This window comes from Vanessa cardui, chromosome 19 (assembly GCF_905220365.1).
Source record: "Vanessa cardui chromosome 19, ilVanCard2.1, whole genome shotgun sequence".
Taxonomy (NCBI): domain Eukaryota; kingdom Metazoa; phylum Arthropoda; class Insecta; order Lepidoptera; family Nymphalidae; genus Vanessa; species Vanessa cardui.
Window position 1 is genome coordinate 2,013,881 of NC_061141.1, and position 62,724 is coordinate 2,076,604.

General features: G+C 36.2%; 3 protein-coding genes across 3 annotated transcripts; 2 read left to right on the top strand and 1 right to left on the bottom strand.

Moving 5' to 3' along the window:
• Positions 1–11,674: 11,674 nt before the first annotated feature.
• LOC124537911 (calpain-D) lies at positions 11,675–36,753 on the top strand. Its single transcript, XM_047114871.1, has 21 exons — positions 11,675–12,076; positions 16,020–16,151; positions 16,969–17,027; positions 17,102–18,374; positions 18,996–19,148; positions 19,646–19,776; positions 20,287–20,410; positions 21,496–21,623; positions 22,352–22,427; positions 22,839–22,981; positions 23,333–23,445; positions 24,176–24,389; positions 26,530–26,729; positions 27,289–27,385; positions 28,250–28,428; positions 28,851–29,098; positions 29,434–29,598; positions 30,391–30,502; positions 30,609–30,881; positions 31,161–31,303; positions 36,537–36,753. Exons 1-21 carry the CDS (start codon positions 11,835–11,837, stop codon positions 36,724–36,726), a joined length of 4,395 nt encoding a protein of 1,464 aa, XP_046970827.1. The 5' UTR covers positions 11,675–11,834; the 3' UTR covers positions 36,727–36,753.
• Positions 36,754–47,340: 10,587 nt separating this feature from the next.
• LOC124538059 lies at positions 47,341–48,126 on the top strand. Its single transcript, XM_047115069.1, has 4 exons — positions 47,341–47,443; positions 47,534–47,648; positions 47,751–47,826; positions 47,982–48,126. The coding sequence occupies exons 1-4, from the start codon at positions 47,375–47,377 to the stop codon at positions 48,109–48,111; spliced, it is 390 nt and encodes a 129-aa protein (XP_046971025.1). The 5' UTR covers positions 47,341–47,374; the 3' UTR covers positions 48,112–48,126.
• Positions 48,127–48,249: 123 nt separating this feature from the next.
• Positions 48,250–49,908, bottom strand: LOC124538058 (putative nuclease HARBI1). Its single transcript, XM_047115068.1, has 3 exons — positions 49,387–49,908; positions 49,021–49,302; positions 48,250–48,861 (listed from the first exon to the last, which is right to left on the bottom strand). Exons 1-3 carry the CDS (start codon positions 49,660–49,662, stop codon positions 48,355–48,357), a joined length of 1,065 nt encoding a protein of 354 aa, XP_046971024.1. The 5' UTR covers positions 49,663–49,908; the 3' UTR covers positions 48,250–48,354.
• Positions 49,909–62,724: the final 12,816 nt, after the last annotated feature.

The following is a 62,724-nucleotide window of genomic DNA, read 5'->3' on the forward strand; positions in this document are numbered from 1 at the left end:
TGCCACATGTGTATTCCACCAACCCGCATTGGAACAGCGTGGTGGATATGTGGGCACAGCAGTGGGAATTTACAGGCTGCTGTTATTGAAAGTAGTACTAGTTTCTAGAAGTTCAATATTGATTTAAGAAAGAACTCTTAAAATAGTTACGTTATCTTTTCGTGGCATTAACTTTCCCTTTACGTATCCATAATTTGTCAAACCCTTGTAAGTATTTCTTTTCAAGGTCCTTTACATTGACATAAAACTTTTGTCAGTTCTAGTACTATTCTGCAAGAAAAACTCAACTCAACGAAAAACAAGATCGCGTAATATTAAAGTGTTTTGCAATATTATAGATGAGATGGCCCAGTGGTTACAACGCCTGTATCTTAACCGGCGGGTTCAAAACCAGGCAAGTATAACTGCATTTTCATAATTCTTAATTTGTGTTTATAATTCATCTCGTGCTCTCAAGGCAAACATCGTGAGCAAACCTGCATGTGACAAATATCAACGAAATTCTGCCACATGTGTGTCCACCAACCCATATTGGAGGATCTTGATGGAATATGCTCCAAACTCACCTCCCACCCAAAAGATATAGATTTTACCTATTTTCCCAAATTATCTTGTTCCATCGTTCGAAATTCAATTTTTAAATTTGTTTAGTTTTTTTTTATATAATTTTCAACTGTACATGTAAATATCATATTTCCAGTATTATCATAATAATATTCCTTTGAAATGGTCTCGGCGACGCTTCAGTGGAGCCTTTGAAGAAAATCGCGTTTCAGAACGATTGTGTCTAAACTGTTTGCCTGGATCTAGCTTTGGGTCGAGATATTGGAACTGAAAAATTTAATGCAATATTAAATTGAAGATATTGCCATCTACTAGACTTTGTGCAAGCCCGTCTGTGTAAGTACAACGCGCTTATCATATATTCTACTGAAAAACAGCAATACTTTGTATTGTTGTGTTATGGTACAGGATAAGTGAGCCAGTGTAACATGTACAAGGCACATAATATCTAAGTGCCCAAGATTGCATTGGTGACTTGAGGTATGATTTATGTATCTTAAAGAACCAAAGTCCATGGGCAGTGTTTGTTGAGATCATGTACCATTAGTTGTCCCATTTGCCAATCCTGATGAACATGACGTATATGGCATAAAAAGGCACCAAGAACAATTTTGGATCCGAAGTTTGACGTTGCTTTGATATATTAAAAAGTAAATATTCTGGCACAGAATTCCATTCCTCAAGAGGACTGTTTGAATTTAAAAGAAACTTTGCATGTCTCGATTCCGAGGCTATTGGCTACTTTATATGGGTTAAATTAGATGTCAATTTTATGTTTTAAGGAATAGATATTGATAAGACGATGAAGTTGATTACTGTGTGACATTGCCATAAAATATTCTTAACGTCTTTCTTAAAATAAAATATATGAGACAACGTCACATACATTACTCTGATCCCAATGTAAGTAGCTGAAGCACTTGTTTTATGGAAAACAGAAGTAACGACGATACCACAAACACCCAGACCCAAGACAACATAGAAAACTAATGGTAATATACATCGACTCGGCCGGGAATCGAACCCGGGACCTCAGAGTGGCGTACCCATGAAAACCGGTGAACACACCACTCGACCATGGAGGTCGTCAAAGACTTTATTACGTCTTAGACTCTGTTACGAAACGAATTAGCTAATAAAATTTCAGCACTTTAAATATTATAGTTTAAGCTGTAAATTTACATGAAGTTAGGACACTTAAGGTTAAAGAAAAACAACAAATCCTTATTACAAAGTTTAGCGCGGTCTTTTACTTCGTCAAAGACGTTACGTAAAAACATAACCTGGGAGGAATCGGTGACTGATAGTTAGAACACAAACACAATAATGTATAGGGAATGTCCTGACTAGGGTAGGAAATGAACTGAAACACTTAAACATTGTCTCCTCTTGAGGAGGTAGTTTGAATAGCTCCGTATTATGCACGACAACAATAGGTGCAGTGGGTGCAAGCACAAAATTTTGTACCCCCGCAAAAATGTATTCAATGCTCCAATTACCGTCAAGGTTTAATTTATTATCTTAGTCTCATAATTCAAATGGATGTATTGTTATTAGTTTAATTAGTTTATTAGTTGAATAGTAATAAATATGCAATGTTATTTAGAAAATTAATTATTAATGTTACATAATTTCAATTTCAATTTATTTTAATTTATATGATTGCTATAATTTATTAATTTTTGATTATTATATAATTTAGTACCAGACTGCATTGATATAGGTATATCATATATAATTGATATGATCATGCCCTGTACACATGCTTAGGGTTGTAATCTAGCTCAAAATTGTGTAATTTCGTTATTTTAATGTATGTTCTGATTGTATTCTGTTTGTGTACCTATGAATAAATAAATAAAATACAGATACGATATACAAGTTTTTTGCATCCGATGTACTCTTTCTATCATGTCTTGTTTGGAGATTTTTTCCACCAATGCTCCAATGTGGATTCCATATCATTTTATCCAAAATCTTTCTTATCTCCAATCAGAGTATTGTGTGACTAATTTTCTATGTAACTTAAAAATATAACTAAGTTAATCTTAAAAGAAACGCGATAATACAATAAATTATCTAAGTCCAGTGAGAAAAACAGCGATTATTCGTGTGCAGTTGAGTTTTCGTTTTACGCAACATTTAACTTAAGCAAAATTTATTTCTACGTCGGCTATTTAGTGCATTACTGCGATTAAAATTTTAAGCTTTCAATTACAAAAACGTAAGTATCTTCTTTTTATTTTAGTAACAGTCTATTTATATTGCTGAAATATGTTCTACTAATCTTACAATTTCTTATTGGAACTTCTATTTATTTTAGTTTTAAAGTAGACTATAAACTCTCTATTTATATTGCTGAAGTATGTTCTACTAACCTTTTTGTTACATTGAGGATTGTTAGACCTATATGGTAGAAGTAGATACGTTATAATTCATGAAACATGCAGGTGTTCTCAAGTGTGTGTGTGTGTGTGTGTGTGTGTGTGTGTGTGTGTGTGTGTGTGTGTGTGTGTGTGTGTGTGTATGTTCGTTTTTAGTAACAGTAGCAGTGCCACAGCCCAAGACATATCTTATCCTATTTACCCCCAATTAACCTTCAAGCTGGTCCTATTAGTGGGAATGACAATAGACCAATGGGCTAGGATGGAACCTAAAATTGATGGATGGAACATAAAAGATCGTAGACGATCTTTTATCTGTCTCAGAGCTTAAACCTTTGGGCTATTGAATTATCCTTGCATTACAATATCGTCTAAGTAGTTACGGAATCATTTATAAGGAATTAAATATTATTTAAGGGATTTATTCACATTAAATCCCTTAAATAAATGTTAAGGTTTTGGTAAGGAATTCCTAACGAATGTCTGAACATATATAATTTTTGGGTCTCCTTTTTGTGTTATTGCTCTACAAAATTGAGAAACTATATTTATCAATGTCAATCTCAGTACATACTGACTACGTCACATGACGTACAACTTAGAACTCAGGTAGGAATACTACTTTGATATTACAATCGAACGAGGATTCAGTCTATAAATTGTATAAAACAAAGTCTCCAGGGAGTGTGGCTTACGAAGGTATGGCCGTACATTTAATCGTTATTACAGGAGAAAAAGTTTCCGCTTTTGGACCGTAAAAGCTAAAACTAAGACGATTATTTGGAAACTTACTTTAAGCTTATGCACAAACATTTGTAAATCGCTCCCAAATGGAACACTCCGAGCATTTAGTAACTTATGTAATGATGTCATAAGCTAAATAATATAGTCACAGTGTCAGCAAGCTTGCTCAAGAGCCAACCTGCTCTCCTGACCTGGAAATACAGTATGATAAATAAGACATATTTCTATACATAAGCATATTACTAACGTTAAAGACTACGTTTTATTTTCAGGTCAGACATATATTTAATTTCATTAAATATATGATAACGTACATATCATATATTATTTAATTAATTTGGTGGAAAAGCGTACCTACTGAGTTTTTTTGCTGATTCTTCATGGTACTATCCGAACCGTCGATAGCCGGAACTTGACGATTTATAAGTAATTTTACGAACCTAGATGAATAAAAATATTTTGATTTTGTATGATGCTTCATTCAATTATTAAATATATTAAAACACTAGTGTTCGTAACGAATTTCATATATGATGCTTGCATCCTTTAATTAGATTTTACGACCATGGTAAAAATAATTAAGATAAATAATGTATCTCTTAGGATCGACATACTAAGAGATAAGAGTTCGATGTGTGCAATTGTACAAAATCTAGATTACAATGTGCCTAGACCAGACTTTAACTTAAGATCTCCAGTTAATATTCACGTGTTTTGTCTATTATGCCATCTCGGCTAAAATATTTACTATAAAGTAAAACAAAAAAATAAATACCAAAAATCATTCTTCAAACAGAAAAATGTCCAAGCATTAAAAACGTAACAAAAAAAACATTTCCGTCACAAAACTAAACTGTTCACTATTATTTACTTTTCATTGTACAAACGTATATTTGTTTTTTACAAAGGATTCAAACAGGGGAAATAGTGGAAAATGCAAACAGTAGCATGGTCGCGGTGTAAAAATAGTCGTTGCAGGGGTGGCGCCCGACGCGGGCCAGCGATTAGAGGCATCTGTGACAAAGATTTATCCTAACGATTGATGGATAGCGCCTATGACGTGACAATTTTTTATTTTTATATATTTTTAGGGCAAGCAATTATATTTAAACGTTCCAATAAACATGTAAGTCACCTAAAATGTCCGATTTAACGTGTTAGTTGTGAGTGTTGTCACATTTTATTAAATATACAAATGTGTAGTGTATTTAGGTATATTTTAACAGGAAGAAATATAAATAAATATACTTTACCAGATGCTTCGAATCGGAATGTAGTAAGGCTAATCACAAATTAAATTACAATCAACAACCGGGTTGGAATTAATATTCCATTTTATTCTTACATACAGAGTTATATACCAATGAATTTATACATATATCATATATAGAAATCAACTAATAATACTCCACGGCTTTTTAACGTGTGCTTCAGTAGCAATATGGTTCCGGCTACCTACCAAAAGGATTTCCTTCGGGAACTACTCGGGATCACTATTGCGAGGCAATATTCAGAGTAGGCATATGCAGCCGCCTCGTGACTAAAACATTATTTTAACCAATGATTACGGGATCGAACCCGGAGGTATCATTTTCAAGTGCTTAATTTGTATATCTTTTAGAATTGGAGCAGTGTTGTCGTATAAGCTCAAAATATTGTCATCTACAGGAAAGTGTCCGGTACTATCCGTACTATTATTTGATTTTTTTTAAAACTACGTCAATAACTTGTATCCTTTTGTGCAAACGCAAATAAATCAAAAATGTGTAGTATGTAGTTCTTTTTTTATTTGTAATTGTTAAAATTAATTAATTACTTTGCTAGTGATTATAGTTTGGGTCATTGTTTTACTTTTGAGAAGCGTTCGGTATATAAGATTTGGGATTGACAAAGTCTGATTACATAACTACTTTTAAAATAACTTTTTTCAACAATATTATAATCGAATATTTTTTTGAATACAATGGTCACAAATCAGATGAGAATGCTGAGAGGAATGTGCGGTGTTACGCGAATAGATAGAGTAAGGAATGAGTACATAAGAGGAAGTTTGAAAGTGACACCGATGGCCGAGAAGTTATGTGGAAGGCGGCTATCATAGTATGGGCATGTTATGCGGAGGAATGAGAGACATTTTGTGAGGAAGGCCTTGAGCATGTATGTGGATGGATATAGAGGTAGAGGACGACCAAGGAAAGATTGGATGGATTGTCTGAAAGATGATATGGTTAGAAAGAATTTTACTTGTGAGACGACTTCTGACAGAGAAGTATGGAAGGAGAAGATATCCTGCACCGACCCTAAATAAAATTGGGTTAAGGGCAGGTGGATGACTATATGACAATGGTCACAAATGCAGACAGGACGGATTGACGATATTAGAACTCTTAAGGCCAAGGCACTTCAAATGAAACCACAATACACTTCATAATTACGGCATCAAAGTATAACACCACTTAATTAAATTGCAAGAATATTTGTATTATACAAATACGTTACTGATGACTTTTTAAATTCCCAGTTTTAACCTACAGTCGTTTACCTAAGGAACAATCCGGCCTTTTATATTTCAACGTCTATTTCGGCTTTTTGCCTATATCTCGCCCTTAATACTTATTTATTTCAGCTCACAATCAAATTTATTATAAGGAAAAAAAACCGGTTCATTTGTCCTAAGACATTAAGTGCTATTGTTGTCTTGTAATATATTTATCCTGATGTATTGGCACTGCTGGCGAGAGCAGAAATATACAAAAATTATACGATTTTCATTTACTTATTTTTTATCTGTGGTATAAATTGTTAGTCATAATAAGACATGATAATATTATGCCAATTGAAGTATACCACATCAAAGTTTTTATCTTAATTAAATAAAAAATTGCATAGGATAGTTATACAAGGTAATAGAACTGTTTTGATAAATACTCATTTTTTTTAAATGTTTTTTTAAATTAAATAATTTCCCTTATTTTTGAGTAATTATTTGGTTTCGTATTTTTGGATCAGATATTTTCATTATTACAGTTATTAAAAACGGGATATTTACATTGTTTTTTATTTTTATTTGATGAAGCTCAATATTTGACATTATCTACGAATATCTTGTTTACGAGACAAATATGCAGATATTTTCAGTTTTAAATATTTCCTTTTGATTATTTATTTGTCTGGGTAGACTTTTCAAGCTAAAACCGCGACAAAAATATAGGCCAATAACACACACATTAGTAAAGTAGTGTGACGTTTGGCGAATGTCAAGCAAAGATGTCACACACACCGAGATAATAAAGTTCGCTCGTATGTTTTAGTTCTGAGTCGATCTAGATAATTATATAAATTATCTGTGTGAAACTGTCAACTGTCATTGTAAACTTTAATATACTACTTAAAATTTATCTTGACTGCACCGATCAATCTCCATCGTGTCTTCTCCATCGCACATGACATTGGCGAAATAATCTATGCCCTCTTGGCACAAATAAAAGCCATGTAAAAAAAACCTACTTAAAATTTATTGTTTTATTTTTTGCAAGAGAGTAGTCTATCGGAGTGAACTTCAGTTTATTTATAAAGACTAACCTATTATTAACGGAAAGACTATAAATTTTAAATTGAATAATTTTGAATTCACAATCTTCATTACACAGTACGGCTTGGAACATAGTCCACCACGCTGTTCCAAAGCGGGTTGGTGGAATGCACATGTGGCAGAATTTCGATGAAATTAGACACATGCAGGTTTCTTCACAATGTTTTCCTTCACCGCCTAGCACGAGATGAATTATAAACACAAATTAAGCACACACACACATATAGTGGTGCTTGCCTGGGTTTGAACCCGCAATCATCGGTTAAGATGCACGCGTTCTAACCACTGGGCCATCTCAGCTCTTGTATGCTTAGATCTTTTAAACTACGCAACGGAATTTGATGCGGTTTTTTTTAGTTGATAAAGCGATACAAAAGAAAGTTTTTTTATGTATTCTACATGGACCATATAGTATAGAAACAAGAAAAAATCTGTAGTAAATTTAGTATAGTAGAAGTCAAGGCGGGTTGCTAGTTCAATAATAAAACATCATGAGATTATTGATATCGCATGATAGATTTTTTTAACTTTGCCGTTACGTTAATTCAAATCGTTTATAAAAAATACATATTATTTTTAATTGGTAAAAAATGCATATTATTCGATACTAGATTTAGTAGATGATAAAAAAGCGTGGATTTAATACTTGTTGACTTCCAGGCAGGATATATTAATTTAAATAATTGTATTAACTAACATGACTGTATTTTTTTAAATGATGAAAAAAGTAACTACTGAGTTTTTTGCCGGTTCTCGGTAGAATCTACTTTCCGAACCGGTGGTAGCTTCACTTGATTGTTAAATGACGATTCCAAAGTGCTTGTAAAAGCCTACTTGAACAAAATGTATTTTGATTTTATCAATAAGTATTTATTTACCAATAATCGCGATAAAAAATTTAAATATGTGTACATATAGTTGTATTCCTTATGTATTACTTCGATAGTATCAATAACACTTGTATTTCTTTTCCTATCTTGTTATACTCAAACTAGATTAAACACTTCATTTTGATTTCGTAAGCCGTTTTCTCTTTCTATTCTTTTCAACGTAACAGGATTTAAACGCTAAGCTAAATTGAATACCTGGAAAAGCTGGCCTCGTTCTACCTTCCAAGTGTTGGATATATTGTCGGACGAGATAAATGAAATTAATCATTGTAATCTTTGTAAGAGACGCGGTATGTACATATGGGGGGGGGTGCGTTCATTCAATTGATTAATTGAGATTTCATTTATTGTGTAAATTGTTTTTTATTTATTTTGTAATAAAACTAATCACATTACATTCATTTATGTCACTATTTCATTTACCAATCTATACATTTATTAATTATCCGCTAATTGTAAGTTCAAAATCAAAATAAACTTTATTCAAGTAGGCTTTTACATGCACTTTTCAATCGTCATTTTACAATTAAGTGAAGCTACAACCGGTTCGGAAAGTAGATTTTACCGAGGAGAAACGGTAAGAAACTCAGTAGTTACTCTTTTTTAACATTTAAAACATTAACATTAATTATATTAATCCTTTTTCCGCCCATCTCCTAATCCCGTTTTCTTCTCTCTCCATTCAAAATCCACCGTATTTTGTTTTTCTCGTGCCAGGCAGTACCAGCTCGCCACACCACGCCACGAGAGGAAGTGACGGGAGTCCCACAATACGGTGTCGATAACCGAATCAATAATTATACTAATAAATGTTATTTCAATTAAAAAAACGTACTTAAAAATCATGATAATATGTATGTATTAACTGATGAAGTGGTGATTATAGCCCTACATTGGAAACTGTTTCAATTCTTCATACCGGAACACAAATGTATCAAGTATTGTTGCTTGACAGTACAATATTATATGAATGAGTGGTACCTTCCTAGACGGGCTTGCTCGAAGTCCTACCACCAAGTATACTGATGATACCAGTGGTCTGACAAGATCATAATACAAAAGTATCTTTACTATGTTGTCTATGTATTATATATAAAAAAATCACTTCCTCCCTCCTACTTCTCTATCTCTCTCTCTCTCTCTCTCTCTCTCTCTCTTCCCTCCTCCTTCCTCTCGAATCACTCTGTTTATTTAAAAAATTACATCAAAATCCGTTGCGTAATTTTAAAGATCTAAGCATAAATAGGGACAGACAGCAGTAAGCGACTATGTTTTATACTATGTAATGATAAATATATATGAGTCCAGGACCATTTTATTAACGACCGGGGTAAAAGGTTCGTCACCTTAAGATCTATTTTCGTGTGCTCAGTATGAGCGATAATCTGCTTTACCGATCGAGAATGACATATTGCGTCGCAATGATTCGATGTTTATATTCAAAAGGTACTAAGAGTTTAAGACTTGATAAAGGAATGAATTTGAAAACTGATAAAGGTATTAGGTACAGTCATATGTACCTATTGGCAAAATTGCATGGAATTTTAAATCTACGTTTTCAATATCTCCGTCTACAGTTACTAGAGCAGGAAATATTATGTTTCCAAATTGGATATAATAATTTCAAACTAATTTATGTTTACTACAATTTCATCTCACTTCTGATACGAACTAATGGCCTGGAACTTTCATAATTATTAACGAAACATGAATGAACAATGTTTAGAGTGTACCTCGCGTGAACACAGATTTTCCATTCCAGTCAAAATCAAACTTTAAATTTACTAACAACTAAAACTGTTATCTACCAGTAAACAAAAATAATAATAATAACAATAAAAACAAATAGAGCCTATTCCAAACATCAGAGGACCATAGACAAATAAACAACATTTGACAGCGAATGGCGCGCTCCCATTGGTCGAGCTTGAATAAATAATTTATCTATGATTTTCATTATGGATTCACGAAAAAGTGCCGGTTTCAATATTTACGATGCTTTTATCGGAATTTTCGAATAAAAATTAAATTGGCTATACAATTTCTAGTGGAATAGTGTTGTATTATTAATAACGATATATTAAATAAGCACTATTTTAGTTCATAATATAGCAGAACTAATAGATATTCTACCGCTAAACAACAGTTCGCAGTATTGTTGTGTTCCGGCTTGAAGGGTGAGTGAGAAACTACAGGCACAAGGGACATAGCATCATAGTTCCCAAGATTGGTGGCGCATTGATGATGTAAGGAATAGTTAATATTTCTTACAGCGTCATTGTCTTTGGGTGATGGTGGCTACTTACCATCAGGTGGCCCATATGCTCGTTCGCCAAGCTATTCCATAAAAAAATACGTAAATATATGGTTTGTTTAACTGTATTCCTTCTACGTATTATTTCAAATTCAAATAAGCAGAATATCCAATAGGGACTACTTAAATATCCAATTGATTAATTCTACAATACAAGATGGATTCTCAATTGTTTTATTACATATCTTTATATGTAGACAAATAAAGTACCGAACAAAAACAAAACAATACGTATACAATCGGGTGCGGAACGATCAATCTTGATCGTGTATTCGCGTCCATGCGGGACGCAGTTGTTTCGCTATTTTCAACACTAAACTAATTCATCTTGATCCTTGTAACATGAATATCACCTGTGGACACATTGTTCTGAACAAATATGATGTTTATTTTGTACTTTATTGGGTATAGTTTGAAACTAAGTACATTATAATGATTTAGGTTAAACTAAACTCAAACTGAGTTAGGTAGAACTAAAATAAAGTTTGTGTTGAGGACTGTACGAAAAAACCTTTGCTTGCTTCTCTAGAATTATTATACATACTTATTTTCGCCTTTTTCCTTCTGAACATGTTTCGGAATAAAATAGGTTACTTGAGTATCATGTAGTATCTATTTTAAATTATATCAAATGTATTCAAGTAAACATTTTTGAATTAACAACAGCCCTTTTGGAAAGAAGCCTCTAGCAAAAAGAAACGGCAAGGAAGTTGCTTTGCTGCTCTTTTTAATGAAACTAATTTTTAATACTGCTATTTAAAAAATATTGTTTAATCAGTCCTGAGGTGGAACCCGTACCAAAATCCAGCCAGCTTTTTTAAAATTATTCTTTGATCAAATCAAAATCATAGTCAAATTTTAAATTATATTGTATAATCATTATAACAAAAAAAGGTAAAAATTTGGTATTTATTTTAGCCTATATTCAAAACGTACTTAATACTATGTAGTGTGTGCTGCTGAAATCATAACTGCTAATTTTTTTATACTACGGTGATCAGAGCCATCTGTGTTAAACAATTATGTAATATTTTGCTATAAGTCTCGTCTACAATTTTGTAGATGGCGCCTATAAACGTTTTATAGTTTAAATAAGCAATAAAATTATTTTTATAATCGGGATATTTTAAATTAAATTGACACTACACAAGCAATATCGGGCTGAATATGATTTCGTCATATATGATGGCTAATACTAAGCATTCCTGACAAAATGGCAACATTTCTCTAAAAAAAGTTATACACAAACAATATGGTGGATCAGCTGTTTTCATTTTTCGTGAGCTCGAAATTGTTTCCATAAAAACGACGCGTTGTTATGGTCACATAGCCATGTGTGAATTAAAATGGGTTCAATCGCATCGGTGCTGCAATGGCATTGTCAGACGTGTGGTCAAATCAACCCCACGGAGAGTGTGAAGTGTTTAAAATGTGGTATAAAAAGAGTATCTGATCATGACAGTGTTATCCAAAAACGTTATTACACCGGTGATTCGTCGTCGGAATACGCTTCTCGGACAGAAAAAAGCGGTGGAACAACTCCAGGCTCCGAAGCTATCGTCATACCGACAACAAACAGTTTCAATAGGTATGTTTTATTCCAATATATTGACGTTCTATTTCATTGTTTCTCATGTCAAAGATTATTGATTTTTCTCAGTCCATATTTAGGTTATTATTACCATTGTATTTAGTAGTTGCGTGTGTGTATTCATCGTTCATTATCGGAATTGTCGACTGGTTTCCATTTAGTGGCGGGGCTTAGTCATTATTTTAATAAAAAGTATGTTTTTAGTTCGATCACAATGATTGCGGGTATGTAACGTATACATTAAGCTATCGTATATTACTTAGCGAGACAAAAAGGTAACTAGTTATTTTGCTTAATTGGTTTTTTATAATACATGTATGAAGTTTAATGTGAAAGATTGTTTTAAAATGTAATCCTTGCTCACTTACTGAATTAACTAATGTAGGAGCTTGAAAATCGATTGCATACTGTTTTAAGGACAATAACTTGTTATTAAACAATGTTTTTTATATATCTCATTTGTTTTTCATACTTAGTAACTTGTTTTCGTCAATTTATTAATGTGTCACTATTTCATAAGGTAAGTGTAAAAATTTAATTAAAAAAAAACAAAACAAAAAAGATGGTTAATTAGAATGACTCCAATTAAAAAAAAAATAGAGATCAATAATCATCTATAAAAATATAGTATGAATATTTCCTTATTTTTAGTGTAATCTCTATCTGTGTTGCAATTGATTTGTTAAAAGTACAGCTCTATGATAATAATGTGATAAAAATAATAGGGTTTATTCCTTTGTATAATTTATAAACTTTTATATATTTCCACTTCCATACCTGTAAATAACAGTTAGATAGGCTGTTATTGGTCCAGGAATCATATAATGCGTGTAGAACGGTATGTCCAACTCCAATAATAATGTTGACTACAGTATCTACAATTAGACTAGACTGTTTCTTACTAGACTCTATAATTTATGTATAAACTAAACAATGACATATATTTTTTAAAGATATTTGAATCAAATGTATTTGCAACAAAACAAATTTTGATTAAGTTTGTATTTAAGATACCTGTTTCGTTGTCATTGTTGCATACCTAAAAAAAAAAGTTAATTATATCATTATTATATTAACCTTTACATATATTGTGTATCATATATGATTCACAATTATTGTTTCACTAGTGTGTCTAATATTTGGATATAGGACCATTTAAAATCTTTTGTAAAATATTTATATTGTTCAGTTTAAAAGATAGTTCTTTGGCTAACTGAATTTTGTAAATTAAAATTTCAGGCCATTTTTCTATGTGTATGTCTATTTACAAGAGAATCTAAAGCAAATAATCCTATGGTAAAGTATTGACTGAATTTCTATAAACTCATTATATTAAACAGCACAATTTAGTAAAAAGACTGTTAATTAAGGTAATTGCCTGCGACACATGCATATAAATCAATACTGGTACATATAAACATATGTATCAGATAAGATACCTTATTATTATTGTGGCAAATTATTAAAAACTTTGTATAACATCCTTTTTATGTATACTTCTGTAATAGTTTTGGAAAGAGGTAAAATTATTTTTGATTGTATGTAGGGGAAATTTCTGGAACTCACAATTAAATTCTAAACGAATTGCCGCTGGTAGAAATTAATGTATTTATTTATTAATTCTTTATTGCACCCAAACTTAAGCTGAAAACAAGAAATTACATTTTTGCTATACAAAAGTCGCATGAGGTGCAACAGGCGGCTTTATTGCTAAGTAGCAAACTCTTCCAGGCAACCTTTAGGCAGAGGATACTAACAAATCTGCCTTATTTGTGAATGTTGTAGGGTATAAATTGTATTTAGATCATATCATTATCTTTATAAATTGTGCGAAACCTGTGTGGTCGCTAAGTTTCTATAAAAATGCTATATTTCTATGCCATTTCTGTTAGTTTTGCCATATAAAATGGTAATCTTTTTAGTATATTTTATATGAACTTAACATACTTTCTCAACTATATGCATGAAAATTGATACACATATGCATTTTTCATTGAGAGTGGTTTTAATTATATTCTCTTCATTATTATCCACTACTAGATGATGCTGTAAAACATAATATTCATACAACATATGAAATATAATAATATACCATCAGGACTGGTTTATATATTCTTCTATTGGGCGAAGTCCTATTAAAAGTTATGGATTAAAAGTCTCTAATTAAAACCGCTATGACGTTTCATATATAATAATAGATACCATAGGAGTAGTCCATTAATGTTTTGGGGAGAGGACTGTTTATCCTTAACACAGGTTATTTAATTAGCCTAGCTAGGATAGCCAGTATTTGACCTGTGTTTATTTTCGACTTTTATTGTAGTTCAACGATGTAAATGTTTATCAAGATGATTTTTGTATGGAATAGATTAAATAAAAATAAATATTCTTCTATTGGGCAAAGACCTATTAGGGCGTCACGGTAGCATGCGTAAGCGATCCCGTGGCGCCAGCCGAAAGACGAGGTGGTCCGCTGGTTTTTTAGTGGGTAAACCCGGTGGACCTGGGTGCACTTTCTATCACGTGGGGGAAGCGCGTAAAGCGTTTTTCCAACGAAAAAAAAATTGACCTATTAAAAATCCTTGAATTAAAACCTGTGTTAAAATCTTACGGGATATCGAATCCTTTGCTTAGTTGGTTTGATTCTTATCTGAAAAATCGCAATGCTAGAGTAGTTGTAAATGGTTATACTTCCAATTCCTTTCAGGTTTTGTCTGGTATCCCACAGGGTTCTCATCTAGGACCACAATTGTTTACAATTTTTATCAACGATATTGGTGAATGTTTTAAACACTCACAAATATATCTTTTCGCAGATGATTTAAAAGCTACGGCTAGGATTAAGGATTCTTCCGACTCTATTATGTTTCAAAATGATTTAGATAGACTAGCAGAGTGGTGCATAGAAAACAAAATGGCTTTAAATATAGCAAAATGCAAACATATTAAATTCACAAAAAACAAATATAAAAAACCGACAGTATATTATATAAATGGGGAAGAACTTAAAGAGGTAGACATTATTCGAGACTTGGGTATAAATTTCGATCAAAAACTTAAATTTGATAAACATATCGAAATCTTAGTCCTGAAGGCATCGAAAATACTAGGTTTTTTAATAAGAGAATCTAAGAACTTCAAGCAGCCAGCTACAAAAATTGTTATCTACAATGCATTGGTTAGAAGTAATCTAGAATACTGCAGCGTAGTTTGGTCTCCTAGATACAAAAATCGTATCGATAGACTTGAGTCCATCCAGAAAAAATTCATTAGATATTTAACTTATAGTTGCAAGCTTAGCAAAGTACTCAAATCTTACGATGAACGTATTGAATATTTCAAACTCGCTCCATTGTCGAAACGTAGAAGTCTTTTTCAATTAATATTTTTAAGTAGAATCGTTAACGGGTCGATTATTAATTCAGACCTATTACAAAAACTTACTTTTAATGTTCCCACCAGATTACCTAGGTCAAATAATTTGCACTTGTTTAATAAACCAAAGCATCACACAAACCTTAAACTACATAGTCCAATTTCACAAATGTATGATGCTTATGATGAATATCAACACAGTGTCGATCTAAATGTTACGTCCATTGCGTCCATGAAAAATATCGTACTGGGCAACAAAAATGAAGTCTAAGTTGATATATCCTGTCCCATATATATATTTATTACATCGCTTTTTTTTTTTTTTTTGTTTTTTTACTTCCTTTTAATTAAGATTGAAATAATTTTCTAATTAGGTTAAGATGTTGATTGTTTTCTTTCAGTGCATGCTGTGTTCTTCTATAAGTAATTGTGACACTTAGAACAGAATGTTATTTTTGTTATATTTTATTATTATAAACAGTGTACAAATTGTTGAAGAACCAAATAAAATAAATAAATAAATAAATAAATATGTCTTGGTTGACCATTCGCACGTGTCTTACAGCGGATGGTCGTGCGTCGGGTCAGCGCCGCTGGCGAGCCGCGCGTGGCGCTGCGGCTGCGGTCTCCGGAACGTGTCGGCCTCTTGGCGCTGCGCCGCTTGCGACAAGATCGCGCCTCATGCACCTGTCTACAGGTATGCGACGGTGAAATTAACTTCGAACAAAACTTGCCAATATATCGTTATTAAAATACATTGGTAAAAAGACAAAACGTCATAATTGGGACGTTTGTCTTTAGTCGTTTTACGTAGTAAGAGTAATACGTCACAATACATCAATTACGTAGTAACACGTTTTGCGTAATTAAAACATCTAGTTATCCCTTTTACTTATTGTTTTTATTAAACTATCCTTTTTACTTTTAAAGAAATGTAAAAATAAACTAAAATAAACGATCCCCGGCGCGGCACACTTTTTTCTGTTGTTTAGTATGGATATAATATATCTGTTTATTAGAATATCATTGTAAAAAGGCATATTATTCGATACAAGATTTTATAGATGATAAAAAAGCGTGGAGTTATAATACCTGTTGATTTCCAGGCAGGATAAATTACATACATATATAATTGTATTTAACTAATATGACTGTATTTTTTAAATGTTGAAAAAGAGTAACTACTGAGTTTCTTGCCGGTTCGCGTCGGTAGAATCTACTTTCCGAACCGGTGGTAGATTCACTTAATTGTTAAATGACGATTCAAAAGTGCTTGTAAAAACCAACTTGAATAAAGTTTATTTTGATTTTTGAAAACATATTTGATTAAACATAATGTTGTCTTAAATTTTCGCGATTATTACACATTTAAATGAAACTTATTATAACGGATTTGTCTACCCGTGACCACGAACACTGCAAAGTGCTCGAAACGTCGGGATGTTTAAAAAATAGTTAATATACGCGATTTAAATCCGTTATAATTAGTTTCATTTAAATATTTGATTAAACAGATTGTCCGATGACGAGGAGCAACCTTCAGGGATGACTGACAAGGATAAGCCTGACCAAGGTGAGTTCGAATTCATTATATCAAACTTTCGTATCGAACTGCCGTGAGTAATTATATTTATTTCTTCTTTCTAGACCACAGTATGATAAGGTCCAACACTTTAGCTGTCCCTTCGTATAAACCTTCGTCAAGTTTTTCCGGCGGTCGACCTCTAAACCTCGATGTCCAGTCCCTGCGTTTGTCTCCGACGCAAATAACGGATCACGCTCATGGAGTTACGCGATCATTATCTCATGGCTCTGTGATCAATTCGCAACAGAAGTGGTGGAACGTCGAAGAGACTAGAGGTACCATAAACAGACCGACGAGTTTGTTAGTCTCCGAAAGATATGGTACATCGTCGTATAATCCAAGGGAATCATTCTTGAGAAGTCTCCACACGGTCACGAGACGACCCAAGAAGTTAAATGAGAGCAAGTCCAATTGGGAACTGAATTACGTGAAAGAATATCAAAAGGAGCATAGTAGAGGTCTGCATTTGAAAAAGTGGGCTTGCAGCAAATGTACATTAGAAAATTCAGGTATTAGAACGCATTGCGAAGCTTGTTTGTCTCCAAGAATATCTCCTCTCGCCCGGATCTCCAATACAAGGGGTCTTAGTGTAACGACTTTGGGCAGACACGAGACTTTCAGCGGTAGAGATGGAGCGACCTCCTTGCCATCATCTGGTGGTATTATGATAACCGTTCCAGATTGGCCGCAGACAGGAACGAATTCAGGAGAATCGTTTCAACGATCAATAAGCGCTCAGAATTCACCAGAAACTCGGCCGACGTATCGAAGATCGTTTTCGGAACAGACGAATGAGAATCGACCCGTCGGTAAAGTCATATCGAGTCGAAGAAGTTTGAACGACTATCAGAAATCACTTGCCGGTTATTGTGGAACGCTGACGAAGCCTGAAGATAGGCGGGATGCTGATAAGAAGGCGGAAGAAAATGCCGAGTTAATTGATAAGGAATGCAGCTGGGACACGAATGCCGAGGGCGTTATATACGCGCTGCCGAACAAGGGCAAGTATAAGGATCTGAATCTCCAATTGCAAGTCAATAATAATGGCACGAGATATTCTTACGTGTCTGTGCAAGATACGAAGACAGTCATGAGTAATTCTCAGAACGAAGTCGTGTACTCCAATGATATGGGAGACGGCGACTACGCTAGGATCGACGAGTTGCTCGGTGCGGAAAATTGTATTTCTCCGATCGGTGAAAGTAATTTAAGGACGTCGCATATCGGTGCGGCGAGTAAAGAGACTGGGAAAGTGTTTAACATGCTGCCCTCCGTCGGCAAAGTGTCGCACAACCCTCGGGATCCGTCTAAAGTGCCTTCTATTCAGCAAACTTCGTAAGTCGCTTAGAACTATATCTAATTTTTACACAATGAAAAAATTAATAATATTTTAAGGTTGTTTCATAAAAGTATTCTACATAAGGTCTAGTTGACACATGTCGGTGTAACTGCTGGAGTACATTTCTTAGGTTATGTAGGAAACTACGAGATATACATAACATGTGCTTTTCTCACGATGTCTTGATTCACCGATGAGTTCACTCATACACACAAATACACACACACACAAATACACACACACACACACACATACACTAACACACACACATACACTAACACACACACATATCACACACACACATATCACACACTCAGACACACACCCACCCACCCACACACACACACACACACACACACAAACTCACACACTTAGACACACACACACACACGCACACGCACACACACGCATACACACACACACACACACACACACACGCACGCACACAGACACATTAATATTATAAACAATTAAGCACGACACGACAACGTAATTAATTCGCGTGTCCATCTCTCAGCAAAATACTTGTTCTCTAACTTGGGATCTTAACCTAAAGTTGTTTCACTACTTACGGCTTGCCTGGCCTAAGTATGGTATAAGACTCGTCTGGTCGGCAGGCGCGAGGGGGCGGGCGGTGCGGGCGCGGCGCGCATGTGGCAGTGCAGCGAGTGCTGGTTCGCGTACAACGCGTGGGGCGCGCGCTGCGACGTGTGCCGCAGCGCTCGCCCGCCGCACGCCGTCACGCTGGCGCCGCACGACGCGCGACACAGGTAGCGACACGCTTGTCGCTTTTGTTTTTTATCAAGACCCCGGTAGCTTGACTAACTCCTTGGTTGAGTGTTGTACACCGGTTTTCATGGGTACGCCACTCCGAGGTCCTATGTTGTTTTGAGTCTGGGTCCATTGTGCCCTTGTGTGAAATTAAGACGTTTTCTTTTTAATTCCATGTGATATGTCGTCTTGGGTCTGGCTGTTGCCCATAGAAATAGCCGTTGTGTGAAATTAAGACGTTTTCTTTTTAATTCCATGAGACAGCTTAGGTACAGAGATGTTATGTCCCTTGTGTCTGTACTCACAATGGCTTACTCACCCTTTAAGCAAAAACTCTTCCCAGTATCACTGCTTGTGGGTAGGATATATGATGAGTGGGCGGTACCTACCCAAGGTTTACATAAAGCATTACCACCAAGTGGTCCCAATCAATCAGTAACAGAGTGCATTGAATGAAATAAGTTAGATTGATTATCTTGTTTGTATCTCATTCCAGGAACAATTCCTCGTCAGAAGCAAGCGGTACGAAAACAGAGGCGAATCGCAACGAGCCTGCTAAAAAGTTGACAGTGCCTATCGCTTCATTGGATCACGATCTTAATAGTGACGAACTCCTGTTTGCTGTTGGTAAGATACTTAAAATTTGTCTCAAACTGACCGACTGAAACAACGCACCTATAGCAATGAAATTGAATACAAGTATAGATCCAAAATTTCATATCACTAACTTATGGTGTAATCATATATACATAACATAACCGCTCTTCTTTTTTGTCTTTTTGTTCTCAAAATAAAAATAAGTTGGATCTTTATTATTTTGTAAACAAATATTGGTCGTTTTGGTTGTGATTAGATTATCAATCTGATAATGGTATTATTTTTACGTGATAGCTTCACTGAGATGGAAATGCGTCCTTTGTTGCCACATTAGTGAATCTCAATGAAGTAAATCTCCTACAAATAAATCTCCTCCTCAGAGATCAGAGGATCCCTGTCACGTTAAACTTAAACCTAGCAACCTATTTTCAAGAAACTTTTTCTTAGAATGTATATATTCCGTAAGTTTCTCGCTATCCCATACTCGTATATTAACTTTCCGGCACATGGTGTGCTTATGTATTTGCTCGCGCATCGCAGACACGTCGGCGCCGGCGACGGAGCTGGGCACGTGGTCGTGCGCGCGCTGCACGCTCGTCAACGAGGCGGGCGCCGCAGCATGCGCCGCCTGTGCCGGCTCGCGGCCCTCGCCGCACGCCTACTGGTACGCACGCACACACACACACACACGTACGCACACACACACACACACACACAAACACACACACCCACACACAAACACACACAAACACACACACCCACACACACACACAAACACACATCCACAAACACACACACCCACATACACACACAAAAACACACACACACACACACACATACACCCCAGCCCCCACACACGTTTACACACACACACACACACACAAACACACACACACACTCACACTCACACAAACACATCCACAAACACACACACCCACACACAAACACACACACCCACACACACACAAATACACATCCACAAACACACACACCCACATACACACACAAAAACACACACACATACACCCTAGCCCCCACACACGACTACACACACAAACACACACACACAAACACACACACACAAACACACACACACACAAACACACACACACACAAACACACACACACACACACACATACACATACGTCACTATACCACCGGATAGGCAGATGATTCCACTCCACTTGGTAAGAGGTAGTGGAGTCCAAACGCGAAGAGTCAGTCAGTCAGGAAGAATGTACTGCACCATTAGCTTATTCGATCCTGACCCATTGGCCTATTGCCATTCCCACTCCTGGCAAAAGTTCAATATAATCTAGGGGGATTATAAATTAATATAAATAAAAATATATATATAATAAAAATATAAATTATTATAAATTGGATAATTAGTAATTTCTGAAAAAGTGGCACGACCGATTTACTATTAAAAGATTAGACGATGTACGTTTGACATATTACGTAAAATGACCGAACAGGAAAAGCTTATTGCGCATATTGTTGGTCGTGAGTGAGCGAGATAGCGTATAATAAGCAAGTACAGTTACGAAGTGACAAGTATGCGAGCAAAAAGGCAATAGGTGTGACATAATTTATGATCCGATTTATTTCATACTCATATAAATTCTATATACTACATTAAATTCTTTCTTTAAATTCTTCATGTGTTTTTGCTGATATATAACATATAATGAAAATAAATGTAATGAGAAATATATTTAAATAATTGATAAATAATAAATATTCAGGTCGTGCAGTTCGTGTACGTTACGGAACCCGCTGTCGGCGAACCTCTGCCTTGCCTGTAAAACTCCGCCGGTACCCAAACATGGAGTCCCGGGGTCTTCTAACGAAGCTACGAACCAGGCAGCTGCTGGTTTGTTAAAAAACATATTATCTGTTGTTTTAAGGAATACTTATATGAATGAATACTTCAAATAAGAATAGGATCTTCAGAATTACACTCTGTATCGACCTGTATATAAACCGGTACGAATCGTGAGCACAGATGGTCAGTAGTGGGGGGAAATTAATTTGTCAAGAATGACGAATAAGATTCCAATAGATGACGAGCGTCTACTGACGAACCAATCGCGTGTAGGGCGATACGCCCCCCCCCCCCCCATTAATCTATTAAAAGTTACTTGATTTTTCAATCAATTTAATAGTAAACATCTGTATGGAAGATACCTTTAAGCCAAGATGTAAGAAATGATTTAAATTTCTATGGTCAGTGAGGCCCATTTTTTTTTATAGTTTGGTGGACGAGCATATAGGCCACCTGATGGTTAGTGGTCACCATCACCCATAGACAAAGACGCTGTAAGAAATATTAACTATTCCTTACATCATCAATGTGCCACCAACCTTGGGAACTAAGATGTTATGTCCCTTGTGCCTGTAGTTACACTGGCTCACTCACCCTTCAAACCGTAACACAACAATACTAAGTATTGTTATTTGGCGGTAGAATAACTGATGAGTGGGTGGTACCTACCCAGACGGGCTTGCACAAAGCCCTACCACCAAGTAAAATTTACCATCAATGCACCTTTAACAGTCAGCCTACCTACATAATAAAAAAAAAATTTTCAACATCTCCAGCGGGTCGAAGTCCATCAAGACACACCCCGGCGCCGAGGAGAGCGTCGCGACACAAGACTCCGCCCCCCGAACACAAGTAAGCTATATTTATTTTAAATTATATTTAATTATTATTCTATTGTTTTTATATTCTGAATAAAACTCGAGTACTAAAAAGAAAAATAATTAAAGAAAAATTTCAAATCAACTGAAGTTGTTGACTTTTATCCTATTAAGTGCAAATCTAAATCTAAATTAAATGGAATTGATTCCAGTTTAAAATTTAAGAAACTGATATAACATCTTTTCATCTCTTAGATATTCCTAATACGTTATAAATGATAAGTTATATATATTATAATATGTTATATATGTCATATATAATATAAAACAGCAGTCTGACAAAATATCAATATCACAACCGAATTGGTAAACTTCCATCAATAAGATAATTCCATCAGTGTGTTGAGTTTGAGTATCATATAATTGCTTGTTGCAAATTCTACAGAGGCGAAAGCACAGAGTGGCCGTGCTCGGAGTGTACGTTCGTGAACGCTGGCACGGCGCTGGCTTGCGACATGTGCCAGTCGCCCAAGACCAGGCTGTTGCCGGCCGCGCCAGACCAGCCCAGCTTGGATGACGATGATTCCCGTGAGATGTTACATTCTTTGTCGAATTTTTAACTGTCGTATCGTTATGTACCTTCCAGGCGACCGTTACCTTTCTTTCTGTTCTATTATATAATTTTAAACAACATTTTTTAAATGATCATACAATTTTTTCTACATTTGAAAAATATAAATAAGAAAATATTCTATTTAGAGAGAGATAGCATATAGATAGAGAGAGATGGAGATAGAGGAAGAGATTTTTTGAAATTTAATTAAAATGATTTTCAGTTGTCTTATAATAAAGACTTATGGTATAATAATTTAAAAGATAAATGAAGTGTAAATATACGACTGGGTAGAGTAATGAAAAATTTGATCATTAATATTACAGCGGAGGGTTCCGACGGGGAGCGTCAAGAGAGCACCCCAATGGAAATACTCCGCCTGAGAGAGGAGAGTCACGCCTGGACGCAGTGGCAGGAGGTTCTGGCTCAATGTGCCGCGGTAAGAATGAAACACAATTTTATCAGTGGGCTCTCAAGCACTTACAACTTAACTTTATAGACGTAAAGCCTTCTCGTTAGATCTAGAATCTAGATAGTATCTTTCACTGCAAATACAGTTTATCTTATAATTTACCATACTATGTTATTCCACATCTACACTAATATTATAAAGAGGAAAACTTTGTTTGTTTGGTTGTAATGAATAGGCTCAAAAACTACTGGACCGATTTTAAAAATTCTTTCACCATTCGAAAGCTAAATTAATCCCGCATAACATAGGCTAAATTTTATTTTGAAAAAAAAAAATAGGGTTCCGTAAGATATTTTGGGTTTTTTGGACAAAAAAGGAAAAAATCTAGCAAAAAAGTTGATTTTTTGCGTATGATGCCTAAACTATAAAAGATAGAACTATAAAATGTTCTAACTCCGGTCCTTAGAGGGCATAATCGCCTCCGACCCTAAGAACCACATCAGATTCGTGGCTGATGTTGGTCTGGCTGAGGTGTTGTGATCACGAATTTGAGGTTTATCACAATAGATCCAAGCGCCGGTTGCAGTAATTCTTCAAATGTGACCGTGCCTCAGCAGCAGGGATATTAGAAGACTACGACCGCTAGTAATATATAACCATTTGTGAAAATGTAGACAGCGCGATTCAGGAATGTGACGTTTCGAATCAGCGCCATCTATCGCTGGCGAGTAGTAACACGTGCGCTTGTGTAACGCAGACGGGCTCGATGTACGTGGACGCGTCGTTCCCGGCGGCGCCGCGCTCGCTGTACTACGCGGGAGCGAGCGCGGGGGCGGGAGCGGGAGCGGGCGCGGGCGAGGGCGCGGGCGCGGCGGCGCGCTGGCTGCGTCCGCACCACATACACGTGGACGCCGACCCGCGCCTGCCCTGGCTCGTGTTTCGCGACCCGCGCCCCTCGGACATCTCGCAAGGTAAAAACATTTAACATGCTATAGTTCACATGCTGACGGTACATATACGTAAATTTTCTTTTCTGTAACTAACATCTAATTTGTATGATTTTGTAAGCACTCTTAAATTACGATGAGTAAGATTCTCTGAGTGTATCTGTAAGTGTCCAAACATTATAGTAAATAAATAAAAATTACTGTAGTTGACATGCTGACGGTACATATACGTAAATTTTCTTTTCTGCGACTAACAGCTTATTTGTATGATTTTGTGAGCACTCTTAAATTACGATGACTTAGATTCTCTGAGTGTGTCTGTAAGTGTCCAAACATTATAGTAAATAAATAAAAATTACTGTAGTTGACATGCTGACGGTACATATACGTAAATTTTCTTTTCTGCGACTAACAGCTTATTTGTATGATTTTGTGAGCACTCTTAAATTACGATGACTTAGATTCTCTGAGTGTGTCTGTAAGTGTCCAAACATTATAGTAAATAAATAAAAATTACTGTAGTTGACATGCTGACGGTACATATACGTAAATTTTCTTTTCTGCGACTAACAGCTTATTTGTATGATTTTGTGAGCACTCTTAAATTACGATGACTTAGATTCTCTGAGTGTGTCTGTAAGTGTCCAAACATTATAGTAAATAAATAAAAATTACTGTAGTTGACATGCTGACGGTACATATACGTAAATTTTCTTTTCTGCGACTAACAGCTTATTTGTATGATTTTGTAAACACTCTTAAATTACGATGAGTTAGATTGAGTGTATCTGTAAGTGTCCAGATTCTTATCAAATTATCAAATGATTGTGTGCTTGTTGTGTGCAAATGCACACGTGATTAGATGTGTAGTTTAATTGTCAGAAGAATATTTTCTCCTTTTCAACCATGGATTATTAAATTCTAGACTAATTTATAAGATATGCAAATGACTTTCTTGATGGTGATTACAACAATCACTTTTGATTCGGTAGGCTTACTTTTATAATTAGTTTGTATAACAGACATGAGGTAGAGGACGACCAAGGAAACGATGGATGTATTGTGTGAAAGACGATATGGTTAGAAATAATGTTACTTTTGAGATGATGACTGACAGAGAAGTATGGAAGGGGAATACATGCTGCGCCGACCCCAAATAAAATTGGGATAAGAGAGCAGAGACGGCCCAGTGGTTAGAACGCGTGCATCTTAACCGATGATTGCGGGTTCAAATCCAGGCAAGCACCGCTGTTTCATGTGCTTAATTTGTCTTTATAATTCATCTCGTGCTCAGCGGTGACGGATGACATCGTGAGGAAACCTGCATGTGACAAATTTCATAGAAATTCTGCCACATGTGTATTCCACCAACACGCATTGGAACAGCGTGGTGGAATATGTTCCAATCCCTCTCCTTAATGGAAGAGGAGGCCTTAGCCCAGCAGTGGGTAATTTATAGGCTGTTACTTTATTTTTTTTACTTTAAGGATGAACAGACTTGAGTAATACCAACTTAGAAGGGCCTACAAGTTGTAGTATAGACCGCGTCGTGTAAAAAGAACGCTGGAAGAAAGCGGAGGGGGTGTGCTTGCGCATGTGTACTATCGAGCAAGAAAGTACTAGGCATATTGTTTATTTTTAAAGTAGCCTCGCTCGCGGGTTTACAAATTAAATTTTGATAGGCACACCATAGGCAGGCTTTGTTCAGCTCTTTTATTTTTTCGCTAGTTAGAAAGACAGTAAGAAATTCCGAATCTTTTGAACTATTTAATATTTAGATTCGAACCCTTTTGTGCCAATCTATAAAACGGACCACCATTTTATAGATTGTTATAAATTATTATCAACTGCATTAATATCATCCTCTCTCTTCATAAAACAATTTACGTCATAAATATTATTTCTTTCTTCCCTATGTAAAACCATTTCGTAATAAAAACTTTTTTGCGTGATGGTATTTTGAGAACAAACGTAACGTGGACACAGCGTGGATAGCAAAGGGCGACTGACGAACCAATAGCGCACCGGCGAGCATGCGGCGCTTGACCCGCCGCACCTCATACCACCAAATTGACCGATAAATAGTATAGTGCGCAGGTTGACTGCTAGCGTTCTTTTTACATGACGCGAGCTATACTTGTGACAAAGACACAATCTGCTTCAGGTGTGCTGGGCAACTGCTGGCTACTGTCAGCGCTGGCGGTGCTGGCTGAGCGCTCGGCGCTGGTGCGCAGCGTGCTGGTGCGCGCCGAGCCGGCCCGCGGCGCCTACCAGCTGCGCCTGTGCAAGGACGGCCGCTGGCTCACCGTCACGCTGGACGACCTGCTGCCGTGCAACCGGAAGGGGCACCTCGTCTACTCGCAGGTACCCTACCATCGTCCTCCCACCCTGTTTCTTATGTCGCAGGTACCCTACCATCGTCCTCCCACCCTGTTTCTTATGTCGCAGGTACCCTACCATTGTCCTCCCACCCTGTTTCTTATGTCGCAGGTACCCTACCATTGTCCTCCCACCCTGTTTCTTATGTCGCAGGTACCCTACCATTGTCCTCCCACCCTGTTTCTTATGTAATCTTTTGTGGTACAATGTAGTTACATTTTCTCACAGAATATCCCACGTGTGTTAATGACACTTACCCACAAAGAGGATTTTACAGATAAAGAATTCTTTTGGTAAAGTATACAATTATACAAAATGACACTAAATTAGGTGTTGCCACATTTTATATTTGATGTAAAAAAAGGTCAGGCTTATATTATTGATGGTAAATTTTAGACAGTTAATGCGCTGAAAAATCTATATAGAATTATCTATTCTATCTATCTACAAACTCAGTCGCTGATGGATATATATTAATAGTCTATATCCATCAGCGACTGAGTTTGTATTCTTGTAGTTATATGCGATTGATTCTGTTTTGCAGGCGAAAAGAAAACAACTGTGGGTACCTTTGATAGAGAAAGCCGTCGCGAAACTACACGGCTGCTACGAAGCCTTGGTATCGGGGAGAGCTATTGAAGGTAGTACGATATTTATAGATAGATTCGTTTGCCGCCATTAGCAATAAACGCCTGTGTATGAGAGTGTGCTGTGCTGTGCAGGGCTGTGCACGCTGACGGGCGCGCCGTGCGAGTCGGTGTCGCTTTAGCAATAAACGCCAGTGTATGAGAGTGTGCTGTGCTGTGCAGGGCTGTGCACGCTGACGGGCGCGCCGTGCGAGTCGGTGTCGCTTTAGCAATAAACGCCAGTGTATGAGAGTGTGCTGTGCTGTGCAGGGCTGTGCACGCTGACGGGCGCGCCGTGCGAGTCGGTGTCGCTTTAGCAATAAACGCCAGTGTATGAGAGTGTGCTGTGTTGTGCAGGGCTGTGCACGCTGACGGGCGCGCCGTGCGAGTCGGTGTCGCTTTAGCAATAAACGCCAGTGTATGAGAGTGTGCTGTGCTGTGCAGGGCTGTGCACGCTGACGGGCGCGCCGTGCGAGTCGGTGTCGCTTTAGCAATAAACGCCAGTGTATGAGAGTGTGCTGTGCTGTGCAGGGCTGTGCACGCTGACGGGCGCGCCGTGCGAGTCGGTGTCGCTTTAGCAATAAACGCCAGTGTATGAGAGTGTGCTGTGCTGTGCAGGGCTGTGCACGCTGACGGGCGCGCCGTGCGAGTCGGTGTCGCTTTAGCAATAAACGGCAGTGTATGAGAGTGTGCTGTGCTGTGCAGGGCTGTGCACGCTGACGGGCGCGCCGTGCGAGTCGGTGTCGCTTTAGCAATAAACGCCAGTGTATGAGAGTGTGCTGTGCTGTGCAGGGCTGTGCACGCTGACGGGCGCGCCGTGCGAGTCGGTGTCGCTTTAGCAATAAACGGCAGTGTATGAGAGTGTGCTGTGCTGTGCAGGGCTGTGCACGCTGACGGGCGCGCCGTGCGAGTCGGTGTCGCTGCAGGCGGGCGGCGCGGGCGGCGGGGCGGGCGCTCCCCTGGAACAGCTGGACCGAGACCTGGTGTGGGCTCAGCTGCTGTCGTCGCGCCAGGCCTGCTTCCTCATGGGCGCCAGCTGTGGCGGCGGGAACATGAAGGTGCGCTCCTAGATGATGGCTTATCTGACAGAGATGTACAATTCGTCTTTGTAGTTGGACTATTTCTTTCACAACGGCGTGGTAAACTTTTATGACCATTGTTAATTTGGCATAGTTTCTTGCTTTTTCTTGATTAATTTCCGTCACCCTTAAAGAACAGTTCAAGGGATAACGCTAAGTTGGGAGATGTCTTAATCATTTTTACAAAGCAACTGATTGAGATGAGGTGGTTCAATTCCAATCAAAAGATAAATATTTAAGAAAACATTACAGCCTATTTTCCTTGTCTGGTTATCTTATTTACTATTTTATAAAATTTGTCAAAGGAGTTATAAAGCATTACTTTTACAATTTAATTACGTCATCATTTCAAATAGACTTACCCGTTCGGTGCTTACACTCGTAACGAATCGTTCTCGCAGGTGGACGAAGAGGAATACCAGCGTCTGGGCCTGCGGCCGCGTCACGCGTACTCCGTGCTGGACGTGGCTGAGCTGGGCGGCAGCCCGCCGCTGCGGCTACTGCGCCTGCGCAACCCGTGGGGCCACTACACGTGGCGCGGCGCGTGGGCGGCGCACTGCCCGCGCTGGACGGACGCGCTGCGACGCGCGCTGCCCGCCGCCGAGCGCGACCAGGGCGTCTTCTGGATCAGCTTCGACGACGTGCTCAGGTGCGCCCCCCCACACCGCTCGAACACACACGCACACACACATACACACACAGACACACACAGACACACACACAGACACACACACGCACACGCACACACACTCTCACACACACGCACACACACTCTCACACAGACACACACAGACACACACAGACACACACGCGCGCACACACACACACACACACACACAGAGACACACACACACATAGACACACACATACACACGCACACACACACAAACACACACATACAAACACACGCACACACACACACTGACACACACGCGCGCGCGCTCACACACACGCACGGCACATGCTCACTCCCGTCTCTTGCAGGTACTTCGACTGTATAGACATATGCAAGGTGCGCGTGGGATGGCACGAGGTCCGGCTGGCCGGTATCCTGCCTCCCATGTCGTCCACGCGACACTTGACCTGCCTCTTACTCACTGCCACTCAACCCACCGAGGTCGACTTTACGCTGTTTCAAGAGGGACAGAGGTTAGTTGCTAAAATATGTAAATTAAATATGTAATATTTATACCATCGAATTTCTACATTGACGCTAAACTTGAGAATTTTTGGAAAAAACTCCATTATTTTTTTTATTCGTAATGACCGATCCGCTAATCTAGCCACTAGACTAGCACATACTAGTCGAGTGGTTATACAACTATCTATAGTCTGTTCGCGTTAAGAATGCAGTGAGTTGTCATTGTTCACCGGCCCCTTTGACCAATCAAATATTTTCAAATTACAAAGTCAAGTTCACATTGAACAGGTAAAGACATAAGTTCGAACGTGACGGTTGTGGATTTAATTAATTATTAACCGATATTTATATAATTTCAATTAAATGTTTATTATTATTAACTGATATTAAAAAAAATGAATACCACACCAATTTGTAAAAATAAAAGTGTGAGAAATGCTGATAATGTGATAGAACTCGCTGCAGAAAATTATTTTATTATAAACACTAACGACGACACTAGTAATAGTGATTAAAATATTAATGACTTACTTTCGATATTTTACTTTAATGTGTATTTTTTAATTTCATTACACTTAGTCTTTAAAACAAATATAATTTGTTGGAATTTTAACACAAATATACATACACCTTTACCCTTCTTTTAAAAAGATTTGATTGGTCCGGGGGCGGAGTAAGGCCGGTAAACAATGACAACTCACTGCATTCTTAACGCGAACAGACTATAGTTGTATAACTGAATTCCGCTGAGGTTTTCGTTAATTTTACTCATTGTTGTATATGTATTGTATTATTTTCAGAAATTCAGCGAAAAGTCAGAGATCCCAGCTCGATTTGTGCGTAGTTGTTTTCAGAACTAAATCTGGACCGAGCGCTCAAGTTGGCAAACTAGTAGCTCATAGCAAAAGACAGGTAACTCTACATATTCTCAACGAGAATAATCTTAGTAGTAAGAATTCATAAAATTGATTAATTTATTCGATTGACACTAAATCTTTGGTTCATTTTATTCATACAGGTCCGAGGTTTCGTCGGCTGTCATAAGATGTTAGAAAAAGGCTTTTATTTAGTAGTATGCTTGGCTTTCAACCACTGGCACACTGGTCTGGAACTGGCAGACAGTTCGGCCTGGCCACGACACGTTCTAGCAGCACATTCTTCCAAACCGTTGACCGTGGAACGACCCTCGCTCCATCCACATATCCTAGCGGACGCCATTATTGGCTTGACCCTGGCAAGAGGTCAAAGGCACGAAGGAAGGCAAGGAATGACAGCGTATTATTTGACGAAGGTAAGCCAGAAACTACAATACATATGTCAGTACTGATAGTGAATACAAAATATGTATCCTGATGGCAAACCTGAATCTGCATACTACAACATTAAAAAGTAACCCGTCATAAGAAATTTTGAATTTTGCTCTTGTGTCAGAATATTCACTAAAAACTTATTTATTCCCATTCGGGGCGGCTATTACCCGAATGAGATTGTAAATATATCACCAGACATACCGAATGCTGGACTGATTAAGCAATTAAAATATATTTTAAATCCTTACATTTGTTTCCAGGGTTGGGCGGGTTTAGTGGTGATGGTGGAAAACAGACACACTGACAAATGGATCCACGTGAAGTGCGACTGCCAGGAGAGTTACAACGTGGTGTCCACGCGTGGCGAACTCAAGACCATCGACTCAGTGCCGCCGCTGCATCGGTGAGAGATGAAACTTTATTTTTTTTAGATTTTTTATATGCTTTTGTTAGATGAAATGGCAACACTGAAATCGACAATATATTATTTTATTTATTTAGGAACACCAACAGTACACATATGCAACATTTATATATAAAACTATAGTCAAAAGTATCAGGTCTTCATATGTACACCTATTACAGGTATTCACAACATTGTCTGAGAAGTTTTATAGCAACGATAACACCTTAATCTAACTAAATTAAATTACTACTATATAAAAAAAATAAGTAAAGAAACTACACTATATAATTATATAAAGCTATTTAAACAACTACACATAAATTAAAAGTGAACAGTTACAGTTTTAGAGAGTAATATTTATGCATAGTAGGTTTGAATTTTGAAAATGTATCATGAAACATGTCCAAATCTGTTATTTATTTATTTAAGAAGTTGCATAAGTTGCACATCCTAGCAAGTGGAGAATGCGCACCTAGATTTGTACGAACCCTTGGATGGTAAAAAATTTTAGTAATGCGTTGACGAGGAATTTTATTAGGTACTGAAAAAGAAAGCCGAGCTAGTAGATGGCTGCTATCAATGTTACCATTTATGATATTGAACATAATTATTAAATCATGAATTGAACGTCGAGCATGAAGGTTCTTCATGCCAAAATGAATTAAACGTTGTTCATACGGGCATCTGAATGATATTTTATGAGAATGAAATGCTAAGTAACGAATAAACGCTCGCTGGACTCGTTCGATGCGCTGAGTGTGTATACTATAAGATGGATTCCATATCGATTTAGCATATTCTAACTGGCTACGTACTAATGCGTTAAACGATATAATTTTGGTATGGGGATTTTTAAACATCTTTGTATTACGTTTTAAAAACCCTAGCATTTGCATAGATATTTTAGTTATGTGGTCTACATGGGCCACAATTGTCAGTTTTTTATCAATTGTAACACCTAAATTGCGAATTTCGTTAACTTTTATAAGAGAGACTCCGTTAATGTTATAAGTTGTTACAATTGGCTTCCTCTTTCTAGTGAATGTTATATAAGAGCATTTACCAACATTTAAATCCATTAGGTTGTCTTTACACCATGCATTTATGTTGTTTATGTCATTTTGCATATAGGCTACGTCAAGTTGAGAATCAATTAATTTGTATATTTTTAAATCGTCTGCAAAAAGAGAAAACTTACAGTGCTTAATTACCAGAGTTATATTGTTAACGAACATTGAAAATAAAATGGGACCCAGATGTGAGCCCTGGGGAACGCCGGATTCCGCATAATACGCTTGAGATTCGTATCCATCTACAGCCACTACTTGAGATCTTCTATCTAGATAAGAGGCAAACCACCGCAGCAATGAACCATTTATACCTATTGCCTGAAGCTTTCTAATGAGTAGCAGATGATTGACTTTATCAAATGCAGAACTAAAGTCAGAATATACGGCATCCACTTGCTTACCTTTGTCAACGTCGTAGATAATGTCTGATATAAAAGACAAAAGGTTTGTCTCTGTAGACCGACCGCGCTTAAATCCATGCTGATGAATAGAAATATCAGATCCAACAAATGATGATATTAAAGGGCTTATAAGAGATTCGAATAATTTTGAAAAAGAGGATAATATAGATATTGGACGACAGTTCTTTACGTTACTTTTATTACCTTTTTTGTGAAAGGGTATAATTCTCGCTCTTTTCCATTCTGTTGAGAAACAACCGCTTTTTAAGGATTGATTGACAATTATCATAAAAGGAAGAGCCAACACAGATGCACAACGCCTTATGAAAAGTGGAGGCAAACCGTCTGGTCCAGGTCCTTTGTAAATATTTATAGATTTCATTTTTTTCAAAATTTCGTTTTCAGAGAAGCTTAGTTTTGACATATTTTTTCCACCAGCCAATTGCAGAGGCCTGCCAGAGGAATTAATTTATGACAATAAACTGAAGAAAAATGTTGAGCGAACGTATTGACTATCTCTAGACCAGTATGGGCACTATTTCTATTAAGGTATACTGTGTCAGGTATAACGGATTGTCCCTTTCTTTTATCCTTCTTAAACGGCCAGAAGTGTTTTGAATTTCTTATAATGTTTGACTCAACGTTAGTACAGTAATTACAATAATTTATGTTAAGTAAGTTATCACAACGTTTTCTGAGTAGTTGATATTCTACTAAGTCTCGCGGATTTCTATATTTACGGTAATTGATTCTTAATTTATCCTTTTCATGAAGCAATTTAATAAGTGATACACTAACTAAACCATGATGAGAATAATGATTTTTTGTATTTTCTTTTTGGTACATGTTTCACAATAACACTATTTAATATTTTGTAAAAAAATGTTAACATATCATCCACGTTTGTTATATTTTCAAATTCATTGTGCCAGTTATAAGATTTTAGTTCACTTATTATATCCGTGTAATTTGCTTTAAAGAAATTAAAGTCAACTCGACCCACTGAACGAAAGCAATTGTTGTTGTTAATATTATTAAAAATCGTTAAACTTATCAAAAGTGGAGGATGTTTGTTATCGACCTTACTCAAAACATTTAAGGGGTCTGTTACTCGTATATCAAGAATATTACTCAATACAATATCTAGCATTTTAACCATCAATATTAACAATATTATTGTATTGGCGAATGTTATTCATTGCCATGAAATCCGTTAACAAATGACCTAACTGATTATTGCTAACAATATGGGGCTCTAAATCGTTATTACTATCGACTTTATTCCACTGGATAAAACCAAGATTAAAGTCACAAATTATAATTATATTTTCAATCATATCAGCTATCTTATTGACATTATCAAGGAATTTATTCGTTGACTCGAAGCTAGCTGGAGGAGGTAAGTACACCGCACATATATGAATCCTTTTAATCACTTTATTTATCTCAACATTGATACATACCCAAATATCTTCAAGATCAGTATAAGTACTCCTCCACCATCACGCTTAGAGTTGACGCTACACATACGATCCTTACGATATATTATATAATTATTGCTAAAAATTTCACTGTCAACAATATTGTCGTTCAACCATGTTTCGGTAAAAATAATGATTTTGTATCTACTAATCAATATATTATTGTAAACATTATTAGTCTTTGTACGTATGCCTCGGATATTTTGGTAGTATATGTCTAAGTCCAAAGCCATTGAGAACAGAAGAAATATAGCAAAATTGACAACAAGAAAAAACAAACATATGCGTAACACTTATTAACTTATTAGATCCAGACATTTGGTATTGCGAATGTGTATCTTCTGTGAGTTCTCGTTCTTTCTGACGAAAATTCGGCCATTGCGCACCCATGTGAATGTGTATGACTGTTCCTTAGCCTTTTTACGTGCCGCGGCATGTAAAGATTTAGTAGACGGTGTAAGATGTTCCGAAACAAATATAGGTCCGTGAGGTGCAGCGTATCCCAAATGCTTAGATGAAAGTTTATCATTTTGATGACCTCTTTTAAATTTGGTTACTGCAGCTAGAAAATTGTCACGGAGGCGAGGTGAACGTAATTTGGCTATAACAGTCCTTGGTTTTTTATTCTCTTTGTCGAGCTTAGCGACTCTCGTTATGTTCATTATGTCGTCGTCGTGGAGCGTGCACTCAACTGTTTATAAGTTTCAGCCAATTGCAATAACGTTGTACTCAGTATCTCAGACTTATGTTCCGGAATATTGTTGATTTCGACATTACACTCTCGAAGATATTGTTCAGCTGTATTCAATCTATTGGATAAATCAGTAACAACACCAGTAAGTTTTTCATTGTCATCTTGTAGCTTTCGAATCTTATTTGACATATCTTACAGTTCTTTCTTCATTTCTTCATATTTAGCATTAAAAAATGAAAGTGAATCCTGAAAGCCCGACACATATTCTTTAATGTCGACTAATTGTTGGGATACTAATTACGTTATCGAAGACTTCATAGCTGCTATTACCTCTTTTTTAATAATATCGGCTATATTAATCATGACATTATTTGAGATTATTTCCTTTTCAATCATGATTCCTTCATTTGGATCACAGATCAATTTATCTCCCATTTTTGACTTGCTTCGATAAGTCACGTTACCTGGGAATTCAACATCCTGGGAATGCTCGCTTAATTTTGAAGGTGCAATTTTAGGTGTACTCAATATATGTTCCTGAGCTTTACACAACAAACTGAGCAGCACCAGTTTTGTTTGTCTTCACTCGTCATAGTTGTAAACTTTTTGAAAGGAATGCTGGCACAAACAAAATCGTATCGAAGATTGCATTTCATACATGACATAAACTCTCTGCCTTGTATTGGTTTCTGACAAGAATTGCATTTTGCAAGCGTTGGAGTCATTTTATAAATAAAGAGAGAAAAACGTATATTTGTGTAATTGCGTTCAAAAGAATATCAAGCGCAATACACTAATAAGTTGTAGGGTAGATGCTTATCGTAACTGTTCAATTAGCGAAGCGATCGTTTGCGTTTACAAAACGCAGTAACAAGCACACTAAAACCAAAAAAATTTATTTAATAATATAACTACATTAAGTTTACACACTTTTCTTTTAAGTAAATTAACTTTAACATTGATTTTACTATTTAATTAATACGGAGCTACGTACTAAGGTGTTATCGTGTTTCTCGTCGCTAATTCACTGTTAAATATATTGTGGTAAGCTTACAGTGTTTTTGTCATTTGTAGGTAGTTTTTGTTTTTTATATTTTTTTTTGTCAGTGAGAGATATGCGACCTGCAGATTAACATGATAGTAACTTTGCTGAAGTGCAATTCCATATTACATATTCAAATATATTTTCACAGAGTAGCTGAAATGCAAGCATCTGTTTGCATATAGAGTTAAACTATTAAAGTCACACTGAACACATCTATTCAGGTCATGCAGATAAGGTCATCAGGATTTCACTAGCTTGTAATTTTTGATACCATCAGAAAGTGAAAAGCTAGAATATAATTATTTCTTGTCGTTTATAAAGACCAAGAATAAGAATGGCCCCACATCAGAACCCGGAGGTACCCCAAAATGGGTACTCAAGTTTCTATTGACTGCCAATAAGGAACTACCGTCGGGTCGGAAGCTTGTAATGTTGAGTTTATATTATATTAAATTATTTGGAGAGTAAAATATTCGTTATAAAGTTATCCAGGAAGTAGAAATTATTAAATTAATAAGAAATTAACTTATAAATTGCAGACAAGTGATCATAGTGCTGACGCAGCTGGAGGGCAGTGGTGGGTTCTCCATAGCCCACCGACTCACGCATCGCCTGGCGGCCGGCGCCCGCCTGCAGGACTGGGCGCCGCGCGCAGACGACCAGCCGCGCCACCGCCCCCCCCTCGCGCGCCGCCTCAGCGGCCTGCACGCGCCGCGCCTCATCACATAGTGCGCGCACACACTAGCCGCGCAGCCGCCCCCCTGCCGCGCCACCGCACCCCCCCCCCACCCCTCGCGCCGCGTCATCACATAGCGCGCGCACACACTAGCCGCGCAGCCGCCCGCCAGCCGCGCCACCGCCCCCCCCCCCTCGCGCCGCGCCTCATCACATAGCGCGCGAACACACTAGCCGCGCAGCCGCCCGCCAGCCGCGCCACCGCCCCCCCCCCCCTCGCGCCGCGCCTCATCACATAGCGCGCGAACACACTAGCCGCGCAGCCGCCCGCCAGCCGCGCCACCGCCCCCCCCCCTCGCGCCGCGCCTCATCACATAGCGCGCGAACACACTAGCCGCGCAGCCGCCCGCCAGCCGCGCCACCGCCCCCCCCCCCTCGCGCCGCGCCTCATCACATAGTGCGCGCACACACTAGCCGCGCAGCCGCCCGCCAGCCGCGCCACCGCCCCCCCCCCCCTCGCGCCGCGCCTCATCACATAGCGCGCGCACACACTAGCCGCGCCACCGCCCCCCCCCCCCCACCCGCCGCGCATCATCACATAGCGCGCGCACACACTAGCCGCACAGCCGCCCCACCCTCGCGCGCCGTGCTTCATCATAACCAGTAGCCACGCCAGTAGCCCCTCCCCCCACTGCGCGACTTTCCATCCCCTGTAAAGATCGCTCTATGAACATATTATAAAAACTAAGATTGCACTAACTAGGCGGTGGCCCTTACACTCAAATATTAATACATAACTAGGAATTCTTAAGTAAAGAAGCCACGTCGTAACATGGTGTAGACATCTTGAGATTACACAGAACTGAAATGGAACACGTACTTGCTGAGAAAAACGAAACGTAACGCGTCAGTGATAAAGTTGAATATCGAATAACAAAACTTTATTCACAACATCAAATGGATCGTAGTTGATAAGGAGGATGACATTTCGAATTCGTGTCTAGAACATTTGGTTTAGCTTTTACTGAATATTAATTATATAAGCTTATACGGAATCCCCTTCTCATTGTTGAAGATGGTTCAGACACTGGTACTATACCATTAAACATGTTTCAACGTGTAATTCAATCATCGTTATACTGCCTTAAGATCAAATAAGTTTTAAATAAAAGGAAACGGACACAAAAATAAACTAGAAAGTGACGATATACTCATAAATCGATCGATCGTAAATTTTAATATGTAAAGACTATCATTTGATAACTTACATTCGTATTTTTTAACTATAAATAATTATTGCATATAAAATGTCACACAATGGTTTATTTTTCGACTAGCTGTAAGCACTTCGATTAAATATTAAGCGATCATTAATGTATAAACTGTAAGATGTTTAATCATTATGTAATAAAAATCGCGTAGATTATCAAAGGCATTGCATTCGTTAATTTAGTCCTTAATTATATTGTTTTAAGAACGGAAATCGCGCAATCGTAATGTGATTTTGTTTGAGATCTGAAATATTGTTTTGATTATTTTTAATGAAATCTGTTTGGGAATGTGATGTTAGATTTATAATAACTCAGTGCAATTAAATGAATTTCTTTAGGATATAGGTTTCTGCACGCATTTTTATAAATAATATATCATAGGAAAATAGGGGTGTGCAAAATGTGACCAAAAAATATAATAATTTCTAAGTTTGTTTTTGGATAATTCTGAAGTTATTTTTGATGTATTGAATGTCAGTTTGTAATATCGGTCTACATTTGGACACCCCTGCGGTTTAATTTTCACGTTGGAGGAAAATGTACAAAATATTTGTTTGACATTTTTTTTTTAATGTTTAATCTAGCTAAGGAGTTTTGTAATTATTTTGGTTGATATTTCGATATATTTGATAGTGCGCTATGTCTAATGTGTAACGTGACTGAACTGTCACTTAAAGAAATGTCATGATATTTGCATCAACAAATGAATGTCTGATGAAAAATAAACCGTTTGTAGATACCCTTGTTTGATTATAACTATCAAACATTCAGTATAGCTAAATACAATTTTGGGCACATCCCAAAATTATAAAAATAAAGTTTATTGTTTTGTCATCTGTACCAACAGAGTATGCGGAACTATTAGTTTAACATTTAGTTGTTAAGTGATAATTACTGACAAATTAAGTTGAGTGAAGGTTTTGAAATAAAAAAAGTCTTAAAAGGTCTTCTTCATTTTTATATTTATTGGGAAATGGTAGCAAGTATCAAGGCTTCACGTTACATGGAAATAGCGCATTCATTTATTATTAAAATTCTGTTGTAAAGACATTTTCATATCGCAAAGTGTTCATTCCAAATTTCAATACTCATTTTTGTTTTTATATTACGTTTATAAGGATTTTTTTAATACTAAATTTGTATTTGTGATCGTATTACTTGCCATTAATTGTATTTCGTATAATTTATTATAATTTGGCTTAGGACTTTAAGATTGTGCAATAATTTCTCCCATTTAAATATGACGTTTTGATTCTCGAACAGCACAAGTCAAACGAAACCATTGTAGACTTTAGAGTTTAGAAAAGGCGTAAGTGCGACACAAAATCGTTGAAATGTATTGATATCAAACGATTTTATAACTTATTTTTATCGATATAGAGTATTATATCACACGTAGTTATCAATTTAGATATTGTGTCGCACGTAATATAGTTGTAAATTGAACGGCACTTGTAAAAAACCTTGAATTAATGAAATCGTAGCACGTGTGTAGTTTAATGATAATTGTAATGAAATAATTTGTACACAAAACTAAGCTTTTATATGAGGTGTTGATCGTTTTGGATGCTCTCTTCTCACCGTTGAATGTTATGGGTTTTTTTTATGTGCCATAAGGGTTAGACTAGGGGGTAGGTTGCGCCAATTTCGCATAACTTGCTAGTCGGAAGCGTTTTTTTAGTTGTGACTTTTGATAAACTAATATTACATAGTTGGCCTCCTAGACGCTTTTTGTCTCTTGCTTTGTATTTGTGGATCATAGACAAACGATACAATTTTTTTTTTAATAAACGTCATTCCACGTCACAATTTTCGTATTTACAGATATTTATTTTTATATACATTTTATAATGTTGTCGATTCATTTATGTGAAATGTAACAGCTTGAAAATTATTTTGAATTTCGATGCGTTTGCATATGCGACAGTATTATATTTGCATATGCCGATATGAATAGTATGCACAAATGTTATGAAAGTTTTTTTTTTTATATTGTCGAATACGAAAGCAAGAAATGAAAGTTTTTAAGAAATTTTGATATCACGGTTTATTTATTGACTATATTATACTTAACGTAGCGAGGTTGTTTTGTAGCTAAATGACGCTTATTTTACGTGTTAGAGGATACGTGAATGCATGTTATATTACCTAAATGTAAGGGAATAAAATTATTTAAATTTGACACATAGTTTTATTTTATTAACCTTTTCTTTATTTACTGGTAAAACGCATTTGTGTGTATAGCCGAAATGGCCGAGTGGTTAGAACACGCGCACATTAACCGATGATTGCAGGTTCAAACCCAGACAAGCATCACTGAATACTCATGTGCTTAATGAGTTTATGATTTATCTCGTGCTCGGCGGTGAAGGAAAACATCGTGAGGCATGTTCATGTGTCTAATTTTATAAGAAATTCGGCCACATGTGTATTCTACCAACCCGTATTGGAACAGCGTGGTGGAATCAGACCCCAACAACTATAGGCCAATTTCAATTCTACCTACCCTGAGCAAAATATTTCCATCCATTTGATGTTGTGAATAAAATTTGGCTTCACGAGGGGTCGCTCGACTACAGACGCTGGTATCGAGCTTATTAAGAATATCTATGAAGCCTGGGAAGAGTCACGGGATGCCTTAGGGGTTTTCTGTGACTTATCCAAAGCCTTTGATTGTGTTCAACATGAGATTCTCAGGAAACTTTATCACAATGGAATTAGAGAATGTGCGCTCGACCTTCTGACTTCTTATCTTAACAATAGAATTCAGAGGGTTGACGTTAAAGGAAAAAGATCTCTTGGTGTCTCAGTTGGTATAGGGGTCCCTCAGGGATCAATTCTTGGACCTTTTCTGTTTCTCACATATATAAATGACTTACCCTTTCTTGTTGGGAACAAACATTATATAGTATTGTTTGCTGATGACACCTCCTTAGTTTTTAAAATTAATAGAAAACAGGTACAGTACGACGACGTAAACAATGCTATAGCTGATATAATACATTGGTTTAGCGTAAACAATCTTAGACTAAATAATAATAAAACAGTAACAGTCGATGTACTCATCAACGGGGAATCGATGGATCCAATTGATTCTGCTGAGTTTCTTGGCCTCACTATTGATGCCAAGTTGCAATGGGGGCCCCATATTAACGGATTGGTGAGTAGAGTGAGTTCTGCGGCATTCGCGGTGAAAAAAAAAAGATTATGTACCCATGTTGATACGGCTAGCTTAGTATATTTCAATTACTTTAATAGTATAATATCATACGGTATTGTGCTGTGGGGCAACGCAGCCGCTATCCATACCATATTTGAGCTACAGAAGAGGGCTATTCGCGCAATCTATAACCTAGGAGCTAAAGAATCGTTAAGGAATAAATTTAAAGAAATCAAGATATTGACTGTTGCTTCTCAATATATATTATGTAATGTTATGTATGTACGAAAAAATATAAATGATTTCATGAGAAAATGTGATACTCATAACATTGGTACAAGGAACTAATACAAACTTGTTACTCCTGTTACTCGACTGCATTGAGTCAGTAACTCCTTTGTGAGGCAATGTATACGGTTTTACAACAGGATCCCAGAAAGCGTTCAAAATGCCTCTGTTGTTGTTGTTGTAGTGTTTCAATTGACCATCAATAAGAAAGTGTAATGCTTCTATATTGAATAAAGTTATTTGAGTTTGAGTTTGAATATGTTTCGAAACTTCTCCTTAAAGGGAGAGGAGACCTTAGTTAAGGAGGCCCACCATTGGGAAATTTACAGGGCGTTATTGTTATTGTATTTCATCAAGGTAGGTGATAACTTGGACTCATTAGAAACCGATCGCTGGAATACGCACGAAAAGTTCAGCTATACTCACGGGATTGTGTAAATAATCATTACGTAAACTTAGGTACGGTGATGGGCCACCATAGGTATGATGGCCCATCATGAGCGTGACTCTATGTGTGGTGTGAATACATAAAACAACTTAGTTCCTATGATGCTTACGGGGAAAAGGTGTTTATAGCACCGGTACCAGATTTTTTGGAAATTGTATTTAAATATATTATTAATGGAATGGAAAGGGGAGGGTGACAATAATTTAAGAGCTCAAAATTTGGGGACCTGTCTATTATTTCGCTGCTTATTTATTTATTCATTTATTAAAGAACCACCAACAAAATTAAATGTGGATATTTTACATAAAAAATATCTATCCTTAAGTTACAATTATACATATAATTTCACTTAAAGGTAGTTACAGCTTGCATAAAAAGTAAAACTATGCGAAAACATATAAGGCTAAAATTAAGACTCAAACTAGGAAAATTATAAAGTGATAGAAGGAATATAGCTCAACTATTAGAACTAAACACATTATTTATAAAAAACTGTTTTGTGTTTGCTTTCTGTTAAAGATTAGTAATTTATTATTATACTAGCGACACGTCCCGGCTTTTCTCGGGTATTTGATATGTATCTTTAAATTATGACCAAATTACATAAAATCATTATAAACAGTAGCCTATGTGTTATTCTGATGTATAACCTATTACCGAAGCCCGCCCCGGCTCCGCACGGGTGAAGTGCTGATACTAAATTGATGAATTTGTTTATTTATGACACGATCACATAAGTAACTTCTAAAATTATCAATGTACCTACTCTTTACTATATTGTCCATGCATTACATACAGAAAACTTCCCCTCGAACTACTCTATCTATTAAAACAACCCAGTGGCGGATTTACAAATCTGCCGCTAGTAGCCTAGTAGGCTATTCAATTTTTGCGTCCGTACGTTTTTTTTTTGAAACATTTATGATTTGTGTTCTATCGTCCTCATTACATCGGTTATTTCTCGTTATTAGTATTATTATAAAATGGGTTATATTTCTGTCAGTTACTAGATTAGTTTTCCAACCAGATATGAAGTGACGAGTATAGGGATTACGGACGTAAAGTGCATACATATAATTACAAGTTCTTTAATTTCTGTAAGATATTAACACATTTGGGCTAAATTTGCCGCCAGCTAGGCTCCAGCCTACCTATCCTAATAGTAAATCCGCCACTGAGACAGCCGCATCAAAATCCGTTGCGTAATTTTAAAGATCTAAGCAGACAGCTGTAAGCGACTTTTATACTATTTAATGATGATAATGGTAAAAATTGTACATTAGATTATATAAAAAACGATTAGCCCGTCGGAGTCAAGAGACGCAGTTACATTTCATCTATAAGTCGAAATGACTACCGGAAGCTGCGAAGCGTAGCCATCAACCAGTCATCTCCGTTCCCGCTCTTTGCCTTTGTTACGAAGATATCAGATATACTGGAAGTGTCTCTCATATATTATACTATTTATAATATGTAGAAAAAATGTATTGTAATAACTACTAAGGACACATTTTCGTACTAATAAATAATAAAGATTCCGTACATCGTCAATGCACTTTAAGAACTTAAATATCATGTGCAAAGTATCTGAAATTACACTGACTCTTTGAACGTTTGAAGTGAGCTTAAGTACCTAACGGAGTTTCCACCTAGTGCACATACCCCTTTAGTACATTTCGTCACAGTATTATGTGTAAGCGATCCCGTGGTGCCCGCTGAAACTACGGTAAGAGTACCGCTGGTTTTTAGTAGGTATTCCGGTGTTTGGTTTATCTTGGGCACCGCCAAATCCCACATACCCCCCACTTACATGTGGGGGAAACGCGTTGCGCGTTGTTCCAGCGAAAAAAGGCTTTTAAATGTACATTTAGTACTAATTCAAATGTCAATCACAAAAACTTAACATCTGCTTAAGAAATATGCACTCTAAATCGAGTGTATTTATACAAACACATACACTCAATCTCATAACACACACACACTCATAATTAATCGTGATAGAATTTGAGCAACATTGCATTAAGAATACTTCCCTCAATTTTGTTACGACAGATCTCATCCAGTAGTTTTATCGAACGTTGACAATGGCAGTTAAACTCTCTCTCTCATTATAGCCTGAGAATTTCATCTCGCTCGGGAAATTGTGTCGCGTCAGAGATTCTTACGCATTGACCTTACGAGAACTACGTATTGTCACAAATTTGAGAGACCCTCAACATATATGTATGAGGAATAAGTATATTTTGATGACTTAAACTAAATAATAATAAATAATAATTATGAGACAACATCACATACATTACTCTGATCCCAATGTAAGTAGCTAAAGCACTTGTGTTATGGAAATCAGAAGTAACGACGATACCACAAACACCCAGACCCAAGACAACATAGAAAACTAATGGTAATCTACATCGACTCGGCCAGTAATCGAACCCGGGACCTCAGAGTGGGGTACCCATGAAAACCGGTGTACACACCATTCGACCATGGAGGTCGTCAAAATTATTAAAATTATTGAATACTAATTTTTACCTACGGCTTCGCTCGCGTTTCAGGGGTTGGTCGTCACGTGTTAGGCAACAAAAGTAGCCTATATGCTTCCTTGGAGTTCAAGTTTGCTTCATACCAAATTTTATCAAATTCGGTTCATTGGTTCACTTCACTTCACTTGGTGGTAGGGCTTTGTGCAAGCCCGTCTGGGTAGGTACCACTCATCAGTTATTCTACCGCCAAACAACAGTACTCAGTATTGTTGTGTTCCAGGTTGAAGGGTGAGTAAGCCAATGTAACTACAGGCACAAGGGAAATAACATCTTAGTTCCCAAGGTTGGTGGCACAATGACGATGTAAGGAATAGTTAATATTTCTTACAGCTTCATTGTCTATGGGTGATGGTTACCACTTACCATCAGGTGGCCCATATGCTCGTCCGAAAACCTATACCATAAAAAAGATGGCTTAGATAACTATAATTGAAATGACTGAATACTAGTTGTTGAGTATCACGTGTTAGCCAAAAAAGTAGCCCTTGCGGTCTTATTACAAAAAACTAAATAAACCTTGGTTTAAACCTGGACAACGCATTTGTGTGTATAGCCGAAATGGCCGAATGGTTAGAACACGCGCACCTTAACCGATGATTGCAGGTTCAAACCCAGACAAGCATCACTGAATACTCATGTGCTTAATGAGTTTATGATTTATCTCGTGCTCGGCGGTGAAGGAAAACATCGTGAGGCATGTTCATGTGTCTAATTTTATAAGAAATTCGGCCACATGTGTATTCTACCAACCCGTATTGGAACAGCGTGGTGGAATCAGACCCCAACAACTATGGGCCAATTTCAATTCTACCTACCCCGAGCAAAATATTTGAGAAAATAATTCTAAATCAATTATTAGAACACTTTAACAAACATAATCTGCTTCATAGCAAACAATTTGGCTTCACGAGGGGTCGCTCGACTACAGACGCTAGTATCGAGCTTATTAAGAATATCTATGAAGCCTGGGAAGAGTCACGGGATGCCTTAGAGATTACAGTATATTATTATATTTACAGTAGTTTTATCGAACGTTGACAATGGCAGTTAAACTCTCTCTCTCATTATAGCCTGAGAATTTCATCTCGCTCGGGAAATTGTGTCGCGTCAGAGATTCTTACGCATTGACCTTACGAGAACTACGTATTGTCACAAATTTGAGAGACCCTCAACATATATGTATGAGGAATAAGTATATTTTGATGACTTAAACTAAATAATAATAAATAATAATTATGAGACAACATCACATACATTACTCTGATCCCAATGTAAGTAGCTAAAGCACTTGTGTTATGGAAATCAGAAGTAACGACGATACCACAAACACCCAGACCCAAGACAACATAGAAAACTAATGGTAATCTACATCGACTCGGCCAGTAATCGAACCCGGGACCTCAGAGTGGGGTACCCATGAAAACCGGTGTACACACCATTCGACCATGGAGGTCGTCAAAATTATTAAAATTATTGAATACTAATTTTTACCTACGGCTTCGCTCGCGTTTCAGGGGTTGGTCGTCACGTGTTAGGCAACAAAAGTAGCCTATATGCTTCCTTGGAGTTCAAGTTTGCTTCATACCAAATTTTATCAAATTCGGTTCATTGGTTCACTTCACTTCACTTGGTGGTAGGGCTTTGTGCAAGCCCGTCTGGGTAGGTACCACTCATCAGTTATTCTACCGCCAAACAACAGTACTCAGTATTGTTGTGTTCCAGGTTGAAGGGTGAGTAAGCCAATGTAACTACAGGCACAAGGGAAATAACATCTTAGTTCCCAAGGTTGGTGGCACAATGACGATGTAAGGAATAGTTAATATTTCTTACAGCTTCATTGTCTATGGGTGATGGTTACCACTTACCATCAGGTGGCCCATATGCTCGTCCGAAAACCTATACCATAAAAAAGATGGCTTAGATAACTATAATTGAAATGACTGAATACTAGTTGTTGAGTATCACGTGTTAGCCAAAAAAGTAGCCCTTGCGGTCTTATTACAAAAAACTAAATAAACCTTGGTTTAAACCTGGACTATCTAGTCCAGGTTTATCTGAAAAACCATGGTCTAAATTTGTTTGTATTACAAAACTTAGTAAAACCATAGATTTCTTAGTACTGCCATTAGAACATTCTTTAAATATCCACCACAGATTAATTTATATATCGTTCGTTCATTTTGATATCATTCTATAACAACGTTCCGTATGCTTAGAAAATAAAACGTTTCAATGTTTTGCTAATGATTTACGAGTGATGAATGTAATTGAAACTGTTATTTTGTATAGATGTATATATAATTTCGCTTGCAGTTTTATAATTTAGCACATATTTTAATGTATCTTTATCGTTATCTTATAATATACGTGTAACGAAACGCAAGACTCGTTCGAAAATAGTTTCGCGCGTAATTTGAAAACAAAGCAACAAAGTTCGAATTTTGCGAATATCGACTTATACTCGTAAACTATTTTAAAATAATTTCGTGATGAATCAGGAAAAAAGGAAACGTTCTGAGAATTGGACTACTGAGGAAAAAGTAAGTACATAAAACGTAAATTACTTCAAACTTGAAATCAGTCCTTAAATAAATGATGTACCTAATTCTAATATAAAATTTATAGGACATACTACGTGAAATGATTAGGCAGTCGTGCCACATTATTGAAAATCGTTGTACTAAAGCTTCCTCCAACAATAAAAAAACTCAAGAGTGGAGAGATATAACAAAGAGGTGTGAACTTTTTTATTACCTACCGTATCTATCCCTATTATACGTCACTTTCTCAAAAAAAATGATCAATATTGATTAAATATTTTCAGATTAAATGAACTGACGGGAAAGTGTAGGTCAGACGCTGATGTCAAATTAGCGTGGAAGAGGATGAAGCTCGCAGCTAAAGCCAACTTGTCCACTCATTGGAAAGATTTAGCTAAGACGGGGGGGTGAATAAGCCCAAGTCGCCTTCACAGGAAGATCTGGCAACCATGAATATTGTTCCATGCGATTTTATTCTCGAATACAATAATTTTGATAGTGATGCTATGAGACCTGAGGTAATAATTATTATGTTTTTTTTTTATATTCAAAAAATAAAACACTATATTATATTAATAAAATATATATTTAATCATCAATACTTGTAGGTTGAGTTGAATGTTTTGGGGCAAAAAAACAATGATATGGAAGCGGGGCCAAGTACAGCTGTACCACCAATAGAATTTGAAGAAAATAATGAGGTACAAGTTGAAAAGGACCAAGGTAAATATAAAATGAATAATGTTGTCTACAAGTTGTACTATTGTAATACTTACATATACATGAGATGAATTTGAATTTTATATATAATTAAAATTCTTTTAGGTACTTCAAATAATGTAAATGTGGGAACTGCTACAAAAGAAAGGGTTTTATGTAGAAATAGTGAGCCAAAAAACAAGTAAGAAACATATGAATATATTCATATTACTTATTACTTGCTTAATACAATTTTGTTTTATTTCTTTTAATTAATCATTTGTTAACAATATGTTTGTATTTCAACTATTTACCTTGACATTTAACTAAGTAATAAAAATGTTATAAATTTCACAGAAAAAATAAAATTGCAGAAGACATATTGCGCTCCAACAAAGAATTTAAAGAGAAGCAGTTGGAGATGTTAGATGTGGAGCATAAATATAAAATTGAAACTTATAATTTAAAAATTAAAACTTCAAATTGAGTCACTAGAACATAGTAAGAAGTCTAGTGTTCAGTAATTATTAATTGTAAGTGAATTTTAAACAAAGAAAAATCTTTTATAATATATCATTTTGTCATTATATTTATGATTAAATGTAATATTGATTTTCAGGTTCTGCTCAGCAGTTAAAAGTGTTATTTATATAAAAATAAGTTAGAAAAGAGAATTTTATAACAAATTTTTAAAGATTTAATATATATATTTATTAATAAATAATTTAAATTAAAAATGTCTTTCTATGAATTGCCGTCTCCTTATATTTCCACGTAAATTGTTTTCAATTGGTTGAACTAACGGTTCAGAGGTTTGTGAGTTAAATTGCTGGCTGTTTGGCTCAGTATTAAACACATCTTCCTTCATATCCAGAGCAATATTATGCAATACAGCACAGGCCACAACAGTTTTTCTGGCAGTTTCAATATTGCAATATTGCCCTCTTAATAAACACCGGAATCTCTGCTTCCATAGACCAAAACACCTTTCTATAACATTTCTTGTTCTAGTGTGAGCACTGTTGTATCGTTCCTCTTGAGGTGTTGTAGGGTTCAGTACAGGAGTAAACAAATATGGTGTACACGCATAGCCACTGTCTCCTAACAATAAGCCTGAGAATGCACCAGCCTCAAATCGCTGCTTCAAACGACTTTCCCTAAATATCCTGGAGTCATGAACACTTCCACGCCACCTGGTAACAATGTCCATGATTTTACAGTCTGCATCACAGACTACCTGAAACAATAGTTAAACATTGTAGTGCCTATTACTAATATCAATAAGCATCAATATATTTCATATAGATTCAAAGAAAAAACTTATAAATTAATAACTGCCTGCCTAATTAAATGATAACAATATTAATGTTGTTTTAATGTATAGTAATATCAATACCTGGATATTCAGGGATGGAAATCCTTTGCGGTTAATATATAGATGACCACCATCTACATTTAACTTTTTAATCCTAATGTGAGTACAGTCAATTGCACCAATTACTGTAGGGAAGTTGGCTATTCTACGAAATTTTCGCATTGCTTCTTCTTGTTCTGATAATGTAGCAGGCATTTTTATAAATCTGTGTGATATTTGAGCAATGGCGTCTGCAACTTTTTTACACGTTTGACTTATAAAAGGTTGTGAGAGTCCATGTAAATCGGCTGTGTCATCCTGGATCTATAAAAAATAAATATAATAGCGTGTATTAGTATGAAACTTAGGGCATAATTTAGATTTAATTAAAGATTTTTATCTACTTACTTCATGTCGAGCCCAGCTTCGTAATGCGCAAACGACTTGTATTTCGGGAGACACTGAGCATCCTCTAGGATCTTTGGTTAAATTTTCCCGTATTAAATCACTTATTTTCATTGCGTAACGTTTATTAAACCTATACTTTTGCTTGAAATCTTCATCGGATAGCTCAATGAAAGGATTTATTCGCAGACGATTTCTGTTATTTACGCGTGGTGTTTGTAACAACTCGATGACTTCCATGTCCTCGATATCCATTAAATCAATCATGTCCATGTCCATTTTTTTACGTTAAAACAGTATAACACAACAAAAAGAAAATAAAATTATCAAGTGATTGTCACTTTTAAACTTATAACAGAAACTTTGACAGATACGCTTTAAACCATCGTAAAACTAGAGTCGCTGAGGTTTAACGTTAGTCCACAGTATAATCTATGGTTTATCGCTAAACCCTTTTTTATAATAAAGTTTTTGCTTAAACCGTAGTTTAAACCAGAGTTTTTAGTTAAACCACTTTTTGTAATGAGACCGTTGGAGTTCAAGTTTGCTTCCTACCAACTTTCATCTAATTCGGTTGAGCTGTTTGGTCATGAAATAGCGACAGACAGACAGAGTTACTTTCCCATTTATAATATTAGTATAAATTATAACCGACATGGTTCAGTGAAGTAATTGTTTGTATTTCAACCGAAGACTGTGTTTGTAAATCTGAGCAAGCACTAAGGAGTTTCTATATGCTTTATTTATTAAATTTAAATTGGCGTAAAATATGTTTAAAAAACACAAAAATAAAAATTAATCTAATCAATTTACTAATCAACCAAAAATAGTTCTAACTTCGAAAATATCTTAACATAAATAAATCATAATATATTGAAGTAAATTACTTACTCAGTTGAGCTTACAAATCCAAATAAGACACAAATAACACATATGTATAACAAATTACAAGTCGCGCCAATATTGACGTTACAGTCCGCGCCCAAAAAGAAAAAATAATGGCGGTTTAATTTTTTTTTTTTCGCTTTATTCTTTCTTTAGAGGGAGAAAGCAAAGGTATTACACCGTACAGCCAAAATGGTGGTTTAATTCAGTTTCGCGCGCTTTTTTTTATTCGGTTTTCTTCGGCCAGTTGTATGGGTAAAGGAATATCCTAAAAATATATATTTTTTACAGTGTAACTTCAACGATTACAAAATTATCTTAAAAAAATCGTGTTAAATTGCATAAGAATGTCTAAACATATTTTTAAAATTAAAGTAACTAAGAATTCTACGTTTAATGTTATTTGGCATAAACTAATTACAAATATATAATTTGTTTACCAAATTTGCTTATATTTTTCCAAAATTTATTTATTATTAAGAAATTACCTTAAAATATATAATTATAAATATATATTCACACTCATATTCTTTATAATAAACTATAGAGTAATCCATACTATGCTTGTAGAACTCTACTGGAAAGTATCAAGGACGTATCACATCAGTGCATTGATGTTTAACTTACCGTATCGTCTGAGAATCATGAGCGTGTCAAATTGTTACCCGACCTGCTATGAAAAACTTTTATTTTGAGAAGAATGAAATTACACTGTGTGTCTGGTGCTTAGGTATTGAAATTATACTTTCTGATACACAGGTATTAGTATATATTGAATCGGTACTGGTGAAATATCCTCGCCAACAATTACAAACGCCTCACATTTAATTGCTTTGCTGTTTCTGGGTGAGCATATGGGCCACCTGATGATAGCTGGTCACTACCGTCTATGGACAATGGCGATTTAAGAAACATTAGCCGTTCCTTACATGGCCAATGCGCCATCAACCTCGGGAACTAAGATGTTATGTCCCTTTTGCCTGTAGTTACATTTGCCTTCACCCTTCAATTTGAAACACAATACTAAAAACTGTTGTTTGGCGGTAGAATAACAGATGAGTGGTACACAAAGCCCTACCACCAAGTGGTTCGAATACAGAGTAGATTTAAATAAAAGTTATTGATTTTTGTTTTTGTTGCATTTTGTTGTAGTTCAACTACGAAATAGCACAGAGTAAAGAGCTTTTAGTGAACTGCGCAATGGTTAACGAGGTAAGAGTAATTATAAGAATTGAAAACCAATGGAACTGCAACATCTAAACTCGGGTTTTAAAATACGAAATTCAATAACTTAGGAACCGTATATGACAACTTTTTAATTTCTTAAATTGACCATTTGTTATTTATAACACACTTGAATTTCTATAATTCTGACACATGTGCATTCCACCAACCCGAATCGGAACAGCGTAGTGTAATATGTTCCAAACCTTCTCAAAGGGAGAGGAGGCCTTAACCCAGCAGTGGTAAATTTAGTTGTTGTTGTTGTTGTCGTGCACCTTATATATGTGAAAAATAAATAGCTGTGATAATTTTTTCGTACTTTAATATATATTTTATTCATTTTGTTTTACGGTCTACAGCTGATCGCGGGTCCGGAGGCGTCGCCCACACCTATACCGCCTCGATGCCGATGTACATTTTATTAAAATATTTTACAGAAATATTGTAATGCAAGTTGACAGCACTATCTCCTTCAGGAAATTATAATAACTCCATAAGGATCTGTAATTTAATGTTTTAAATACCTTGATTAATGACTTTACATTGTTAACATCTTATTACTTACTTATTAAATAACGATTAATAAGTGAGGCATTTAGACATCAGTCTATACTATGAGGAATCAAAAGTTATTTTACTTAAAAAATACAACTTGATTAACATAAGAATTAATAACATTAAATGCTTAAATATATACAAATATCAACTAAAACTACTTACTGTATAAATCTTGACCGCGTGGAATGGTGGCAACTTGTCGTTATACTATATGTTAATATACATATATTGTTATCATCATTATCATAATTACATTATTACATAGAATAAAACAAAGTCGTTTACCGCTGTCTGTCACTTTGTAATCTTAAATCTTTATAATTACTCAATGGATTTTTTAAATAGATAGAGTGATTCGAGAGGAATGTTTTTGTATATAACACATGGACAATATAGTAAAGACACACTGATAATTTTAGAAGTAACTAATGTGATGTAGTAAATAAACAAATTCTGTACTATATTTAGTATCAGTATTGCATCCGTGCGAAGCCGGGGCGAATCGCTAGTAGAATTTTAATTATATATGTATTTGTATATCTATGCAGATATAGAAATGACACGATACTTTTTCTTGAGAGTTCATTTTCAGAAAGGCTCAATACGAGACCTTTCTGATACATTTTCTTATTGTTTATTGTACAGAATTTAATTATTTTAAGAGACAGGGGTACTATAATGCTGTATTTTCCCAAGTGTAAGGCTTTGGTTTCGAAATAAAACTCTTGTTTCATGGTGCGCCATTATTTCTTATGTGCCGTTGTCTTTGTGGCCGGCTTTCAGCGGGATGACACAGTTTATTCGTATTCATATAATTGGACGATAAAAATACATATTTTATTATTAATATTAAGGGTTCATAATATTTTTATTGGTATATTAAATAAAAAAGTTTATTTGGTTCATTGCGGATACAATATCCAATTTAATTAATCTATTAACAATTATCGTTTGTGGAACTTTGTAGCATCATATTAAGTTTATGAATACGTGTTAAATTGTATTGAGCTTAAAACGTTCATATTTTCTTATAAAATCAAAATCAAAATAAACTATATTCAAGTAGGCTTTTCCAAGCACTTGAATCGTCATTTAACAATTAAGTGAAGCTACAACCGGTTCGTAAAGTAAATTCTACCGAGAATAACCGGCAAGAAACTCAGAAGTTACTCTTTTTTAATATTTAAAAAATACAAAGTCAAGTTAGTTAAATAATTATTTAAATTAATACATCCTGCTTGGAGGTCAATAGGTATTAACTCCACGCTTTTTTATCATCTATAAAATCTTGTATCGAATAATATGCCTTTTTTTACCAATATATTTTTTATAAACGAATTGAATTTACGAAATGGCAAAGTTACAAATGTCTGTGGAATTTTATTATAATTTAGCCAAATAAATTTTTAACAGATAGTATTTTAAATACGTTTTGTATCTTCATGTTGCAGTATTGAATCAAATGCAAAGCTACTATAAGTTCCAAGAGAATACTATGCTGGGAAGAACACCAATCTTGACGGGACTTTCATGTTTGTAATGAGGAATAACTTGGGCTACAGCAATGACATTATTATTAAATTTAAAGGGCAAAGCACTCAAGACCGTAGCTCGTAAAAAATAACTATAACAGTAACAAAAAAATACACGCATTCCAAAATAAATACAATATGCTATTTGACAATGCGAAAAATAAAGTGTCAATTATTATAATCAGTGTATATTATGAGTTTAAAAATGGTTATTTATCAACGAAAGTTGAAAATAATACTTAAGTTATTCAAAAATCCATAAACAAAAAAGCATTTTTTCAAACGTTTGTCACGTGACACAAATCACTCCTGATTGGCCGGGCTTATGATGAAGTCACTTTCTTGTTAACCTTGATTTTCTACTATATGTACCACAGATTCAAATACAGGAAAGTGACGTCACTGACCCTATTGCAACGCCATATTGTCCAAGTAGCGTTTTCGAGCACTATTTAAATATGGGATTTTTGATATGATCGACAAATATGTACTAGAAATAAAAAAATCTACTTTTACTGGGTTCCTTAACCTCCACTAAATAATATAAAATGGATTTTAAAAACCAGTCAAATAGCCTATTTTGTTTATACTTTGTATCGACATAAAGTTATATATTCACAATAAATAAATATATTCCGTTACTGATAACTTATATGTTTATCTTTAGATTAAACCGTTCACCACATCAGAACACTTTGCTGCATACATTCCGTCAAAGAGTTAATACGGATACAACTTTCGGTACACTGAAGATAGATTGGTGTTCGAAGCAACATTGAACGATGCAAACATTCCGAATATATTTTTCAAGTACATGAACTCAGGATCAAAATCATACTTTATTCAAATAGTCTTATATAATATCAGACTCATGTTGATTCTATAGAGAACGGAACAGATTCTCTATAGTTACAATTTTTTTATCTATAATAATATAAACATCAAGTTCTATAGTGTACATAATCCTGTATAGTATATATATAATATATAGTGTTGAACGAAAATGAAGTGACGTCACCGGACATACAACTAAGCGTAAAGGAATATATCTGACAGGCGGCTAGGCGACGGCCATATTAGTTGAGACAGAGAGGATAAAAAGATTGATTTCAGTTGCATATTTAAAGTATTGTTTTATGTTGTTGTTATTTTTATTAAATATAATTGTGTTTGTTTGTTAATAGTATTTTTGTGAATAATAGATTATATCAGAAGTGGGATAGGACTGATGTCCTATCCGACTCGCCTTCTGACATTTTCTTCTATTTTTTAATGAATATGATTGTTTAAATATTTTATTTCATTTTAATGTTTTAAAATTTATTTTCTTTAAAGACCGGTGATTACTTTGAATTTATGATTTCAGATTTTATTTTGGATTACCGTTGTTAGTAGTGGTAATTTATTTGTAATGTCAGACCGAAAACGTGAAAGACATAGTCGAGAAAAAGGACGAAGCCGACATGGCCGACATCGTGAGAAGTCATCCAGCAATGTTAGACGTCAAATGGATTTAATTCTTGAACGTCCAAATGTATTAGAAGGTAATAATGTGCAACCGTCGCCAACGTCGGAAGCCGTAACTCCACAGGTACTCTCGGACCTACACAGCACACAAACGCCGCGGATGACAAAGGATGTGGAAAGGGCAGACGCTGGGTCTTCGTCGAGGACGCAATCTGTGAGTGCTATCACTGATGCAGAAACGACTACCACTGAGCGCATTGTAGATGCATTTCGCTCTATAAATACTTTGGTAAATCATTCATTTTATATTTCAAATTTTGATCCCAGTGTTCATGACATCGATGTTTGGTGCGGTGAAGTAGATCGCGCGATAGCAATTAATAAATGGAATGATAATGAATGCCTCCCTCGTATAGGAAATTGTCTGAAAGGTGATGCTAGATTATGGCTTAATGAGTGGGTTACAACAGATCGTAGTTGGAGTAATTTTAAGAGAGAATTTAAGCCACTATGTCCTAAAAAACCCGATGTTGCAAATATTTTATTTGATGTCATGAATACGGATTCAAATAATTATCTCACTTATGCGGATTATGCACGTCGTTCATTACTTCGTCTCAGGGTAGTAAGATGATTAAGTGATGAATTAATTTCTGCAATAATAATTCGTGGTATCAGAGATCCATAGATACGTGCTGCCGCGACTAACGCTAAATTAATGCCTAATGATCTGGTAGAATTCTTCTCTATATATGTGAAACCCGATTTCTCTAAACGCAATGTGGTAGCTTCTGGGTCGCATAATAGAAATGATTTTGCTAAAATTAATAATGATAACACTAATAATAGGAAACGTCAATTTGTTGATGGTAGATGTTTTTCTTGTGGCCATGCAGGACATAGACAGGCTTTTTGCAAGAAGAAAGTCACAGTGGGTCATTCAGGTCAACTAGGTCAACCGTTTAATGTGAATAGTTCTAATTCAAGATCTTTTACGATAGGAGCAAAAAGCGAGCCGTGCTCTTTTTGCAAAAAGTCTGGTCATCGCGTTGACACTTGTTTTGCTAAATTGAAGTCAGAAACAAGAAATAGAGACAATGTTAACTTCTGTAAGGAAAAAAGAAATACACGCGACAGTGATGTGGTAGTAGCAGTTATATGTGGCGTGCCAGTAGACATTCTAATTGACAGCGGTTCTACTATTTCTTTGATATCGTTGTCTTTACTGAAACATTTTGATTGTGTTCGGAAACCATGTTTTCGTGTTTTAAGAGGTATAGGAGGACAAGAAATAGAAACTACTCAATATGTCACTTTACCGATTGAGTTTGATGAAATTGCTTTAGAGGTTGAATTATTCGTAGTTCCATCAGAACTTATGAACAGTCCTGTAATTATAGGCACTGATGTACTTAACCGTGAAGGAGTTACATATGTTCGTACGTGTGATCGTCAATATTTAAAACATGTTTCTAATGAGGTGACTGATGTGTTTACGATTGAGTCTGATAGACATATGCCATTAAAAACCGAACTTACTGGTGAGAATTTACAACATTTACACGAAATGTTTTGTAAATTCTCGGGATATTTTATTACGGGAACTGCAACTTCAACTGTCAAAACAGGTACTATGTCTATTAAACTCAAGAGTCAGGAACCAGTAAATTATCGACCTTACCGTCTTTCGCAGGCGGAGGTTTTGCGAGTGCGTGTAATTGTCAGGGACGTACTCGACAAGGGAATTATTAGGGAATCGGAATCTGACTATGCGAGTCCTATTCTTTTAACTACAAAAAAAGATGGTACGCATCGTATGTGCGTTGATTTTCGCAAACTTAACGAGCTCACTGTTAGGGAACGATTTCCTTTGCCTTTGATCGATGATCATATTGATCGTCTTGGTCATCACAAGTACTTTACGAGTTTAAATATGGCTACTGGATTTCACCAGATACCAATGGAAGAACAGTCTATTCGATTTACTGGGTTTGTAACACCGGAAGGACATTATGAATATCTTAGGATGCCTTTCGGTTTAACGAATGCCCCGATTGTATATCAGCGAATAATTTCTAAAACACTTCGTCACCACATTGAATCTGGTAAAGTCTTAGTCTATATCGATGATATTTTGATTATGAGTGATACAATTAAGGAAGGATTTACTATTTTATGTAACGTACTGAATACTTTAACAGACGCCGGATTTTCTATAAATTTACGAAAGTGTTCCTTTTTGTCCACAAAAATTGAATATTTAGGCCGTACAATTAGTCAGGGTCAGGTACAGCCGAGCGTTCAAAAGGTCCAAGCACTTTTAGACGCCCCCGTTCCCAAGAATGTCAAACAAGTACGTCAGTTTTTAGGGTTAGCTAGTTATTTTCGCAAGTATATTCCTGGGTTTGCATTTAAGACAGCTTGCATTTCTAGAATAACTAAAAAAGATGTTCCTTTTATCTGGGGAGATGATCAAGAACGCGCGCGACAGGAAATTATTGAATATTTAACTAAGGAACCCACTCTCGCGATTTATGATCCGAAGTTACCAATTGAAGTCCACACTGATGCGAGTGCAATGGGCTATGGTGCGGTACTTTTACAATTACCTCCGTCAGATCATAAAAGAGCTGTAGCATACTTTAGTACGTCAACAAAAGGGGCGGAGGTAAAATACCATTCATACAAACTAGAGACTCTGGCTGTTGTAAAGGCTCTACAGCACTTCAGGCATTACTTAGTTGGTGTAAGTTTTAAAGTTGTAACTGATTGTAATGCTTTAAAGCTAACACAAAGAAAAAAAGATCTTATGCCTAGAGTTGCTCGTTGGTGGATCTTCAAGATTTCAATTTTGATTTGGAGTATCGCAAGGGTTCTTCTATGTCTCATGCCGACTATTTAAGTCGAAATCCCGTCGCGTCGAATTCGCGTTCAGAAGCCGCAAAATTGGGCGCAAATCGCACAATCAGCAGATGAGGAGACTCTGGCGTTACTCCAAAGACTTACTGACGGACAACTTGACGATACTCGATATGTAAAAAAGAATGAATTACTTTATTACAAGTATTCCCCCATTGAAGAACAACCCCGATTATTGTGTTTTGTCCCTAAAGGACACAGACTTAGCCTACTTCGCGTCTTTCATGACGAACATGATCATATAGGAACTGATAAAACTGTGGACTTAATTTTGAAACATTTTTGGTTTCCCAATCTTAGAGCATTTGTGCGTAAATACATTTCTCACTGTGTTATATGTCTGTCACATAAAAAAATACCTAGAGAATCTTTGCAACCGATCCATTCGTGGCAAAAGCCCAACTCACCATTTGAGATTATCCATATTGATCACTAGGCCCGTTGCCAGAATCTAATGGCAATCGATATATTCTCATAGTTGTTGATGCCTTTTCAAAATTTTGCCTTTTGTATCCAATGTTTAGACAGGATTCTAATGAATTGAAACGCTTAATTACTAACACAGTATCTCTTTTTGGCACCCCCAAAATGATTGTTGCTGATCGAGGCAGAATGTTTCAAAGTATTGAATTTGTTAATTGGCTTACTGAACTTGGTTCAGAAATACATTTAATCACCCCGGAGATGCATCAATCAAATGGACAAGTGGAACGCTATTGCCGTACACTACTCAATATGATCCGTATAGAAGTCAACTACCGCCAGGAACAATGGTCCGAAGTCATGTGGAAATTGCAATTAACTCTTAATATAACAAAACATAAGACAACTGATTATTCCCCACTTCATCTTCTTGTTGGTATTGATGCAGCAACCCCTGTGATTCGAAATTTGATTCGTGATGTGGCCCTTGAAGGATGTCAGCCCAACCGCCAAGCTTTACGCGAGTTAAGCAGACAACGTGCCTCTGAACGTCTTCTTCGTAACCGTGAGCAACAGGATAAATCTGTTAATAAGGATAGAACAGCACCTCGTACCTTTGATATCAACTCGTATGTGTTTGTTATTAAAAAGGCTCAAGCAACAGGCAAACTTGACTCTGGGATGCGGGGTCCTTACCGAGTGTTAAAAGCTTTACCTCATGGGCGGTATGAGCTCGAGCTGTTGGCCGGCTCTTATGGGAAGTCTTCTCGAGCGGCTGCTGAGTTTATGGTTCCTTGGCGAGGCGAGTGGACTCCTGACACCTGTGCTGCATATTTTGAGAGTAAGTAAAAGACATGCTTCACGTTGTGCCTCTGTCTTATGTACCTGAGATATGCTTCACGTCGTGCCTCTATCTCGTGTACATTTGGGATAGCCTCACGTCGTGCTTCCTCCCTTATGTTTTGTTTTTGAGATATGCTTCACGTCGTGCCTCTGTCTCGTACATTTGGGATAGCCTCACGTCGTGCTTCCTCCCTTATGTTTTGTTTTTTGGAGATATGCTTCACGTCGTGCCTCTATCTCGTGTACATTTGGGATAGCCTCACATCGTGCTTCCTCCCTTATGTTTTGTTTTTTGGAGATATGCTTCACGTCGTGCCTCTATCTCGTGTACATTTGGGATAGCTTCACGTCGTGCTTCCTCCCTTATGTTTTGTTTTTTGGAGATATGCTTCACGTCGTGCCTCTATCTCGTGTACATTTGGGATAGCTTCACGTCGTGCTTCCTCCCTTATGTTTTGTTTTTTGGAGATATGCTTCACGTCGTGCCTCTATCTCGGGTACATTTGGGATAGCCTCACGTCGTGCTTCCTCCCTTATGTTTTGTTTTTGAGATATGCTTCACGTTGTGCCTCTATCTCGTGTACTTGGGGCAGCCTCACGTAGCGCTTCCTCCCTTATGTTAAGTTTGTAAGATACGCTTCACGTTGTGCCTCTATCTCACTTGTTAATAGGAATAAATTCATAGCGTAATTTATCTTCTAAAATGTTATATATTTTTTTCTGTAGGTGCAGACTCATCAGAAGATGAGACCAAGTTGCTGAAGGTGTTCAACCTAGTATCTCGCCAGGAGCGGGATCTAGCAGAGAAGTACAGACTAATTCAAGAAAAGAGAACGAGGACGTTCTCGTGTCAGGAGAGGCCGTGTTGAACGAAAATGAAGTGACGTCACCGGACATACAACTAAGCGTAAAGGAATATATCTGACAGGCGGCTAGGCGACGGCCATATTAGTTGAGACAGAGAGGATAAAAAGATTGATTTCAGTTGCATATTTAAAGTATTGTTTTATGTTGTTGTTATTTTTATTAAATATAATTGTGTTTGTTTGTTAATAGTATTTTTGTGAATAATAGATTATAATAGTATATAGAAACGTTTTTTGAATAAAATATTTTTGCTATATGAATGTCATTCAGTGGTCAGTTGTAACGATAAGCCTACCAATGGCAATTATATAAAAATAATTTCATTCAAAGATAACCACGGTTTCATCAAAAATTGAAAATATTTAGCTTAGATAATAAAATACTATTTGATGAAAAGTCTGTGCAAATATATGTGAAATATGACAGTGTGCTTTTCAATAATTATTAATAATTATTATAATAAATCTATTAGCACTACAGTAACAGCGTAGTAACAGTCTGTAAATTTCCCACTGCTGAACTAAGGCATCCTCTGTCATTAAGGATGGGTTTGGAACATATTCCACCAAGCTGTTCCAATGCGAGTTGGTGGAATGCACATGTGGCAGAATCACGATGAAATAAGACACATGCAGGATTCCTCAAAATTTTTCCTTCACCAAATTATTAACACAAATTAAGCGCACACACACACGTATATGTATAGTGGCGCTTGCCTGGGTTTGAACCCCAAATCTTCGGTTAAGATGCACACGTTCTTATCACTGGGCGATCTCAACTCATATTAGCTATTAGCAGTACGAAGTCGATAAAATAGGAAAGTATAATTAAATATATTACAATAAAATAAACAAAGCAATGGCTCTCTACAGCTTGATGTGATTTAGCAGAATGTTATCTCGTTCATCGGTCCAGCATCAGATTGTCTTATATTCCAGTAACGCGATACAAATAGTGCAATTTTTACACTCCAGATATCCTTACATTTACACTTGTATATTTTGTTGCAGACATCCTGCCATTTTTTCAATAATAATTGATATAAGTATTAACAATATATTAATGTAGTAACTAATACAACAACTTCTGCTAACTATAAGTAACTTATAAGTTAATTAATCGATATTTGTAATTCATTATCAAAAATTTTTCGAAATTGTGTATCGATACATATACTTGTATCAGTCAATTTCTTTTTTATTTTGGACTCACATTATGACGCATTTAATGTAGCGTGCGTATAATTTGAGGTAAATTTCTTCAATTCAATTTATTTCTTATATAGTTAATGGCTTTTAGTTGTGCCGACACAGATTATTTCGCCAAGAAAATGTCATGTAGAAATCAGTTACTTTAATAATATCGTTTTAATTGGTCAATTTCATTAATAATGACAGTATAGGTAATTTTAGAATTGTTTGTTTAAATAAATGTAAAGAAAAGCGTTGTTTTTTTTTACATATTTATATGGACTAGGCGTTTGTCTTCCATCTCACCTGATGGAAAGTGTAGATGAAGACGAAGGTGGTACGTGCCTATCCAAAAGAAACTTGTTCACTCTACTCTTAAAGGCTCCGGAGTTCAATTTATCAGGAAAAATAGACGCAGGCAAGTCGTTCCAAATCTTAGCGACTCTTACCAAAAACGAGCTGACAAATCGTTTAGTTTTACTGGGTTCCTTAACTTCAAAATTCAAAATTAAATAGCCTATTCTTAACGAATATTATCAAAGTGTGCAATACGTTACCGCACAGTGTGTGTATAACCAGACAAAAGTGAAAACGATCTTAAAGTAAGATGGGGGCATTATCGAAGGGATCCGGTAACCATGTTTACTAACTTCTCGTGATGAGGGCATGTCAACCTGCCAACCTCGTAACTTCGTCGGTTTGTTACTAAACTAACGAATCTGTATTATTAAATAACAAAACTGTTATAAACAATGTAATATCACCAAAATTTACTTACTTTTCTTAAATATTATTAAGAGCTATATGCTTTTAATTTGGAAGTAAGATTTAAAAGTTTTTATAGCATTGTAAACGTGTAATTTACTTTCGATTGCTTTGATGGTCTATTGGTTAGTTATTAGGCTGCAATGTCAGACCCGAAGCCTGGAATTTATATGGGCGAATAATTGCTTCCCTGAGCCTTGGAAAGCACGTATACGGGAAGGTTGCTATGATTGGACCACTTAACTTTATAACATCATATCACATGAAATATCATCGACAAACGGATACCAAATGTTGTAATGTAATGCCATTTATGTAAATTAATCATATATAAATTATTGGCTATGAAAGTTGGAAGATTTTAAAAATATACTAAAATAACTTTTCAATGAGGAGTTGCTTTCTATGGACCAGCGTCACCTTGAATGGACCACTAAGTTGCCATCATTGGACTTAGAAACATTTGTATTAACGGTCCAATGAAGGTGACTCAAATGAAACACAATAAGAATTATTTTTATATTCAAAAGTTTTTATAATAATTATATATTTTTCTCCTTGTAAACAAATGTTATAACTAACTGTTTAGGAACTTTTCATGAGATCAACAATTGTTATAAGTCATAATATATTATTATAATAAATGACAACAATTGCGATAATATTAA

Coding starts and splice junctions, on each gene's coding strand:
- LOC124537911 (XM_047114871.1), top strand. CDS start 11,835: ATGGGTTCAATCGCATCGGTGCTGCAATGGCATTGTCAGACGTGTGGT. Junction 12,077..16,019: donor ACAACAAACAGTTTCAATAG/GTATGTTTTATT, acceptor CGTGTCTTACAG/CGGATGGTCGTGCGTCGGGT. Junction 29,599..30,390: donor CTGTTTCAAGAGGGACAGAG/GTTAGTTGCTAA, acceptor TATTATTTTCAG/AAATTCAGCGAAAAGTCAGA.
- LOC124538059 (XM_047115069.1), top strand. CDS start 47,375: ATGAATATTGTTCCATGCGATTTTATTCTCGAATACAATAATTTTGAT. Junction 47,649..47,750: donor ACAAGTTGAAAAGGACCAAG/GTAAATATAAAA, acceptor AAATTCTTTTAG/GTACTTCAAATAATGTAAAT. Junction 47,827..47,981: donor AATAGTGAGCCAAAAAACAA/GTAAGAAACATA, acceptor TAAATTTCACAG/AAAAAATAAAATTGCAGAAG.
- LOC124538058 (XM_047115068.1), bottom strand. CDS start 49,662: ATGGACATGGACATGATTGATTTAATGGATATCGAGGACATGGAAGTC. Junction 49,303..49,386: donor GAAGCTGGGCTCGACATGAA/GTAAGTAGATAA, acceptor TATTTTTTATAG/ATCCAGGATGACACAGCCGA. Junction 48,862..49,020: donor TTCCATCCCTGAATATCCAG/GTATTGATATTA, acceptor CTATTGTTTCAG/GTAGTCTGTGATGCAGACTG.